We start from the raw sequence: 70,475 nt of genomic DNA, 5'->3' as shown, positions 1-70,475 counted from the left end.
TCTATCCTTCCCTTACCCTTAATGGTGGGTAGAGGAAGGGTTGACGGATAGTAAGGGAAGGAGTTCCAAGTAAGGGTACACGAAGGATTTTTCTACCCTTCCCTTACCCTTAATGGTGGGTAGAGGAAGGGTTGACGGATGGTAAGGGAAGGAGTTCCAAGGAAGCATACACGAAGGATTTTTCTACCCTTCCCTTACCCTTAAAGGTGGGTAGGGCGTGGGTTGTGCAAGGGTAACTACCCACCATGAAGGCTACTACCCTTCCTTTACCCACCATGGTGGAGTTTATTTTTATCAGGGTAGTATTGATGGTTGCATCAGAAAATGAAATTGATGTAATAATTATATATATGTAACATTGAACCTTGCAAAATGTGATATTTTCATTGTACATTTTTCATTCGTTCATGTGCAGTTTAAATCTCTCCTTGCTAACATAGTTCTTTTTAACAACTATGTAAAGTTGGGTGAAACCGTAGTTTACTGAAGGCTGGTCTCCAAAGACACCTGTATCTCCGGAGGGAAATAAATTTTCCTGGAGATACAAGTCATCTAAAGTCCGGCATGTATTGATAAAAGGCTTTTAAATATTCATTAATCATTTTTAAACATTGTAAAACTGGTGAAAAATAATATGTACTTTCAGAATCACCATAAAAATAAAAATCTTTTCAATTTTTCCATAAATTACTAGTGGAGGCTATCCCCACTGCTTCTCCCTGATTACTGGCCTGACTTTTTTAAATTTCCCTTTGTTGGTGGAAAAGCAGTCATACTTTTTATTTAATCTGAATAGGGATATAGTGAAAAAATTAGCAAGGCTTCCTAGCGGATTCCTAAAAGAAACGCTCTCACAAAGTTTGTTATTTCGAAGCTCCAGTTTTTCGGTCCCGTGACCTTCGTAATAACAAGAGTGTAATGTATATCCAGAGTAAGTTAAATCCTTTGGGGAAAGATGCACTGACAGTGATGCATCTAGGTTGTGAAGGGTCCCCCATTCACATGCTTTAAGTAGTCAATTGGTGGCTATATTCTTGCAGGTATGTACATTAAAACAGCTAAAATTTTTGTTAAACTGACTATAACTCAGCAGAATATAAAAGAAATTATGGGCCATAAAATGATGCATTTATAGATTTACATGCCCCTAGCACGTAAAAGGCTATGGAGTCAGCAGTTGACCAAGAAGTCTCAAATTTTTTGACCTTACTTCGAGTTAAGTCTACAAATTTCTTTCAATGGGCCAGGTTTCCCTGAAAAAATAATTTAACCGATTCTATCCACGACAGAGCTCTTGGCTACTAACCAAAACATTCTGGACTCAAATCTCAGTTGAAACCAACAACTATGTACCCACAGAAGCAATCCTTGTAGCACTAGATGGTCCAGGTGAAGGAACTAGCTCCTAAACCTTACGAGTGTTACTCCCAAGTCTATGGCTTGGTGTGAGGTGAGGTCTTCCCTCACTTATTCAACCCAATGTTCTGCTTAACATATATGCGAGTGCCCTGGATATGCATAAAACAATCGAGATTTGATGGAGATAACAACTACACCAGGATTTTTGAAAGATAACAAACTATTTGAGAAATTCAGCCACATGTTAATTTGATGACCAGCTCATAACGAGAGACATAATATAATCCAAGAGCACATGTTCGCAAGTGATATATGTACTAACTCATGTTTCTGACAGGGTCAAGATAAGACATACTATGAATTTCGATAACCACAGAATTGTGCAATTTATTTATACATATGCACATACCAAACAACTTGGGAATGAATGATGACTGCATCCACCAAGGGCCGTCTTGTGCTTTCAGCATTTTCTTATATTCTCTGCTAATTATGAGTTTGCACAATGTCTCAGGCTTTGTAGGGTCACTGAAGTTCATACATTCAAGCTGAATGCTGGCCAAAATCTGGAAATAAACATCACGTTGGGTACCTTAGAAAGCTTCAACGTTAATAAGAGAAAACAAATGTGATAGCAAGTCTCGGAACTCTTGTCTGTGAACTCTGTCCTTCAAACTATGCCCCTCCACGCTGCCCTCCAATGCACCCCCCCAATGCCAGCCCTCCGACCCAGCCCACCTGGAGATCAAGACTTATATAGTTAGTTCGGCGGAGGAATACTGTAAAATCCACTCGCCTACCCGACAGAGGGATATAAAGTTTTGACCGATTGATTCAGTGTTCCATTTTTTATTGTTAATAGCAAGATTAAATCAACAAATTTATATCCTTGACATTACATAGCAACTAAAATAAACAAGTTCACTTTCATAATTTCAAGTTGATTCTTCATCCTCCCACTAATTCCTAACCTTATTTACAATTAGTTGGGAATTATATCCACAAAAGAATAGCTTAATGAATTAAATATTTGTATAAGAAGTTCATGTGATAATTCCTCCAAACCAGGAAGAGTAGTGACTCAGCTTTTTCACTTTTCTTCCACCACGTGTAATGATGAACTCCTCTTTGTTCTCAGCCTTCTTGACAGGCTTTTCCATTGAAGTCGACGAGGTTTCTTCTAATATAGGTGTTGTTGTCGACATTGCTGCACCTTCTTGTTGAGAAATCTCCAGCGGGTACAGATGTTGTAAGGGACAATTGATGTAGATAATCCCCTTACCGCTATAAATCTTGATTTTTGCAGACCTCACAATTCCATCTTTTCCACTGTAGAGCTCCTCAATTTTCCCAAGGGGCCCCTCAAACCTCTTCTTGTTGTCACATCCAACGAGTTCCACATCTCCCACAGCAGTGGGTCGAATGTTAACTTTCTCCTTCTTCTGGATGAGAAGGGACAGGTACTCTTTTTGAAAATGATCCTTCAGCTGAGTTTGAAGATTCTGCATTTTTCGGTAGCTCTGTTCCATGTTCCAGTCCTTGGGCAAAATTTCCTTCAGGGAAACCTCCAGGCATTGTACGTCTTAAAAACATGGATGGAGAGAGAGACATAAGATCATTTTCATCTTCGGTAATGGTTGTAAGTGGACGGTCATTGATGGTGGCAGCCACGCTTGCGATACAGGTGCGTAACTCATCAAATGACAACTTGCTCTTGCCGATCATCCTCTTCATGAGGCCCTTGACACTCCTTACGAGTCGTTCCCAGAATCCACCCCACCATGGTGCTGCTTCACAGTTTAGTATCCACTGCAATTTCTTGACTTGACTTATTTTGGCGATCTCCTCCCAATCCAGTTTGTCGATTATGTTCTTTGCACCAATGAAGTTAGTGTCATTGTTGCTGTAGACAGTATTCGGTCTTCCATAGTTGGCCACGAAACGTTCCAGAGAGTTGAGAAATGTCTCAGTTGATAATCCCGTAATGGCATCCAGTGATACTCATCTATAGACCACACAAGTGTAGATCACTATCGAAACCTTCTGTCCATCTGGAATGATAAGTGGACCAGCCAGATCTACTCCCGTGGTCTGAAATACTTCACTGTCTTGCACACGAGCAATTGGGAGTGTTGCCGTCTCAACCTCAAACGCTTTTGCTTCGTGCCTCCTACAAACCAGACATTGGTGAATGATTCTAGTGACAGTCTTCTTAGCACTGGGTACCCAATATTTCTCCCTCAGTTTCCCCACAGTAGTCTGAATCTCTGCATGACAGTTGAAGAGGTGAATATCCCGAATAAGTCCTTCAACTAACAGATGATGCTGTGGTAAGAGAATGGGAGAGATGAAATCAGTTGTATCTTCCCAGTGTACTAATTTTGACTTAATTCGCAACAATCCATCGGTCCCCATCACCGTGACTAAGTTTTTAGGAACTCCTCCGTGACCATAGGCTTGACATCGAATCTCCTTCAATACTGTCTTCTCTGCCAGTCGAAGTTCCTTCGTTGATATGATGGCTGAAGTAATCCTTGTCTTGTTACGACAATTGTAAGTGAAGCGATTGACCCATGCCCAGACTGTTACATTCTTCTGATAAGAGGAAAATCTTGGAGCCGGAAATGGAGTAGAGATCATTGATACTGTCGTCTTCTTCCGTTCCTTGTTGATTTCATCCTCGTCAATTTCAGCTGATGTCTGACATGGCCAATGTTCCTTACTCGATCTTAACCATTTAGGTCCTTCCCACCACTTTGATTCCACAAATTTTGCCGGAGTACACCCTCGTGAAGGCAGATCTGCTGGGTTGTCTTCTCCAGGCACATGATTCCATTGGCTGGTAGTGGTGGTGTCGAGAATTTCCTTGACGCGGTTCGACACAAACTTCTCCCACTCTTTTGATCCAAGCCAGAACTGTAGTTGAATCACTCCAATACTGAAAAGGGATGTCCTTTCCCAGCACTTCCGTCACCGGTCTTGCCATCCTGGCTCCCAACAATGCTGCTAACAACTCTAATCTGTTGATTGTTGGCTTCTTGACTGGAGCAAGACACGATTAGGCACTGAGAAGTTTGACGTCGACTTCTCCTTCGTATTCAGATCGGAGGTAGATAACAGTGGCGTATGCCTGTCCACTTGCGTCACAGAAAACGTGAATCTCTTTCTTGGAATCGGGGTGAAATTGACAGTAGCATGTAATTCTTATCGACTTGAGTAGGTAGAGAGTAGCATACCATGACCGGAAAGTTTTCTCTATCTCTTCAGCAACCGCATCATCCCAGCCAACCTTTTCCTCCCACGACTTCTGGACTAGTAGCTTGGGCAGAAGTAGAGCTGGTGCAGTGAATCCAACTGGATAAAAACATTTGTGCAACAATGGAGAGCATGTGACGTTTTGACATGAATCTGAACTCCTCCTGTGACTTGATATCTAATGTCAAGTACTCTTCTTCTCGATTCCACAACAGCCCCAATACTGGTAGTATCTTAGTATTCTTAGATCAGCTGAAGTTTCATCTCTTCCTGTAAAGGCCCATTGACGCAATTCCATCCCTGCATCAGCCATGATGCATACAGCTTCTTCCTTGAACATCTTTGCTTGTTGTAGTGAGGGGAGGGAAACAAGGCAGTTGTCCACGTAGAAAGAGTATCGCAGTATTTCAGCTGTCTTCGCACATTTCTCAGGTTGTGTCTCCAAGCGATGTAATAAAGTAGCCATGAGAAGAAACGGGCTGCTACTTACGCCAAAAACCACTCGGAGGTGCTGGAAGACCTTGATTCTTTAACAGGTTGAGTCTTCCCACCTGAGAAACTTCTGATAGTTTTGGTCCTGCTCTTTCAACCCCATCATCAGGAATGCTTTCCGAATGTCAGCGTAAATTCCAACCTAGTGAAGCCGAAACCGGAGAAGTAATGTTGGGATGAGCTCGTTGAGATTAGGACTTTGTATAAGCAGTCTTTGAGAGAGGGAAGCAGTCCATTTCTACACGAAGCGTCGAACACCGGTTGAACTGGAGTAGTGAGGCTTTCCTTGAACACTGGTCAATGGGGAAGAAAGTGTCCGTTGTCGCCATCATCCACAGTTTTGATGAAGTTTTCTTTATCCCAATCTTTGAAAATGCAGTCGTAGTTTTCCCACTTTCCTGTTCTCTTCAACTTCGCCATAGCTGACCTCAATCGTTTCTCTGCTACTTGACGATTTGTAGGAAGTGTTGACTTGGGCTGCTTCCAAGGAAGGGCCACATTGTATCTCCCATTCATCTCTTCCTTCCGTACGGTCGACTTGTAATAAGAAATCGCTTCGGCATCTTCCTCTGCTGCTGACTTGACCGCCACGGGATCTGATATCCCAATTGTTTCGAGATTCCATTAATCCGTGATGCTCGGATTGGTAGCCATCATGCTGCTGACTATGGCACAGGAAAAGTTACAAGTAACGATCCTTGATACATCAGGAACGGGTCCTCCCAACACCCAACCAAAGATTGTTTCTCTTGCAGTTAATCCACAGCCCAGTTTGAACCAATTTCCGGTTAGAATGGAATCCCAATAGTCATTGCCGATGAGTATTTGGATTTCTTCGTATCCCTCACCAACATCATTTATATGAATCCCCACATTAGCTAGATCGATGATCCACTGTCCATGGGGCACCTTGGGAAGATCTCCGCAGATCTTCTCCCGTTGTAGTAGCTTGAATGTTTTCTGTCTATAGTTTTGAAGAGACTCCAGTTGTATTTGAACTATCGGGTGCTTGACTGGGGCCGTAACTTGATCTCCAAACAACACGTTCCTGAGCAATTCACTTCCAATTGTTTTTGCCTGAATTCGAGTTGCAGTAGAAGCCTTTACATAGCAGCGTTGATTACTGGCGTCTCCCATGAGCCTGACTATAGACGAGCCTTTTTCTCCCACGACTCGAACTTGTATAGTGTTCAGAAGTACATCCTTGGCACAATGATTCAGATTGTTAGCTGTGAGGGGAACATCCTGTGGTAGTTTCTCCTTTTTTCCAGCCTTTGACTCTTGTAATGAGTTGATTGAAGGGCAGAGAAGAGGATAGTGTTTTCCTTGGCACACAATACACTTCACATGACTGTGACAGTCCCTGCTCTTATGCTTTCCCCGAAATCACGCGTAACGTAGATTCTTCTCTCCCAATTTCTGTTCTCTTTCATCCAAAGTCATTGACTGAGCCTTGACGCATGCCATAGTTTCATGTCCTCCATTACAGAATCCACAAGAATGTCGTTGAGGAGCGGGACTGGCTACTAGACCTGCTGCTGTAGGAATATCGTCTTCCTTCTTGGGCCTCCAGTATCCCTTTTTTGTCCTTCCTCCTTTCGTAGATTGAGAGGTAACAGGTTCACTGGAGTGGAATCCTGCTTTAGCCAGGTCGGTTTGCGGGACACTTTGTACCTCCACTCTCATAAATTCCATTAGCGCCTTGAGTTGGTTGCCTTCAGTTTTGCTAAATGAGCTTCTATGCCAAGCACGAAGAATTTCTTCACTAAGGCATGACTCCACAAGTGGGAAGATAAACGTCTCCGGATCCACTTTCCCTAACTCCAAAGCTTCCAGTGATCGCAGATGAGAACTGAGTTATAAGTAGTATAACAAAAGGGTCACTTCTTTCTTTCCATTTGTATACGTGATGACCAAATTCAAGAGCTCTCGAATGTAAACTTGTAGCAACAAATCTTTCCTTCCGAAACGTTCTTTTAAGGCACTTATGACATTGGGGTAGTTTTTGGCATCGGCTGGATAACTTTCCACCAACTCCTTAGCTTCTGTCCCCTCCTCCATAGCCTGCGATAGATACTCCACCTTATCTGAATCCGTGAGTAAATCGTCGTCATGAATCTTTCGGAAATGAGACCACCATCCAAGCCATGACTTCAACTTCCCGTCAAACTTCTGGAGCTCAATCTTGGGGAGTTTGAAGCTTCTTTTGCTAACTGATCCTGTGTTACTAATGTTGTCCATTTCCGTTAAGGTCGTTGCTGAAGGCTGAATAGGATTGATTATTCTCTCACACTTCCGTTGAACTAAGGTGAATTGTCTTCGCATATTCATTACTGCTTGCATTTCATTTGCCAAGGCCTCTTCGGATGCTTCTGATTCCTCTAATTCCTTACGGATGGTGTGGCATATCTCCTCCCATTCCCTCACAACGTAGTTCATCAGGGTGAGCTCAGCTTCCAAGGAAAGATGATCAGGTTCTTCATCCTTGAGGGCAAGGAGCTTCTCGATGTTGGTCATCATCCTAGTAAGCAGTATCTTCAACGCATTCCTTCCTCTAATAAGCTTCTCCATTTTCTCGGCGGCAACTGCACACTCTTGCGACCGGAATACTTAATTATAACACAAAAAATAATTATACACAATAATAATCCGTTGATATCTGGAACCACACTGGAATGACACTGCTGTTCACTCCACTTCAGATGGGGAATTTAACCATGGTGAAAGACGCTCAAACTGGTGCGTGACCCTTACATTTAGCATCTTCTCCATATGTAGATTCTCTCACACTCTGACTGCACACTTGAACATTGACGACTGGCCACTTAAGGTACTTATCACAAAACAACGCTCTTCAAACTTATCTCGGTGGGACCTCCAAAAAAATGTAAAATCCACTCGCCTACCCGACAGAGCTCCCTAGGGATTTAAAGTTTTACCCGATTGATTCAGTGTTCCATTTTTTATTGTTAATAGTGTAAGAGGCGGCTGCCGTCTTCCTTACCTCAGTTCCTTTCCCATACCAGCTCAGCTATAACTCCTTTCCTTTCGCTCCCACGATTCCCCTACCACTCAACGCAGACAGGAAGCGCTTGCATGGCCACGTAAAGGTAAGGGATTTTTCTTAAGAAGTTCACTTTCATGATTTCAAGTTGATTCTTCAAATACCTACTCCTTGGCAATCAAGGGGAAGTGGGTGCTGAGGCATAAGAATGCAGTTTGGAGTGAGAAGTACTCCACTAGTCCTATCACAATTCTCTCTCCCTTCAACACCTCATCCTGCTTGTCTCTCCCCTCCTTGAATTCCAATGACTTCCCTCTACCAGCTATCCTACCACTTGGCTTTGTCTCCAACCCAGGAGATAGAGGTAGAGAAAACCCGGCGGTACGTGGTTCTCCCCCAACCCCGGCTTGGATGACGGACGTTTTGCAGTGGTGCCAGTTAACAGGGGCGCCTCCCGGTAGATTTACACCGATGCAGCTGATTTGAACATCGCCCTATTACCCCTCCACTCCTTTGCAAATTCCCTCCCCTCCACCCTGACACGGTTCAGAGTTAGTTCGGAGGTCGGCTAGGCCTTGTTTTTTCTTCGGCGCTCGCGGTGGACAGATTGATCGGCTGAGATGGGTGATTTCTGAAAAATCATGCATCTTGTACTTCGTCTTTGGTAATGTTTCCTATTAGATTGTTAGTTATCATCGTTGTTTTCTGTAATAATTCTGATTTTGAATATTTCTACTTCTAATAGATATTGATTTAAAAATGACTCGTAGTTTTGTGACAAATGTTTCTTTGAGTGCTGATTATTCTTGTTTGTGGAGTCTTTCCCTCAACCAGCTTGTGACAGACTATCGGAGTTCCCTGTGTCTGGGGCTTACGTTCAGAATCTGGAAGATTTAAAGACATAACACCACAAAGGTAGAAAGTAAAAAGTACAATAATTATCCGAAAAATATTAAGAAATAAAAATAAAAAATTTTGAGAAAAAATCTTAAGAATTTAGTTTTCAGGTAAATACTGCCAAAAACTATTTGAACTTGGATTACTATTAAAATACACATTAAATGGACAATGGATCACTTCCAAGTGAGCAGATTTATTACATAATCAATAATAGGGTAGTTTCCTTCATCAAAGAAAACGAAAGGCATTGATTGCAATTCGTACCCACCACTAGTGTATTCATATTATGCAAATTATGTATTTGGTTTTAGAAACCTCAGTTTAGATGAATGTTAAATGGTCAATTTTATCCTCATTTGAAAAAGGCCAGATTGGTGCCCATGCGATGCCCCTCCACATGACTTCACAGGGACCTAGTTTCTATACGAGTAGATAGGAGTTTTACATTGTCTGAGATTACCAATGCATGCAAGAGGCACAGAGCTCAGGGAAACATCTCTTAATAATCACCTATTAAAACTGCCTAAGATCGGAAAGTTTTCTTCGTTTGAGAAGGCATTAATAATCCTTATTTAAGCCAAGCACTACCTGCTAACAGGGTACTCTGCTACTAGCTCTAGCAGCCTGCATCGTATCAGCGCTCAAAGCCTCGCCCCAAGGTCACCTCATCTGGTGACAGCGGGAACCAGAATGACCTCACACGGGGTTTTCCCAGCATTTCTACTTGGCCGTCACGTTTTCGTGCGCTCGAAAATTTTCACTTTTCATTTAATCACGAAAAATAGATATCGTCATTAAAAAATCTAAAAGCATGAAACATGTACTCCAAGAGTAATTATCTTTTGATTTAGGCAATAAAAAAAAAAGAGGAAACCACCCTATTGAAAAGAAGGAAGGAAGACCATTAATTTATCACAAGGAAAACCTATAACAAGGTATGTACTAATTTATATTTTTCTGCACACTGCAAGTTGATTTCCTGAAAATTTTATAACCAAATGGAATGTTTATCACCTCATTTCATGAGAAATTTCAGTAAAAATAATGGAATGTAATAGTCATCATTAATTTTAATGCAGTGCATATTAACGAGCATAAATGTGGAGACCCAGAGAGAGCAGTGTTCCTCTGGCCAAAGGGTCTCAGGTTCAAACTGGATTGAGGCCTTTGAACACCTACGACAAAACCCTAGAGGTGGCCCAACAAAAAGCACTGGCCTCTCAGAGCAACTGATCAAGAAACTATTTTTTAAAAGGGTCTGATGCCTTTGCGCTAGCTTTCGCTTTGTTCAGTTTTGTGGCTGGTGGTCCTTATTGTTGCATTCTTTGTTCTCCTCCTTTTCATAATACTATAAATTTCCTTTATTTTTACATCAATCCTCTCCCTACAAATGACGAAAATATGCAGCAGGGTGTTTCTTGACCCAGGAGACGAAAGCCACAAATTTTTGCAGGAGTTTTTTCTACACAAGCGATTGAATGACAAAAATATATGTTTCCTTGCTCTCCCTCTCTTATGGCGGTCGGTAACGGGTTCGCAAAGTCTTTGTTTTGGGACCCAACGCAGCGGGACTTGGGCCGTACCCTCAATATCCGGGAGAATTGGTACCTAGGCCCCTCGTTTTATATTACCCCTCTTTGTGGTGCCGGACCACGGTCATTCAGTCAGTTTTCAAAATAAATATTTGTTCCTTTCTGAAAAAATATAAACTAAGAATTGAGTTCTTTGTCTTTTTAGCAGCATTTACAATTTTCGAATGAAATTTTAACATAAATATTAACTTATATATATTGTGACGGTACGACTAGCACCGTCGTTTTTTTTCAATGATTTCATCGCGGCCAATTCCAGGTGTGAGCCATCGCTCATTTAAATTTAGCGGGCACAGCACTGTTAGAGCGGCGTCCCCATCAAGTACAAGGGTTTTTCGAGTGTCATTTTTTTGTTATGTCACGTGAACGCCGCTATATAACGGGTGTTCACGAGGAGACGGGAGGACATTTGTGTTTGGAAGTGCGCGGAAGCAGAGAGACCTTCCGAGCCGAGATAAGGCCAGCGCACAAGAGAACGAGAGTCAACGGGAGATAAGGAGTCAGTCGGAGTTCACGACTCAACGTGGGAACCACCCGCTGTGCTTCGAAGCCGCAGGCGGAGAGTAGCCTGTTGGGCTCAACCAGCCGAGACGGTGATTCGACAGAGAACCACACCATTGACGCGGTAAAATACTCAGACCCATCTCCCCGGATAGTGCATTATCCACTCTCCCTGCTCGATCCAACATAATTCCTCAAGAAGAGACCCCGAGTGCTGTTCACTCGAAATTAGTGATTTGTGGAACGATATCACGCAACCCTTTGCCAAGCTTTTTCAACATTCAAAGAGAAAAGTTGTATCACTAATCTCCCGTCCACGAGGTTTGCATATTCAAAGCGATAGTGCTGGACATTTCGCAGAACTGGACGAGGAGCCTGTACATTCTTTGGCATTTGTAAATTCATCATTCATCCATTCATCCTATTATTTTTTGTATTAGAATTAAGTAATTTTGGTGGGGTAGTGTTCTTCGTCTTTTGATTCATTTATTTTTCATTTATGTTTCATCACAAAAGCAAATCATTCATCCCTCATTAGAACTAGGAAAGGGTATTTCTCTGATTTTTGTTTTTTTGTACGGTCAATTTTTGCAAATAAATGTGTAAACCCGATCATTTTGTAAGAGGTCGTTTCTATCTTGTGCTGTGCTCTGCACTGAGGTCAATCCATCCCCAGTATTTAGATACCTTTATCGCGAACGCGCGCCGCAGAACTTCCACGATATTATTGTATAGACCCGTGATCTATCACAATTGGCGCACCAACGTGCGGGGCCGCTCGAATAGTTCGTACTGGCATGGAAAATTCCTTTCAGTTGAAAGTGACCTTCAGTCAGCACCACTTTTTTGAGATTGAATTTAATGACCAATGGTCGCAATTGACGTCCATGAACGCGCGGTCATATTTCGTATGAATACGCGATTCATTTTGTCAAAAGGGTTACGTCGAATCAAAATTTTCAGATTCCGTATCATTGGGTTTTGCAAGTTTAATTTAAATAATGGCAGACAAGGAGGATCAGATGGCAGCGTTTAGACAGTATCGGGAGAAAAAGGATGACGAGGTCGATACGGACGACCAGAGCGTTCATTCAGATACCGATGGGTTGGCGCTCGGACTAGCGGGTATGGTGTTAGAGACCCCCGAAAGGAAGGAGGTTGGATCTTTATCCGTGCAACCCGGCGAACCCGGTAGTCTCAATGTCAGTCAAACGGAGTCCCGCGAAGACCCGCTTAATACCCTCCTTTCCTTAATGCATTCAATGCGACAGGAGATAAAAGAGATAAAAGGTAGTAATGATTCAATGCGTCAGGAGATGAAAAAAGGCATTGATAAATGTAATGAGAGTAATGAAATCATGCGACAGGAAATACGTGAGAGTAAGGAAAGTAATCAAGCCATGTTTCTTGAAATCAAAGCTGAGATGAATAGGTGGAACGAAGGTTTTTCGCAGGAGATTTCCCAAGTAAAAAGGAAAATTAATGAGGTAGAAACACGGTGTGCAGACGGTGTAAAAACGATAGGAAGGGCCGTTCGCGAAGAATGTAGAGAAATGGTAAGTGCGGAGATTGGCGATGTAAAGGTTCGTACCAGTGCGTTGGAACAGGCTTACGATGCAGTGATCGCGACGCAGAAGGAAGTGAAAGTACACTGCGACGTTAGAATCAACTCCCTTGAGTCTGAAGTGACCGCTTTAAAAGATAGGGGCACGACCACGCAATCAGCGGCCGTATCAACCCACTCTCTCACAAAACCCACCTTTTCTGCCCTTAGCAACGAGCACCCTATTGCCTTCCTAAAGGAAGTTAATAATTATTTTTCCATAGTCTCTGTGCCAGAGGCGTTGCAACCACAAGTGTTTTTTCAAATGTTGAGCGGTGATGCCAAGATATGGAGTAACTCGCTATGGCCAGTTCCGTCAACACTTGCGGAATTTAAGGAAAAATTTTTGGCTAACTTTTGGGATACTGACACCCAGTATAATTTCCGCATGCAAATCATTACAGACAGGTATGTGAGGGGAAAGTCGAACACGATGAAACAGTTTGCGATTGAAAAAGTAGCGCAAGCGCGATTGTGTTCCCCACCGATGAGTGAAGAAGAAATTATTCAGGTCCTAATTAGACAGTTTTCCATTCAGATTCAGAATATGTTAAAGTCAATTGATCATTTAACGGTTGAACGACTGATTGTATTACTAGGATTGTATGACCAGTCTTATCAGACAGGCACGCTGGCTACTCAAAATTCGTTCCATCCAGGTGCATTGCAAGGTTCCGAAAATACGAGGCCGCGAGCAGCTGATAAGGGTTATCGTATAAATTCCGTCACGTTTGAGCGAGGACGCAAGGTTGGGAAGGAGCGACACAAGGAGAAATCCCCCAGTCCGCCTCCTCCCAGCGCGCCTCGAGTAGAAGGTCAAGACTTCGCGTTAAACTCGCGTCGGCTGTGTGACTCACCTCCAGTCCCCAGCCGAGACAGATGGGAAGAAGGTTGGTCCTAATGCTTACTTGTTGTCAAGGGAGGATGGATCCGAATTAGGCATTTATAATGCATTTTCCTTGGTTCCTTATAGGGGATAAGGAATCACTAAAGTAAGTTGTTTCTTGATTTTTTTTTTTTTCGTGCAGAAGCTCGAACTCATTTTTCATTTTTCTTGCATTCATCTTTCACCCAGCAAGAAAAAGGAAAAATTCGTTCGTGCTGGGGGGCGATGTGACGGTACGACTAGCACCGTCGTTTTTTTTCAATGATTTCATCGCGGCCAATTCCAGGTGTGAGCCATCGCTCATTTAAATTTAGCGGGCACAGCACTGTTAGAGCGGCGTCCCCATCAAGTACAAGGGTTTTTCGAGTGTCATTTTTTTGTTATGTCACGTGAACGCCGCTATATAACGGGTGTTCACGAGGAGACGGGAGGACATTTGTGTTTGGAAGTGCGCGGAAGCAGAGAGACCTTCCGAGCCGAGATAAGGCCAGCGCACAAGAGAACGAGAGTCAACGGGAGATAAGGAGTCAGTCGGAGTTCACGACTCAACGTGGGAACCACCCGCTGTGCTTCGAAGCCGCAGGCGGAGAGTAGCCTGTTGGGCTCAACCAGCCGAGACGGTGATTCGACAGAGAACCACACCATTGACGCGGTAAAATACTCAGACCCATCTCCCCGGATAGTGCATTATCCACTCTCCCTGCTCGATCCAACATAATTCCTCAAGAAGAGACCCCGAGTGCTGTTCACTCGAAATTAGTGATTTGTGGAACGATATCACGCAACCCTTTGCCAAGCTTTTTCAACATTCAAAGAGAAAAGTTGTATCACTAATCTCCCGTCCACGAGGTTTGCATATTCAAAGCGATAGTGCTGGACATTTCGCAGAACTGGACGAGGAGCCTGTACATTCTTTGGCATTTGTAAATTCATCATTCATCCATTCATCCTATTATTTTTTGTATTAGAATTAAGTAATTTTGGTGGGGTAGTGTTCTTCGTCTTTTGATTCATTTATTTTTCATTTATGTTTCATCACAAAAGCAAATCATTCATCCCTCATTAGAACTAGGAAAGGGTATTTCTCTGATTTTTGTTTTTTTGTACGGTCAATTTTTGCAAATAAATGTGTAAACCCGATCATTTTGTAAGAGGTCGTTTCTATCTTGTGCTGTGCTCTGCACTGAGGTCAATCCATCCCCAGTATTTAGATACCTTTATCGCGAACGCGCGCCGCAGAACTTCCACGATATTATTGTATAGACCCGTGATCTATCACAATATGTATGTCTCGATTTCAGTATAAACATCAGCATGTAATTTGTTACTGCATTAAACGTGTTAATATTGGCGGTAGAGCTTTGTTCAAAATTTGACGATTCTCTGATCCAAACGAGGAATTCAATTCAAATTCTGTAATTTATATGCAAGCAACAATTTTCCATGAAGCTAATTCACAGAAACAAAGCATGATTGAGTGTGAACCAATGCTGCTGGTAGGGTTAGAAACTCTGAAAGGAAGGAGGGAGACCAACTATGTACCATTGGAGTCTGAGATAATGTGGAGTCCTCACTATAGGAAGGGTCGAAAAAGGTTGGTACTGAAGAAGAGTGTGCGATTATCTGCGACACCCTTCTTAACGAATGTGCTGCAAAAATGCTCCATACGGAGGGGATGGAATAGTGTCTCTTTGGGATCAGTACAGCAGTCATGCTAAGGCGAGAACTCCACCGTCTCCAAAGGGTTATCCTCATCCTGGGTCATAGAACTGTAACGTACAACATTTAATAACACATCAATTTCTTGTTCTTTCCCAGTGTATTACACTGATGAAGTCTTACTGGGTTTTCCACCAGATGAGATGAGTGTATGTTTCGATGGCAGCCTCTACCATTGTCTTCAGGCAGGAAAGCAATTGCTGAGCAGTGAGCTGTAACGTGGAGGGTGAAGTAAAACGAAAGGAAGGAGCGAGGGAGAGGTGGCAGACGGTTTGGACGTTGGGACCGAGAGCAAAGGGGAACATAGTAAGTGCTAACCATATTTACATCAACACATTGCATATTTAGAGGCTTGTGGCTGAAGAAAGGCATGAAAATAAAAAATTCTATATAATAATCACATGACCTTTCACAGACTTATTTTAAAATCCATACTATATAGTCAAATCTTAACATTACTTGATTGAGTAACATTACATTTTTATTTCAAATGTAACAATTAACACATTCAGCGCAGAGTACGTCAATTGACGTGGTGCCATCCAAGCCGAGATATGGAGCACGGCCTTTGACGTTTCTCCGCCTCTGCACGCGACTAACATCCACTTTCGATCATACGTGCATGGCCTTCCCTCTTTCGACACGCGTGTACGGCATTCGTTGAAATCCGTATTTGAATGGAAGTTATGGCCCAAAAACTTCTCTTCAGTTTTCTTTCTTATTTTATCGGCCGATTCGGACGACGTTCATGAAAATCGGGCCTGCATTGAACGTGTTCATAGCCTCTAAAAATTTATTTATAGAATAATAGAATATATCGATTAACAAATTTTTCTATTCCCATCGTGATTATTTTATTTTTGTGAAGTTACCATCCAAGTTTTTTAACTTTAAGGCTATAGTTTCATTTATTTTTGTAGACATACAAAATGGAGAGTTTTTGAGGCTTTTTAACCTGTGCATGGGAGTGGGTGCAATAAATGATTTTTCTTGTGCCATGATGGTGATTCATTTTATTATTTTGGAACATATACTGGTCAGTATAATGACATACATCAGCAATTCAATAATATATAATCATACTAGTGTAATATTTTCAATCTTCTGAATTAAGGAGTGAACATGGTTCTCTGTAGGTACTCACTAAGTGAAATTATGGCCTCTAACTTTGTGGGCCTTGAAATGAACTTGATTTAAAACTTCAGCGCCAATTAAATTCCTGTGTAAAATTTTTGTTCGACCTTTGAAGAGATGTACGTATATCGTCATACCTCAATGAAATTGGATTTCCACCAAATAACGAGAGTAATATTTCCTCGTTGCTTTCCTTTACAAATTGATTCTTTATAAAAAGCATGAATATTTACATAGCCTATTCAAAACTAAGCCTATAATCACTACTACGACTACAAGAGTAGATGTAAAATTCATCTACTATCCTGCTCATCGTATAACTTCTTCCCAGAAATTATTCCAGGTTGTAGGATCCAATCTCCGGAATAATCTACCAGATGAAAAATATTAGGTTTTTTGTAATCGTTTAAGGCAAGAGTTTATAGTTTATTACTTAGTGCTTAGTTATAACTTATTGGTGAAATGAAGAAAAATGTATTTTATATTTCTTTGGTTGTTTGTTCTTTTCATGATGAAACTTAAAGCTGTTCCTAAAACTTCTTCCTCATTGGTTCTACTTTCTGCTTTTTATCGCTGGGTAATCGATGGGCTGTAATGTTAAGTACAGTTACTATGATGGAACTAATTATAATCTTTTGGAATGTTTACATATGTTTTTCTTTTTTTTTTTGAACTTTTTATAATGGAACTCTTTTGTTGTATAGTCTTGTTGGTTTATCGCTCACAACAATGATGTCATATTTCTTTCTGTTTTAATGTATTCTATGTTTATATTCACTCTAAGATTTTTGTACAGTAATTTGATCCATTCTTAGATGACATAAGTCCTAGGGCAATAAATATCTTTCTTTGTTTATTTATTTCAGTCCAAAAACAGCATGATGCCAATTACAGCGAGGACAGTGAATAACGGGAGACTAATTAACTAATATTAAATCTAAATAACAGAAAACCTGGACTAGTCTCCCCATATTCTTGATATTCTTAAAAAAATATCTGCTAGAGTACCTTAAGATACAAGAACTAGCTCCTATTGTGTGTAGTACATATTATTTTCTAGGGAAATTCAAGGACAGCCAACAAAGCCTTCTCAGCCCAAAAACAAGCTGGTAAAGCCTTTGTTCCAAGTTCCACTATGTATTCACCAAAACCCATGCATGTGCTTACTGTATCCTTTACTTTATCTTATCCCATTTTTGTTTTGTAATAGAACATCCGGATAAATTCCCTTATATTTCTAATTTCCATGAATACTCCACCCACTCTAAAAATTACATAACTACACCATACATCCCTTCCATGAGTACGATGTACTTCCTAAGCCAGTTTCTCATTTTAAGGCAGAGCTGATGTCCTCCCCACCTCTGTATATAAAGCCTTTTACGTAAGTGCTTACTACCCACTACCCATCCATCCATCTATCATGCAGTCCCATCACATCCAATCTTCCTTCCTTCATTTCTCTTTCAATATTCTCTATAACACAACCTCATCATTATTCCACTCATTACCACACTCTTCCTCTCCATTACCTTGGTCCTTTTTCTTCTCTCTTGAATGCTGATAATGTACTCGCAAGGAATTCTAATGATAGGGACGCGAGGTCCTTCAATAAGAACTGCCCTTTGGGGACACCAGCCATTTTGGGCTCATTGGAAGTTTATTAGACTCGTGCGATCCTAATCATGTTTTTAGGGAAGAAACAGTTGGTATTGTTTCCTACACCTTTGTATTCTGTATTGCTGTGGACTATCTAAACAAATGGACTACCTTTCATGTGGCTCCTACCCTATGACCCTGACACGAATAATTGTGAATAACACAACTGTGTGAGCGGGGGCCATTGGAACGCACACTATCTGTTCCACCAAAAATACATAGTATGTGGCTCAAGGGAAAGATAGCCAACCTGAAAATCACCATAAATTTCTGCCAATCAGTTAATTGCCTCACAATAATTTGATGTATAATAATAATAATCTTTAATGTCTGACTCAAAAATCAACTTCAACAACAAGTACTCCACACTTTTCACGCTTCAGTGAGGTCATACAAAAATAAAATACATTTCAGAACTTGCATGACTACAAATAATACCAATTGCAATTGAGTACTCTCTCCACAAACATCAAGAGAGAGATCCCATTGCCCTGAAAGGTGGGCCACACACAAACCTTGCTCCTTTGTGTTGAGGTAGCTGTTTCAGCAGAGGTGGGAGAGAAACACTGTGGACAAGATAAACAAGCTGTGTACCCGACATTCTGGCAGAAATGATAACGAAGTATCACCCAGTCTTTGAAAAAAAAAATTGCTTCATCTATTAATGCCAAGAAACTCAAATCTTTTGTAAAAATACAAGAATATAAAAAAGTTTGAATAAATGTAAAAGTTAAACAAATAGAATTTTTCAGAAAAGTAAAAAATAAATTTTAAAATTAATTGCAAATGATTTATTGAGTGTCTTAAATATTTTTAACAGCAAACGTTCTGATAAAAAATGTACATAAAATGACATTTTCTTTTTTCTCAAACACCATTCAAGTATAGGCGACCAAGACTTCAACTGACTGGGCAAGGATTGGATCATGCAGTATGACACGGAACTCCAGGCCACACCTGGTTCAGAGATTGATAATATGCCACAATTATTACAGAGCAAGATGCAGAGAGATTAGTTAGGGTCCACACTCATATGAATTTCAGCAGAATCCCACCAATTACCCACAAATTAAATCACTCACAGATGCCTCTCTATGTATAGGGGTTGCATAATCATTTCTCTGACACAATGACAACAGCAAAACCACAGGATTTATCGAGACTGGGAAGTTTAATTTTGGAGGCGTGTGACATGATGGGCACTCTGAATAAGTACATATCACATGAGGTGCAGTCACAATTCTTTGTTGCCAAACTCTTGAGCCGATTTTCTATTTTCTTGCTGCTGTGACCAGTACAACTGTAATCTCTCAAGCCACAAATTCCAGTACTTGTTGCATTCAGAGAGTGGTAGGTGGAACACATCAGCAGGAGACGCGTCGCTGTAAGCAACCACAACCAGGCCAGCAGTAACCTAGAATTACAGAATGTACATGCTCAAATTCCACTCAAGCTCCTGAAATTCGCAATTTTATGATTAGACAAATTGGAAAAATATGCTACATCAAATTAGGTAGCTTCCTCTTTCTCCTCCTAAAGCATTAAGCAAACCAAAAAACACACCACGCCTCTTCAAGAGTGTCCACAGATTGGTTGCCTCTGAAAGATTGTTTAGAACAATATCACATACATAACTACAATGTATGACACTGTGTGAATGTGAGCACACATGAAGGACGTGGTGACATGATTGCCCTTTTTCTGTGATTTCTCTCGATGCACCTTATTTATTGTGATTATTAGCTCAGTTCTTGCCAATCAATTAATTACACTTGAAGCAGAGCTTACGAAAGGAACAGGAACGTCGTCCTTTGTTACTGACTTTTATGTAACACAAAAAGGCATGGTTATACTTACAAGGAGACATCACCAAATGGATGTTCGGGATCTGGAGGCAGATGTTATTTTCTGAAACTATATAGGTAAGGTAGAAAAAGTGTCACAGCTCTCTTCCACATTGGCCCGGGTTCGAGAGATATTCGCATGTAAAGATATCACGTAGCATGACATCCCTAGAGTTATCGCTCCCCATTAACTACGGGCGTGGCGGCGCGGTCTTGGGTCTCCAACCTGTAGTGGGTGTCCCGGGTTCGAGTCCCGGTGTCAGCATTATTTTTTTTCTCTTCTAATTTTTTAAATCACTGTTACCATTTATCCCCATTCGTTTTATTTTGTTACTTTGCGATTTTTTTATTTTCATATCAATTTTTAGATTTTAAATGAAACTTGGAATTGTGCCTTACCACGCGAATGCTGCACGAAATCTTTTAAACATCTGCATCCAGATCCTGAACATCACTTTGGCGATGTCTCCTTGTTAGCAACTGCGCTTGCCAAACAACAAAAACAATGATAATCCAAACAGACTACATACTTACGATATCAATATGGATCATATAAATGCACAAACAATAAATATCACACATTCCAACACTTACCCTTGATTTTTATTGAATTAAACACATCACCAAAACTAACTTTCATGGTTCCCACTTAAATACTACAAGTACAATGATGATTAAACATGACAACTCTTAAAATACTTAGTAAAATCACTTTACTTAGGGAACAGTTAACCCAATCCTGACGGATAGTTCTTGAGTCTTTCTACCAGTCAGGGACTTGGTAATTTGGTCAGCAAGGTTTTCTCCAGACATTATAACCTGCACCTTAATCAGGCCCCTCTTGACGCAGCCCTTGATGAAGTGGTCCTTGATGTCTATTGCCTGGGACCTCTCGTCAACCTCATCCTTTTCAGCCAGGGAAAGGCACCAATATTGTCAGCAAATATGCAGGGCTGTTCACACTGCTCACCAGCCCCAACATTGTGCAGAACATTCTTCTTGCTTGGTAGATGTGGCGACAACTGTCTGCTTTTTGCACCTTTACTCAATAGGACCACCGGCTAACAGCACCACCAAGCCACTGAAGGATTTTCTATCAGCTTTGTTGTTGGCAAAATCAGTATTAGAGTACAAAACAATTTGACTCCCTGATTTTCTGTATACAATGCAGTAATCTTTGGTATGCCTGAGGTATCTCACCAGGATCTTGACCATGGCCTCGCGTCTTTTCTTAAGCGCTGACAGGAACTGGCTCAGGTAGCTCACAGCAAAGCTCAGGTCTGGTCTGGTGTCATTCACCACGCACAGCAGCATACCAGTAGCCCATCAGCATCTCAATTTTCTTCTACTTTGTCTTTGAATAGGCTTTACTTAATGGACAGGCGGTTCCTATTGAGTCTGTCAGTCCAAACTCATCCAGGATCTTTTCAATGTAAGCACATTTGTCAACTCTTACGCAATGGTCACCAAATCTCAGTATACAGAGTGATTGGAAGTCTGAGATCTCTCCAAGCTCTCTTATTTCTACCTTGTTGTTGAGATTTTCTTTAGACTTGTTGAGATCATCCTCTTTCACCGCCTAAACTGCAAGGTCATCCACATATAAACCCAAATAAATCTTTAATACTTGGTCAATGAATAAACATGGATCTGCATACGATGATTTGAATCCCACAGCAACCCTATTGTAAATATTCAATTCCGCTCAATTGAAAAGTGGCAAATTTCAATTGCATACGAGGAAATTCAATTGAATTTCCATATATTCAATTGAAATTTGTCAATAGGGAAATAGAATTCTTCTCGTTTTCGTGTACCATTCCATCCCAGATTGTTTGAGACAGTATACACATTTAGTTAGTTGGCACACCAAGGAGCGTGGCTTGTCTACATCAAACTCTTGTGGTTGTTCAATGCAGATCTCTTCCATGATGTCACTGTTGATGTAAGCTGATATGATGTCAACATGTTCACACCTCCAACCCTCCTTCGTGCCCAAAACTAACATTAACCTTATCGTTCTTTCTCATCACCATGGGTGAGTATATGGTAGTCGATACCATACCTCTGCGTGAACCTTTGAGCCACTAGCCTAGCATTGGATTTTTGGATGGTTTCCACTTGAGTTAGTCTTGATTTTGAATGTTCAAGTAGATCCAACGATTGTCTTCCCCTGAGGTCAAGATACGACATCCAAGGTGTTTATCTTCTTGAGTCTTGCTAGTTCTTTATCCAGCTTCTTTCCACTTTCAAGAAGACATCGGGAAAGTGATGTTTGAGATGTGGACGTTATTTTCTGAAACTATACAGGTAAGGTAGAAAAAGTGTCACACTTTCTTCCACATATGCCCAAGTTCAAGAGATATTTGCATGCAAAGATTTCGTGCAGCATGACTTCCCTTGAGTAATCGCTCCCTCTCAATTACGGCAGTGGTGGTGTGGTCTAGGGTGCTGTTTCAGTGACACCCATTGTGTGTGTCCCAGGTTTGAGTCCTAGTATCGGCAATATTTTTTTCCCTCTCATAATTATTGAAATCACTGTTACAACTCATCCCCATTTGTTTTATTGGGCTACTTCGCGATTTTATTTATTTTCATATTAACTTATGGATTTTAAGTGGAACTCCTAATTGTGCTTTACCACATGAATTAGAGGACGCATATTTACACGTGAATTTCCGGATAATTTGCTCATCCTCGCCCCATATGGTTGTCGGGAGAATGCAAAAACTCACCCACTCCTACACCGCACAGTATGCAGTACCTGTATCCGGGAAAATACCGCCAAGAGTGTTTTTGCGTATGAGAGAGACAGCAAGCAAATTTGGTCCTCGTGTGAAGGACACCGTGAGAACACTGGAGCACGAGTATCAAAATGTGACTGTGGTGTGCTCCACATCTGGAAAACTCACAACTCAATTGTATGGAGTTTTCTTGCAAATGGTTCTACATCTTTATATGGACAAGAATTTCTTTTTACCTCTAACAGATTTCTGGGGAGGGAAGACAAACGGTGCAATGTGAGACAAATTGTTCAAAGATGATGCAGGTGATACAAATTGCAAAATAAAAATTATAATGCCCCAGCAAAGATGAGCAAATTACCCGGAAATTCACCTGTAAGTAATTATATACTTCCTCTACTTAATGTGGTAAGGAACAATTCAGAACTGCATTTAAAATCCGTAAGTTAATATGAAATAAATGAAATCATTAGTAGTAGCGAAGTAACCAAATAAAACAAATGGAGATGAGTTGTAACAGTGATTTAAAAAATACAGAGAGAGAAAAAAATAATTCCAACACTGGAACTCAAACCCAGGATGCACATGATTGGAGTCACTGAACCAGCGCCCTAGACTGCGTAGCCACCAGTGGAGTGGGGCGTGAGCGATTACTCAAGGGAAGTCATGATGCGCCATATCTTTACATGCAAATATCTCTCGAACCGGCACCTATGTGAAATTCACACTTTTTCTACCTGACCTATTTGGTTTCAGAAAATAACATCCACATCCAGATACTGAACATCACTTTTCCAATGTCTCCTCGTTAGACCTGCTAGGGCTTCCTTCAAACTTTAAGATTCTTCCTCAATGCATTGGAATGCCGATGCTGTTGCATATGCTGAACAGGTTAAGCATGTTGTATTGCTGCAGTCATCATCTACGCATATACAGCTCTTCATTTTTGGCCTTCTTTGCGGTCGTCTTAGGACATGGGGTACCACTTCCTCCACTCCTACTTCATGGTGGTTGTCACGTAGTTCATGGATGTCATGATTCACAGGATACTCGTTTCTCAGGTCATACGGTGATATACTCTCCTCTTCACTTTCGTCAGAGACAGAGACTAGGAATTCAGGGCAATTATTGGTTCTCTTAGCAGTCTTTTCTTGGCTCGCCTTCCACTAGAATTCCTAGAAATCATGAAAAACAGCATCCCTCCTTACAATGACCTTGTTTGTTTCAGGGTTGAGCAAGCGATAGCCCTTGGTGTTTTCTTCATATCCAATCATAACACGTTCTATAACCTTGTTGCCATCTGTGAATACAATGATGTAATGTGCTCCTGAACACGATGGTGGATCAAACTTTCCCATCAAGTCTGTGTGGACCAGCTCGAGAGGCCTACTTGCTCTTGAGTTGCTGGCAGGGAACTGCTTCCTTGTCAACTTCCCCTGGATGCATATTTCGCATCTCTCGCTGTCTTCTTTCTTCATGCTACTCAGCACATGGATCTTGCTTAATGTGTCGTTACTTGCACGACAAAGCCTCTTGTGCCAAGGTTCCTTGGAACTTGCTTGTAGTGCAACAGAAGGGAGTGCACTTTCTTGCCTGCTTGGAATGTTTACTTCCATAACATACATTTTCTTATCCTTCAATGCCCGAAATATGGCCTTCCCCACCATCACTGCTATAGCAGTTCCTCTTTCAAAAATGATTTTTCAACCTTCCTCCGTCAGTCGGTACACAGGCATGTAGATTGCAGTAGAGCACAGGCACATACATTACTTCCTTCAAGATGATTTTCCTCTCTGATATCACCTCAACAGTGCCGATGCCTTCGACAATTAACTTGAATCAATCACCAATTTTTATAGGTACCTTTCATGATGTGTCTATCCCCTGAAATGGATTCATGTCGCTCCACGTGTGGTCAGAAGCTCCAGAGTCAACAAACCGTTTTCCCTCTGATTCTCCGCTCACATATGCATGGGCATCACCCTCTGCACAAAGGAGTACGGCTTCCACTTCCTTGTCCCACTTGTTACAGCTGGCCACTGATGCTTTGCCATTGGCATCTTTCTTTGCCTGTTCTTGAAAGCGAGCCACACTGGACAATGCCTTGCCACATGACCAAGTCCCTTGCTTGAATAGCACTTCATCAGACTTGGCTGTGTTCTCCTGTCCATTTACTTTGAGAACAGTTGCCACCTTGACTGTACTTGCCACTGCCTGACCTGCTATTTTTCTGATTGGATGAGGTCTATTGTTTCCTCCCATTGTGTTTGACGTTGACGTAGCTACCAGTTTTCACCTCCTCTCTTAAATTAGCAACCTACCTTAACATTTCTGGACGTAAGTTCCCCAAGGTTTCCTTCAAATGATCTTACGAACGAGTCATACTTGGACAACGGTAGCGCCATGATGAGAAATGCTCCGAAACACCAGTTGTCAATAGGAATTCCTCCCATTCTCACCTTTTGGATGAGCTCTGTACTTGGACGTTGACATACCAACCGTCTTATCTAACCTCACCATTTGCCTGAAGATCAGCATTGTATGAATAATGCCATACTCCCCATGCATCTGCCTTAGCGTGTCCCATGCTTTCTTCGAGAGTTTGAATTCGTCGACATAAATTGTGCAGCTATGCATAAACAGTAAAAATCACACACTCCAATATGTACACCTTTGGGTGACCCAAGGGGGTAGTGTGAAGCACTGTTTCACTCGGTGAGAACGAGACAACAGAGTTCATCCACAAACCATTGCTGATGGAAGGAAGCCTAATTGAAGAAATGCAAGAAAGGGAGTGCCCAATACTAAGATGGCATGAAAAAAGGATTCTGCTAGGGAAAACATGGTTTGGGAATCTACAGTCAAGAGCTGCACTCCTAAAAGAGCAAGTGCTCACAATAAAATGTAACTCTTTCTCCTTCGTAACACACTTATGACAACACCAGTTATAATCGTCCAATTACATATATGTATGTATGTACCTATTTTAAATTGAATTCTTTCAACCCACAGAACTTGACCAAATGCGAAACAGACTGGTTCACGTTGGGTTTTGGAGTGCGCCTCCCACTGGGAGGCCCTCCCAGTCTGTGGCTGTGAATCATATATGTGCATAGATATGACCATTAACCACTTTGTCCTTGAAGTTTGGTTGCACCACAGATCATTATAGTTTTCTGATTATTGCACTGTAGACTTGGAAAGTTTTTCTTATCTCTGGCCAGCTGCATTGTAATGAGCAGTGGAATATGAGCTGGTCCTTTGATTTCCTTCATTGGTAGATTCAGCAAAGAGTAAAATGCACAAAAACAAAGCCATGCAAACTTGCTCATTTTTTCTAATGGCCTATTTTGGATAAAGTTGTATTGTATAAGGAACTAATGAATGCCAAACATTGACTGCTTATTCAAATAAAAATAAGGTCAATAAATATGGACAAATATTGATTACTCTGGTTAATTTCAATGTAAAGGAAGTCAATTTCTAAAAATGAAGGCCTCTAAAGAAAATTGCTCAACATACTTCCAAGGTAACAGTTTCTTAGGCTGAATGGGATCACGACCTCACTATTTGCCAATATTGTGGGAAAAGTCGTTGTCTTCAGGACTATTACAACCCAATTGCAATTCTGTATTCTAAATGGATGTAATTCTACTGGAAGTTGTAATTCCCAAGATTTCCAGTTGCATGGTCACAATTTGCTGTTTGGACACAACTATTCTGGATGGCCTTCAGGCAAAAATTGCTTAGACGCATATGTGTAGATGGTCACCATAACGTACAGCTTAATAAAAACAATATCAAAATCAACCAATAAATATTATCCATTTACTTTGAAAAAAGATCGGATGCTTTCCCGGCGTATGCTGGTAGTGAAGGCTATTCGAGTTCTCCACCGGGTATTCTCCTCCATGGCTGCCCGATGTTTCCGGGTACAAGTCGTACTCTATCTTCAGGGCTGAGTGTCATTTCTCGGAAGGTGTTCGCCTTATACAGCATGCCGGGATGTCAGGTTCCCTCTGATTGGCCCTTGGTATTAGCCAATGGGATTTTATTCAATACGGGTTTCCATACGTTACTAAGGGAGTAACCGCCATCTCTGTTGAAGTTTTTGTGATGACACTCAGCCCTGAAGATGGAGTACGACTCGTAGCCCGAAACGTCGGGCAGCCATGGAGGAGATTACCTGATGGAGAACTCGAATAGCCTTCACTAACATCCATTTACTTTGCTTTAGCAAGGAATTGTAAAATAAATAATTAATTCTTTATGGGATTAATTTCAAGCCTGCCATATGAACACCAAACAACATGAACCTCAATTATTGTGCAGGGATTACAGGAACTAGGACAATGCACAGAATGCCCAAAAAAGCCACAGATCTGAAGTTTGATTTCCCGTCCAGGAGAGAGTGGCTGGGGGTAGGAGTGTCAATGCTTCACTTCTATCCACAACAAACAACACTACGTACTCATCATGGTCTGATCTGCAGAAAGTTTTCTGTTGTAGATTCATTACGTGAAATCCCACCGAAGAGTTAAATCATTTTCCTGTGATAAAGTCAGCCAATCAGCAAAGAACTTCAATGCTGAATGGATAAAATGGGGTGAGGTACTTACCAGAGAGAACCTTAGGAAACGCCTTATGTGGTGGATTTCTTTTACATCGCGTGATTGGGTCAACGTCAATAAGTTTTCATTGATTTATTGACAATATGAGGAGATTTCGTCAATATTTTGTTGTAAAATAATAAACTTGCAGAGGAAATTAATGCACAAATGCGACGATGTGATTATTTCCCTGGTGTAAGGGGCATATAGTACATAGGTCATTTTTAAAATTCTCGATTGTATGAGAGCATGACGAGGAAAAAATTTAGGAAGATGGACATCTTCAAGTAGATCCTGAACTGGCTGCTTTCAGATGCCAATGAGCTTTGCACTAATTTGTTCCGCCTGTGTACATTTCTGCAACAGCTAAAACCAACTAACCATGAGAAGCTTCCACCAGTTTTGATCAGGTGCGGAAGGCCCTATGAGTAGCATTTTGCATTTAGGGTTTTTTGCTCACTTTCACTTCGATACACGACCAGAATCATAATACCTATGAATCATTGGCAGTTGTGCTTTTGATCCTTTCAGGTTTTCCCACTAGTTATGCGGAGTGGAATGGCTACCAACTAATGCTGTGTACCTACCTGTAATGGATAGTGCTGGTCATAATTCATTGCTCCGACATACGCACTCAGCTGAACGGGAGCATCGTAAGTTTTCTCCAAAGTAGGCTTGGGCTTGTCCGACTTTTTCCACTCAATCAGCACCTCTTCTCCCCTGCAAAGAGACGATTGAGTGCTGGACATGAAAGGGAGACACCAAACGAATACACACAACACAGGAGGACATAACTGCCCACACAGTTTCACAAAAATGGAGCCGCAAGCAGAAGGCTCTTTTTCTTAGAGAATTGTGCCTGAAATGCCTTTTCTACGCATTTCTCTGTTCCATTGACTTTATTTATATATTTTGTGTCCTTACCTTTCACCCCCAGACCTAAAGCAGTGCCCTTGTATATAAGGGATCCAGAAACTTTTTAAAAATCTTACCTTATCTGCACATTCATTTCAGGATAACAATTAAAATGTATTTTTTGCAAATTTCAAAATTTGATGAATTATTATTTTACATTGCCAGATCATGGCTTGAATTTAAGTGGAATTATTTGATGTTTTTACAAGGTTGGGCTAGTAAAATAGCAGCCTGTAGAACAATAAACATATAATTTTTCTAGAAAATAATGAGAAAAAAATTTTCATCAATCTACATGCCGGGAAAACCAAAAATTTTACGTATAATCTATCTGTTATATTCTATTTTAGAGTGCCATTAGGTACATATTATGCATATAGAAAATAAATTTGAATGTAACCATTCAGGTAAGTAATTTCACATTGCTGGAAAATCTTATTCAACAAAAAATTTATAGTACATTTAATGCATGTAAAAAAATTAGCCTAATGCATATTTTTACCTTAAACCTAACCGAACATGTATGTTAGGTGAGAATGGATGTTATTATGTATTATTATTGTTGTTATAGTGTACTTTTATGTACCTGGATTTTCTTACTGTTACTAACGTTTACCCGGGTACCCAGTAATATTTCAGGGTTTCCACTCTACCTAAATAATGAAATTCACAGTTTTTTCCAGGTTTTCACTTTTTTTTCAGGTTTTCACGGTCTCAATGCTGTAAAATTCATGGTCTGCTTAAAAGTCAACAATAGGACAATCACCGGCCGTATATTAACTAAAAATTAACGTACGCAACATACGCCGTGAATGTAAACACAGCAATGAAAAGTGATATCTGTTATGACGTCAACGTTTGCAAAATTCAGGTCCAACTGAAGGCCCAACCCAACAGCGCTCTTGCCCGGACGCCAAATACCATAGCCTCCTTTAATATGCGAATACCCTAAGGACCTTCTTCCGTCTGAACACCAAAAGTCATTTTTTAATTCCTCGCCGAGAGATTGTTTTTTGTGCATGTTGTTATTACCACACAGTAACTAAATTTCCCTTACCCAATCTTTCTGAGATCGCAGAAAATATTTATTAAAATTGTTTATAGAATGTAATAAATCAGAAAATTAATTTCATATAATTACATATAATGCACTTGGTTATAAATATATAAAGACAAAATAAACACCTGCTGAAACACGTTATTTTCACTTTTACTTTATTATTCACATAAATTCAAACGAGGTGAGCATAGTCTATTGAGAGCTATTGCCATAACTTGAAAGCCTATTTGCCGTAGAAATGTTTCCTTAAGTAAAATTCCAATGGCAAACTCATATTTCGAAGCATATGGCATGTGCCCTAATTTTGTGTGGGAACCGAACTTCAAGTTACAAATCAGATAATTTTCGTAAATGGTTCATTCTGGGTCCATTAGAAATGCAAGTTATTTCATTCGTCTTTTTCGAATACAAGTCCATCCCAAGCTATCACTGAAATTGAAACGCTTAAACAAAGTAAGACTTCCGCAATTAAAATGGAAAATATCAGTCAATGTGTCGTCATATAGTACGGACCAATTACTACACTTCGAATATTCGTGTGTAGAGAAATGCGTAGACTAAGCATCTGCGCGTGCCTGACCATGAAACATGATTAACATATCGAATTTGATCAGTCAATCGTAGTATTATTATCAAGATTGAGATATTTTTAAGGTTTCATGGCGAAATTCACGGCTTTTTCCAGGTTTTTTCACGGTAGACGAAATTCACGGCTTATTCACGGTTGAGTGGGAACCATGTATTTATATTTTTATTGGATTTTGAATGAGTGGTTAGATATCTTGATTTCATAAAAAAAAACTGTTATAGGCAGAAATACGTGGCGGAAGGTTTAAGGCAACTGAATGACCTGGCTGCCTATTCTCCCCTCCCCAATGATCCCAATCCGCAATTTCAAAAAGAAACCTTCTCCTTTCTTAAAAATTTTGGCCCCGCAGAAGGACTCAGCCCCTCCGACATTAATCTTCTATCACCTGCCGATTTCAACACTCCACAATTCTGTCTTCTCCCCAAAATACACAAACCCAACAACCCAGGCCGTCCCATCGTGTCTAGCCGCAATTCCCCAACCGAAAGAATAGCAGCCCTTCTAGATCACTACTTGCAACCTCTTGTCACCACCCTTCCATCTTTCATGAAAGACTCCTATCATTTCCTAAGCATACTTAACTCAACCCCTATCCCTACCGGTACCAATCTCCTAATGGGGACAATTGACGTCGTTTCACTATATACTTCTATTCCCCACCACGAAAGCCTCAATGCCCTCAACTACTTTCTTGCCCAACACCCTCAGCCTCACTCTCCCTCCACCAACTTCATCATCCAATTAGCTGAACTAATTCTCAACAAAAACGCATTCAACTTCAACGACACCATCTACCTACAAAAGCGAGGAGTCCCGATGGGAACCAGAATGGCCCCAGCCTACGCAAACCTCTAAATGGGTCACCTGGAAAGCTCTTTTTTAAATTCCCAAACCCTTAAGCCTCTCCTGTGGGTCCGATTCATCGACGACATTTTTTTACTATGGGCCCATGGGCGTGATTCGCTAGACACATTCATTGCATCCCTCAACTCCACCTCATCCGTTTCTTTCACTTCATCAATTTCTGCTTCCTCCCTTACCTTCCTTGACATAAACATCCGCCTTGAAAACAATACCTTCAGCACCTCCATCCACAAAAAACCCACCAACCATGAACAATACCTACACTACACCAGTTGCCATCCACCTCACACCAAACACGCAATCCCCTACTCCCTCTCAGTCCGTGCCCATCGCATCTGCAACAATTCACCATCTCTTCAAAGAGCCATACAGAACCTCCACCATGCTCTCCTCAAACGAGAGTATCCAGAACCCCTGCTTAAAAAGAAAATACTCTCTCCCTCCGAACAGTACACCCCACGCACCAAAAAACTGGCAAACTTAATCTCACCACCACATTCTTCCCGGGCACTCAAAAAATTAAAAAATTTTTAAAAGATCTGTACCCTATCATCAGTAAAAACAAAACCACAGCCGCTATTCTTCCATCCTGCCCCTCCATTGCCTACAGAAGAGCACCTAACTTAGGTAATATTTTAAAATCCACCCGCCCCCTCCTCCGGCACACACTCCCCCCACCTTCCTCCATGACTCCATGCAACTGCCCCCATTGCAAGTGCTGCCCTCTGTTACGCCCCACCACTTCACCTGTCATCAATAGATCCTCCTCCACACCTTCCTGTACTTCCTTCAACGTTGTCTACAGGCTGTTTTGTAATTTTTGCCCCTCGTATTACATAGGAGAATGTACCACACCATTATTCCATCAGAATCAATAGCCACAGGCACTCTTGCAAAACTCCCCCCTTTCATGAACCCATCCCCATTCACACTGCCTCACACAACAGTTCTTTCGAGAAATGTTTTTCCCTTACCTTCATTGAAGTTCTGCCAGAGAGGGCAACTACCATCGAGGTGAGAACTAGGGAGATGGCCCACATCTGGGTTGAAAAGGCATTTGAAACGCCCGGGCTAAATATTGCCCATTAACAGCCAAAGCAAACCCTATCCCCCCAATCCCTTCCCCCCTTCCCCTTCTTCCACCCCCACTACTTCACCAAGGAGGACTACTGGAGAAATTTCCCCTGCCTGCAGCAGTTCACCTTCGGCACCGAAGATAGCGGGTCAACCACTGAAGTGTCTAGGAGTTTTTGTGAGTGTCCTTTTTTTATGTGTTTCTGTGTTTTTGAAGTGTCAACTTTTGTCCGTTCTCTTTGATTGGCCATATACATATATATTAGTGATGGGTCGGTTCGATTCCTCGATTCTTCGATTCCTCGATTCTCGACCAAGAACCGGAATCGAAAACGAGTACTTGCCAAGGTGAAAAATCGATTCCGATTCCAGTAGCACTTAAAACCACAAATTTATATACGACCGCGTTTCCAACAGTCATTAGAATTTTCGCGTGAAATTTGACATAAAGTAGACGTTATCTTTCGTTTATGAAAAATATAACTCGGAAAATTTGAATCGCTATATAAAGTAGAGATTTTTAAAGAGTAATAATTAGAAATCTTGGAAAAAAAAGTTGGCTACGAAGGAAATAAGAGCGATTTTTCAATCGCACGTCAAGGCTGAGCTACACGCCGCGGAACTATGAGGCTCGGTAACTGAGTCCGATTTTTCAAGTTTTTAAAAACATTAGTCTTAAAAATCGTCATTTAAAGCATAGATAATTATCGTATTCATTGACTTAAAACACTAAACTGAGGATGTTTAAAAGGATTATGTATAGATCAACTAGACCATTTAGCGCATTACTCGAGTGAAAATACTAAGGATTGGATATTTTTCGGAACCATCCCACGCATAAGAAATATGGCTTGGGTATTGAAGTAAAGTGTATATATTAAGTCAGCATGCTTAAGAGAGGGAAAAATGAACTGTTTTCGTGAAAGGCAACAACCGATACCCTTTTTCCCTATCCACCTTCGCCGAGGTGAGTCGCGCGGAAGGAGGAGTTTTCACACCACAAGGCTCTTTTGGCCTTTTTTATTACTCCGTCTGTCCGATGTGATATTCATTTGTAGCGTTCAGTTTCTTTCTTGATCTTAAAAAAAGCAAGAGATTTTAAGGTTGATTGAATGACGTGAGAAGTATAGAATTTTTTTGGCTCTACAAAACTAAAGTTTTGTTCTATAGTTTGTTCGCTTCGTCCACTTGAATTCTATGAATATTCAAGATCCAAAAAAATCGTAGATATAATTTTTAATAAAAATTCCAAAGTCTCCAAAATCTTGCAATTTTGGTAGGAAAGTACTTGCCCAGTCACACAAGTGTGTAGCAAAAGGCAATTTTCTGTAGGCAGCAATACTGTAACATGGAGACGTCAAAACCTGCTGGCTGAGCATGTAGAATAATTGGTTTTTCTGCTTGAGAATTTGAAAGGGCCAAATATTACATGATTCATATACGTAGTATGTAATCTTTATTATTGCTGTGAAAATTACTATACTCAGGGCTCTCCCTTTTAGTTTGGATACATATATATGGTCGACATATTACTTTGGGTTAATTAATTTCAATTGTCCCTATGGAACTGTTGAAGACACATTAATTTTCATTCATCTCCTACGTCTGACAATAACCATCAACGATCCTCATTATATTATCCTTCTTACATTGGGCTAGACATTCATCTTAGAAAATTGGAGTAGAATATATTGTAGCATGCATTGCTGTATTGTCTGGTTCAGAAATTATCATACTCGACTCGACTCGATACTCGGGAGTAATTTTCAACTCGACTCGAGATCAAAAAGTGCTACTTGGAAATCCCTATTATATTCCGAAAGAGCAAATGCAAACTAGGGAGCCTGTGACAGGTATAATATATTTATATATTATATATATATATATATATATATGGTCTTGAAGAAAATGCTTTCTTGCGATAAGACTTGAGTTGAATAAATAAATACACACTGCACATAGAAACATAATAAAAGAGGACACACAAAATCAAAATGTTTTGCAGACATTTTGGTGGGGTGACCCACCATTCTCAATGAGTAGAGAAGGACTGTGAAAATCTTCCGTGGATATGAAAGGAGGGGGTTTGGAGGGGTAAGCGGAATTTAGGGGGAAAGGAGAGGGATTGGCTAGTGCACTATATTGAGCCCGGGTGATTTGAAAGCTTTTTACACCCAGATGTGCACCGATTCTCGAGTTCTCACCTCAATGCTAGTGGCATTTTGTGTAAGAATTTCGATGAAGGAGATGGAAAAGCACTGGTCGAAGGAACTATTGTGGGAGGCGGTGTGTTTGGGAAAAGGCTCAATGAATGGAGGAGACTTGGTGGAGTGGTGGTGGTTGTTCATTCTGATAGAGACTGGCATGGTGCATTCGCCAATGTAGTAGGCAGGGCAAAAATTTCAGGATAGTTGGTTTATGGCATTGAAGGACGTGCAGCAGGGAGAAGAGGAAGATTTATTGATGGGGAGGTGGAGCGGAATAAGAAGCAGCACTTGCACCTTGCATGGTGAGGATGAAGAAGAGGGGGAGGCAGTGCGGGGGAGAGAGGGGCGGGTGGATTGGAATATGTTGCGCAGGTTGGATGACTTTCTGTACAAGTTAGACGGGCAGGAAGAGAGGAGGCTGGTGGTACTGTGGTTTGTGCTGATGATAGGGTAGAGCTCTCTCAGGATGTTTTTTTATTTTGTGGGAGCAAGGAAAGGATGTGGTGGTGAGGTTCAGTCGGTTGGATTGATTTGATTTGGTGCGCAGAGTGTATCTGTGAGACGGTGGCAGAATTTTCTTTTTCAGAAGAGGCTCCGCATAGCCCTGCTTCACGAGGGCTTGGTGAAGGTGTTGTGTGGCTTCATGTAGGGAGGGTGTATTATTGTATATGCGGTGAGTGCAAATGGAGAGAGAGTAAGGAATAGCGTGTTTGAAGTGTGGCGGATGACAGCTTGTGAAATTTAGATATTGCTCGTGATTTGTGGATAGAAGTGGTGAATTTATTGCTCTCTAAAAGTATGTCTATGTCGAGGAAGGTGATAGAGGAGTCTGAAATTGATGATTGATTGAAGGAGACTGAGAAAGAAGAGTTAAGATGAAGGAATTAAGGGTGTTGTGCCCATGGGTCCAAAGATGGTTGCAGAGTGAGGGCTGTGCTTTAACCTGGATCCGCCCAATGTAACATAAATGTCACACCCTGTATCGCTCCACTGTAATGGCTCTTGCATCGTTCGGGCACGGTGTATTGTTGTGTTTTATACCTTATAAGAAAGAGGAAGCTAAGTGCTTCAATTCAAGGTAAGGAATGTCAAGTGAGAGTGAAGACCTATCCTTTGAGTACCCCTGGTACTTATGCGCCTTCCCTAGACACTAAAAATGGACGTTCGCTTTGTGTAAATATTTAGTTTTTTCATTAACTATATGCGCTACAGCGACAATTTTTGGTATGTATCAACATGATGATACAAAATTATTAATAATACATTAATATGTTTGGTATTGCTTTCCATTTCTGTAATATACTCTGATAAATGTTACTGTGACATAAATGTCACATTGGGCGGATCCCTATGCAAATCTTCAAAGTTTCGAATTTTATGCTCTAGTTAGAATTTATTCCATTTTCAACGTTTTTTCCTTAGTATTCCCGCCAAAAGACTTATTATTTATCAATTAGTCGATAAATTTGCATTTATTAACTTTTATTCCGGTAATTACTTTTGAATTAAATTTTTTAATATTAGGGATATCGATAGCTCAGAGATATTACACTGTGTGAAGCCAAATAGCTTCCGGAAAACGAAGACTTTGACGAAGTACAATATACCTTGAGCTACCAGAAGCAGCAATTGTCACTGATGAGGACATTGCAGATGACCAGGCTGGTGGACTTGTGGAAAATTTAACGGGAAGACAACTTCGGGCAAGAGTGGAGCTTGTTTTGCAGCTTGATAATGATAATACTAATGAATTTCAAGAGAAGTCCTGAAGTATTTCGGTACCAGTTAGATGTAAGGAAAAGGATTCGAAGTCAACGAAGCTTACATCACTTCTCCAATAGCAAAAAGTAAAAAGAGAAGCTGCCAATTTGCGACAAGAAGGTCATTTTGTATGAAATAGGTTATTCCCCGAAACAGATCTTCCTGAATAGAGGGAAAAATTAGGTGTAGAAATTTTTTAAATGGTTTTTTCGGATGACATTCTTTTTTCTCATGGCAGAATTAGATAATTATACTACTTCTATTGTTTTTTTATTTTCTAGCATCAGTAAAGAGGAGATGAAAATTTTCATTGGGATTTTACTGTTATGAGGTTGTAACTGGTTTCCATCCTGCGATGCTCCTGGGAAGATTCTGGGGGTGCTCACAACTCAATGGTTACCGTAGCCTAGCGAAGGAATAGGTTCTTTGAGATGAGTAGATACCTTCACTGTGCAGACAATACGATGCCCGACATAATAGACAAATTGTGGTAGCTTCGCTGTAGATCACTAAATTGAAAGAACGTTTCAGAGGGATTTTTCCCACTGAAAAAACTCTCTTTTGGCAGGAGTATGATTGTGGAGTATTTTGGTATCCATCCTTGCATGTAATTCATTCGGCGGAGGACAATCAGTTTTGGTGGTAATGGTGGAATATTTTCCTTGACTTTTGGATGTAGCTGTTCACAATCTGAAGCTGTTCACAATCTGTTCACGAGCGAAATCTGGTCATTGCATGTCACAATTAGAGATCAGGCGTGTAATAATGCAAACATTACTGACCATACATCGATGCAAAGGCAAGTATAGCCGCCGTACTACTTCATTTTCAACAGAGGCAGACAGTGAAATATGTTACGATGCTAATGATCAATTAGTCTCAAAAGATTGCGTCGCCGTGCTGGAGAACATTGCGCTTCCGTCAAATGCACTGCATGCGATGCATGAAATATGGACAAATATTGCTTTACTACTTACCACTCAAAATGGTACGATACTTACTACCTCTCCCCACCTCTCGTTGTTGACACCCGCAGTATTTTCCCCGACCTTTCCCCCCTCCAAAATCCGAATCTGTGGGGTATTTCTTATACTCTTACTTTGAAAAAGTAGGAGTGTAAGAAATACCCCGCGCAACCTTATTCACATGTTAAACTACAAAGTAATGTCGACGCGATGTTTGTCAGTAAGCCTGTAAATAGAGGCATTGTGTCAGCCTTGATATGTTTACTGAACTCCTACTTCCCCTTTGATACTCGATTCCTACCGTAAGCTTGTAGGCGAACCCTGACCCTCCGAAGTTGCTCTGTCATTCACAATTTCACTCTTTTAATGGACCACAGTTGGAAGCGCTGATTGTTTAGATATTTATGCCAGCATAACTAGTTTTGTTGACAAATTTTTCGCCGTTGTTTGTAGAAACGAATTCCATTTCCTCCTGGGGACCGAGCTCGATTTTCGTAATAAAAAAATCGTATTTTCTAAACTTCATATTATCGAATTGCCCCATGTTTTTACGATAGGCTTTTCGTCGGGACCACAATTCCAATACGTAAAATGAAAATTTGGCAATATCCTGCTTTGCATAATCGAGAGTTTACTGTGTTTCGTTTTTTATTATCAGGAATATGTATTTCGTGAGTATACTTTTATAATTTCATTTTTAAATGCTGGCTTTTCCTTCAATAAAACAAAAATAAATAACCCAAAAATACCTAGTTGGTAGGGCTTTTTTAAAAAACTCAAGTTTTTTTAACAACCCTGGCGTGCATATGCTGTAGCATGGCATATGGGAAACAAGTTCGTGACCGCTGTCGGACTTTGTAGACTACCTCTATTCTCTCTCATGTTTGTCCTCGTGCTTTCAGTGTCTCTACATTTGCCAACACCTCAAGCCACAGTGGATTGGCTTAACCGAGACCATGTTCATAATGTTTGTCTTTGCCTAAGGGTACAGGGCTCTGCATCCTGTAAATGTTGAAATATCTGTCAGTAGTGACTCCTGGTGGTTGTCCTAACCCCTCCTCTTTCGTCTAGCATTTACCCTTACACAAATTTGTGGGAGAAACTATGTCTTTGGGATAGAATGTGGGCATAATTCACAGTGTCCGGTGATATTTGGTGGAAATGTTTTATATCCATGAGAATAAAATAAAATGGTAATTTCCACACAATTTTATTTACAAAATACCAACCCGGTTTTGATAATGACACTACGTGACGAAATGACACCACGTGTCGGTAATGACACTACGTGTCGAAACCAGGTCGGTATATTGTAAATAAAATTGTGTGGAAATTACCATTTTATTTTATTCTCATGGATAGAATGTGGGATTTAAAGTATCAGTAAAAGTTCTTGCAGAAAGGTAAATAGGCAGAATGGTGACAATTTTCTGCCATTAGTAACTTTCACCCCACGAACAAAAATCCTTCAAGTGTGAGGTGTTATATCAGGAAAAGGAACTGCCCCCTCCACCCTGAATGCCTGAAATTCTCTTGCTTGTGACGTGAATAGCACATATGGACTAGCTTGTGGACCTTGGCGTGCGATTCACGCCAAGGGCCTACTGATGAGCCAGCCTCTGCTACCACAGAGGAACCTCAGGAAGAGAGTGTAGTCAACCTTTCTTCCACCCCCCTTTCTCCTGACCAGCTCTCTCTCCTCCACAAAGGGCTTTCTTTCTGCCCCACGCCAAAAGGAAACCCCATTTACATTCTCAAAAATACACTCCAGTTCTGCCATAAACTTAAGTGGAAATTCTTCTGGGAGACCCATCCTAACCCCACCCAACATTCTTCTACCGTCCATAGTGCATTGACGAGATTTAAGCCTCCTTCTTTGCAAGAACCCAAACCTCTCCCCTCCAACCATCCTATCGAAATCTTAAAGATTACTCCTCCTCTTGAAATTTTTTGACAGATCTTTCATAAAATCAATAAAACCTAGGGACAACCTTTTGCAAACAGAAAAGTTGGCATTGAGGTTCCTCATCCGTAACCCAGACATCATCACTCCGTCAGACAAAGGGTCTACGGTAGTGGTAATGAATGCAGCTTATAATAATAACGAGGTGCTTAGGCAGTTGTCAGACGCTTCGGCGTACCGACCCATTCCTGCTGATCCCAATCCCCAATGCCGAGAGAAGATTCTTTCTTTCCTCAAGGAAAACGGACCACAGGAAGGATTAACAGCATCAAGTCTGCCAGCATCGCACAACAGGCCGAGTGGTACAAGAAGCTAACAATTAAATTCCGTGTGATCATGATCAACATATATTTCAACAGCAGATGCATAGCTTGGAATATCTTCCCAAAATACGTGAGTGTCCGTTCGAGCAGCACTTCACCAGACGCAGTCCATGCTTTGAATGCAGCCAAGAAGGCGTGGATAAAGAAGGAACTCCAACTTTGGTATGCGAAGCGCAACAATGTAGCGCTCTACAGACATCTCCTCTACACCGAGTAGACGGCATCTCTGCACTGGACGGAATGGAATGTGTTCGACGATCGGGTGAGGAGCCTGGCAAGTGAGATAGCGCACAAGAAGTTCCAGACGGTAAAGAAGAAGCTGCTCCAACTGAGGGAAAAGCAACTACCACCACCCCCGAAAGAAACTGTGAGTCCGACAAAAATTCCCCAATCTTTCCATGATAGTGTCATTAACTTATCCAATCACCAATTTAAACCGGAGGAACAAGAAATGCTAGAGAAAGGTCTTAAAATTTGTCCCAACCTAAAAAGTAGAAACAGTGATTTAGTAGATCTGGTCGTGGATTGTGAAGTAGCCTTAAGAAGAGAAGATCAAGTGATCAAAAGTGTCGTTGCTAATAATCTAAACTCGATTCTGAAAAAAGGAGTGGACCCCGGTAATGGAAAGCTAACTCCCTATAGCCCAGATGAATCAGTCATTAATTCCATCAAAAAATCCTTCAAAACGGCAAATTTGCTGGCCATCAAAGCAGATAAAGGTAATTCAACTGTAATCATGGACCACCACACTTACATTAACAAATGTTTAGCCTTTATATCAGAAAACAACGTTCAATTGTTAAAAAAAGACCCTACAGTGAAATTTCAAGCTCAGTGCAAAACAGTGTTGTCCAACATAAAAACGACACTCACCCCCAGGGAAAAATGGGAAGCCATGGAGATGAATCCTACCGCCCCCAGGTTTTACGGAATGCCCAAAGTGCACAAACAATCCATACCTATCCGCCCGGTGGTGTCAGGCATCGGTTCACCAACACATTCCTTAGCTAGGGTTGTGAAGTGCAAATTCATAGAACACTCCGATTTCCGTGCGACTTACAGCATAAAAAATTCCATTGAACTCGCTAAATGCTTAACAGAAGTAACCACACCCAAGAATTCTTGTTTAGTTTCTCTCGATGTAGTGAATTTATTTACCAGTATTCCAGGAGAAGAAGCTGTTCTCGCAGCAAAGGAAGTGCTGCAAAAAGTGAAGACACCCACACACATTTGTGACGAACTCATATCATTATTAACAGTGTGTATTAATCAAAATTATTTCTTGTTTAACGGGAATGTGTATGAGCAATCGGAAGGTTTAGCGATGGGCTCCCCCTTATCACCCCTACTAGCCGAAATTTTTTTAAACAAACTAGAAGATAAACTTTTTCAAAGTGAAAACCCCCTCATGAATAATGTACACTATTGGTTTCATTATGTCGATGACATTCTATGTTTATGGACAGGAATGAAAAGACAACTGGGAAATTTCTTGAAGATGATCAATTCTTTGCACCCCAACATCAAATTCACGATGGAATTACCAGAGGGACATTCTTTAAATTTTCTGGACCTTAATATTTCAATCACAAACGGGAAACACAAGTTCACTATTTATCGTAAACCCACGTGCACCAATCAGGTCATCCACTCATCCTCTAAACATTCCAGTAATCAAAAATTAGCAGCCTTTCACTGCATGCTGCACAGAGCATTAGCCGTACCATTAGAGCCAACAGCTTCCATGTCAGATATAATCACAATTAAAAAAATTGCAGTCGCCAATGGTTACGCTGAAAAATTAATCGACGATTCACTGGCAGGCAAAAGGAAAAAAATTTTAATCAAGGATTTTTACTCCTCAACCACAAATGACAAAGGATCGTGGCGATGCCTGAAGTATGTAGGACAACCCTCTATTAAAATAGGAAAGTTTCTCAAAGAAATGGACATTCATCCGGCTTACTACAATAACAGGAATCTAAAAAGCTTGCTTCCACCCATCAAAGACTCCATAAACCCAGCCCTCCATAGTGGGGTTTACTAACTAAAATGCAGTGATTGTGGCGCCAAATATGTGGGACAAACGGGGAGGAACCTAGCCATTAGAGGCGAAGAACACAGACGAGACTACATCAAGAAAACGGGGATGTCCCAGTTTGCCTCCCACCTCCTTGAAGTAGGACATCAGGCGGATTTCACCCCGGAGTTGCTGCACCGTGCGAATAAAGGGTCACAAATGGACATCAGGGAGCAACTGGAAATTTTAATAATAGTCAAAAAGAAAGAGCCCATCACTAATGACCACCTTTTCCCATTCCACTCCCCCCTCCTGGACATCCCAATTTTGCACCCGAAAAATAATCCCCATGACGCTAACCCACGCCGCGTTCCCTAAGTACGTTCCCTTTCCTCTCCCCCCCCCCCTCCTACGCAAAGTGCAACAATGTAGCGCTCTACAGACATCTCCTCTCCACCCCTTTCCCCTCCCCACCCTTTCCACTCTTTGCCCCCCCTTTTTGGTATATAACCCACAGCAACGCTACTTGTACTGCTAGTCCTATGAATATGATACAGTGTATCGAAACTAGTCAGGAAAATAAAGTTCCAAATTGTAGAAACAGCAAAGTTTTTAATTCACAAATCAGTATTTCTTTCTAATTTACACTATGCTCTCTGGAGAAGGGGTTACCCGGAATCCCTCCTCCGAAACTAGATCCGAAAAAAATCATATGTCCCAAAAAAACTAGGCGGGGACAATTCGTCACAGTTTCTTTCCTTTTGCACAACCTTTTTTCCTGGCGTGGACGTACTGCGTAGGACCCTAAAAGACCTTTTCCCCATCCCCTCAGACAACACAACCACATCCAGATATTTCCCGTGACGCCCTTCACTCGTCTTTAAAAGAACACCAAATCTAGCCAGCATTTTAAAAACAACAAAACTGCTGCCCAAGCAAAATATCTGTATTAACCTGGATCCGCCCAAAATATTTTTTTTGAGATTAATAATTCATATTCTAGGGGAATGGTAAGGGTCTCATTTTTACTACATTCTGAAAATATTTCATTGATCGGTTGTGTAGTTTCCGAGATACAGGCTGTGACATAAATGTCACATTGGGCGGATCTGTTGTCTTTTGGTGCAAGGTAATATTTCCCCAGAAAAAGCAAATATTTTTCGCATTTGAGCTGCACTGTTCATTTAAATGATAAAAAACACTAGAAAAACATATTATTAATTACGTACACTATTTTCAAGCTTTTGTTTAAATTTAAATTAAATTGTTTAAAAATTTAGCAATAATTTTCAGAGTTCCATTGCCCGCGATTCATAAATTTTTCGATGTAAATTGTGATTTTTTAAGATGTAAAGTGTTTTGGATTTTTTCAATGCTATTTCACAAGTTTGGGGTATATTTAAATTTATAATGTTTATATTATAAACTTGTCAAATACACATCAAGAAAAATTATTTTAAATATATGTATAAATTTAAGTTTTCGGCAGTAGTGTTATAAAATTACAGAACCTTGAATTTGTTGAAGGCACATTTAAATAATATTTTTACATGGCTAATAAGTAAAATAGTTGAAAATGCATTTCCCAATTTTGGAAAATACATAGAATAAATATACATGTTTGAAAAATATTCTCACAACATATAAGGGTGTAATACCTTATAAAATTGAATTAAATTTGAATCAATTTGTTTCATATAAACTAAAGATTGCTTTAGAGTTCAATGCCGGTGTATACGTACCATTTTGAGTGGTAAGTAGTAAAGCAATATTTGTCCATATTTCATGCATCGCATGCAGTGCATTTGACGGAAGCGCAATGTTCTCCAGCACGGCGACGCAATCTTTTGAGACTAATTGATCATTAGCATCGTAACATATTTCACTGTCTGCCTCTGTTGAAAATGAAGTAGTACGGCGGCTATACTTGCCTTTGCATCGATGTATGGTCAGTAATGTTTGCATTATTACACGCCTGATCTCTAATTGTGACATGCAATGACCAGATTTCGCTCGTGAACAGATTGTGAACAGCTTCAGATTGTGAACAGCTACATCCAAAAGTCAAGGAAAATATTCCACCATTACCACCAAAACTGATTGTCCTCCGCCGAATGAATTACATGCAAGGATGGATACCAAAATACTCCACAATCATACTCCTGCCAAAAGAGAGTTTTTTCAGTGGGAAAAATCCCTCTGAAACGTTCTTTCAATTTAGTGATCTACAGCGAAGCTACCACAATTTGTCTATTATGTCGGGCATCGTATTGTCTGCACAGTGAAGGTATCTACTCATCTCAAAGAACCTATTCCTTCGCTAGGCTACGGTAACCATTGAGTTGTGAGCACCCCCAGAATCTTCCCAGGAGCATCGCAGGATGGAAACCAGTTACAACCTCATAACACCTCATCTCACCGATGACATAATACTTTGTACACGAGCCCGTGTTGAGGGCGAAATGGCTCCTCTATTGCCAATTTCAATGGAAATTTTTTGATTCCTTGCATTAGCATTAAGTTTTCGCAGTTTGCCATCCACCCACGAGGCGGCAATGCACAGTGGTCACGAAAAAGTGGGACATAATTCAGATTTTTGTTGGATTTCTTTGAAAATTGCACCTTACGTGTTTCTTGTCTGCCTAATTTCATTTCTGCAGTTATTTTTACGAAAAAACTATTATTTTAGAAAGTATTGTGGAATTATAACTTATCACCTGGCTAATAATAATGCTGACTGCATAGTCAAACGGTAATTATGATCGAATATGAAAATGAACGATAATTAGCTACATAGTATGACCTTTGAAATTAGTAATGCAAACAAAAAAACGGCTAAAAGTAGGGTTGTTGGGTGCGTTGATTTACGTTGAAGAGGGGCGATTTCTGTAGACTTCCTGAGGTTCTCCTGTATGTAAAAATTAATAATTAAATAAGCATCAAAATAGTATGTAAGTGACTCTTTTATTCTCATACAAACATGTTTAATGCCTTATAACTGTACAATTTTGTATTATAATTATTCAGCCTCAGATTCTTCTGAATCCCACCCATTCTCCTCTTCGCATTCGCTCGCAGAATCTTGCGACTCTTGCAAGATTAAGAGATCACGAACCTCCTGCGGAAGATATTTAAGGCCCTGGCATTTGTTCAATTCAGTCCCCAATGCACTAATATAAGGATCAGATGTTAGGATCAGTCTCCGCAAAATATCCTCATTCGTATGAATTAGAGATATTTTTCTCGCGTGATGCTCACGATATTTTCTAATATCTTTATTCCGCGATTCCTGGACATCCTCCGACAGTTCTCCAATTGGGAGAAGAGCCAATTCAATTACGTCTGCACAATGTATTAACACTATATGCACTGTGGGTGGCATATAAAACCATCCATAATTTTTGACAAAAATTTCAGCTGTATCCATACAGTACTTTTTAAATTTGATTGGATCAATCAAATATCCACAGGAAAAAGTCAAAATTGTTGATAATTTACAGATTAGACTTTTAGATGAATGAACAATGAACTTTCTTGTAGAACTCCTACCCGTTTCCCCATTCCGAGAGATCTTTCTTTCCAAATCCTTAGTTTACTCTCTTCTATGGCCTTTTGCTGATCTTCCTGGCACCCAACTTACAAATCCCAAACCTCCCCCCTAGCATTTCTCCCCCCCCCCCCTATGATGACGTAGCTTGAATGCGTCGTAAAAAAAACACGGCCCCCAAACGTAGTCTCAGTCAAGACTGAAGGCCCACCCTTCTTCCGCACACCCTCAGCACCATTCTTTATCCTGCCCCCACTTCCTTGACCAGGCAATCGACCCATCCCATGATTGGCAGCTTTCAGGTTCTCTTCCGCGTGTCTGTTCATCTATGGCGACGACATTTTTCGCATACGTTGCAGTTTGCTTCTTCAGGTCCGAAGTGTAAGATGCAGTTGGTGATTTCCTTATATACCTTTCCTTCAGCCAGGGGCTGGTTCCTTTTGGCGTGCTTTCTTGTTTTCGCTGAAAACCCATTCCCAACAGCTGGGCAGTGTGTGGCCAACTTCTCTATTGAAGTTATTTGGGCTTTTCTTTATATCGATGGCTTCTCTTATGAGCCTCGGATAATAGTGTCTTTCCTTTGTTATCAATGCTGCTTCTTCCACATTTATATTGTGTTTCGCTCCGCTCCATGTGTGTTCGGCGATGGTTGAGGTACGAAACTGCTTCTTTTTAATGGCTCTCCGGTGCTCTTGAAGGCGGCATCTAAGAGCTCTGGAAGTTTGGCCGATGTATGCCTTGCTGCAATCACACATCACCTCGTACACTCCTTCGTGGATGCTTTCGGACAGTTTGTGTTTGCTATGGAAGAAGCAAGATTGAACACAAAAGAAATATGCTATTATCCGAGACTCGTCTAATTAAAGATTGTTCATTCGCCTGACAATACAAAGGGAACTACAAATATTAACTTACGTAGGTTATTTCGAAAATGGACTAAGGCCCTTTTTTATTTTTTCTGGTCGCTGAGCGATAGAGGGCGACATAAATGGCGGTTAGATCAACTGCCATTAAAATTTCACAGGTGTTGGAAAGAAATATCTATAATCGGCGTGGATAATAGTTGCTATTCGCCACTGACCAAGCATTTCTAAGTAAGATTAAATTCGTATACAAAAATTTTCAATTCGTTACTTGATTAGGTTTTTTAAAATGGATGGGAATTTCTTAAGCGCTAATATCATTGGTTTTTAATAATAGAAAGTTTAAGGTCGTATGATTTTTTTTAACAATCTTTCACGGCAAAAGTCACAAAATGTATTTTTTCAAGTTCTAGCATAAATAACTACCGAAAACGTTTACAACAGGCCACTTAAGACAAAAAAGAGCGGTGAAAACAAAAGCAAAGAGTTTCTCGCTAATTAAATTATTAAAAAGAGACTAATTAAAAAGGTTTGAAATTACGAAACTCGATATTACGAAGAGAAAATTTTCCATTCCCGCTGACTTCGTATAATCATGGTATATATTGTAATATTTATCATTACATTCATTTTGTTTAGTGCAGTGTCCGAATCTAGCCCGCGGAGGGCTTTCATCCGGCCCGTGCACTCCTTTCAAGTATCAAATATCATGTACTTCAGTCATCGGCAAATTTGCCATCCGGCCCACGGGGCAATTTGGAACTTGGAATGTGGCCCTCGTGGCCTAGTAAATTGGAGACCCCTGGTTTAGTGCATCATGGAGCCTAGATCATTTAATTTCATACCACATAATTGCCGTATAAGCGTGCGTAAGAGGCGCACCTTTTTTCCCAGAAATTGCAGCCGAAAATGGGGGTGCGCCTCTTACACAAACTTCTTATCTTCCCCCCTCCCCTTCACCGGTCGCAAGTCGAAGGGGAATTGAGTGGCCTTGGTTTTCAGTGTGAGTCAGTCATCTGTAATCCTAGGTCAAAAACAAGCGGCAGGCAGGGGAGTTTCTCCCGTAGTGACGTATTATTAAAATGCTCCTGTTTGCTTTTCTTGTAAGCATCGCGCCGTCACGTCTGTACCCCAGAGGTGAACATGGAAAAGATCGCACGGGGGTTTTTCGCTCCGGAGGGCGCGCTAAATTTACTACCACGAGTGGGCATCCCGCGGCATTTATACTGCATATAGTAATCGCTTATCAAACGTAGAGAAACGCTTAGTTTTAAAGGACATACATGGTTAATAGTCAATATCTGCCTTGCCGAGTAATTTCCATAACGCTGAGGACCTGATTTTTCGAAAATCATCTTCAGACGCTAATATGAGGATTATTGTAACTGAAAATTATATTGGTGCCAAATTCTGCGCTTTAAAAAATTCGAACGAGTGTGTTCATTGTTAGACTAAATTGTGGATGGAAGAAATCAGAAATGCTTATAAGTGAAGAGCGCGGAAGGAGAGGTCCAGGGGAAGGAGCGCGATCCCTCCGTCTTCGAAGCAAGCAACGAAATACGGAGGGGAAGGAGTGCACTCCCTCCCCTCCGTATTTCAAGCTACGAGGCTATGAGCGAAGGAGCACGGGAATAACACGTCCGAACTTGCATGTGATGTCGTTGCCTTCAAAGCGAAGGGGCGAAGGCGCAGCAATGTCATATACGCAGTTTGCGTTGCCTAAAGTTTCCAGTCCGTCTCGTCTTCTTTGAATGCGCTTATGCTATGCTTGTTTCTTCCAAAATTGTCCTGTTTGGACTATTTTGAATATAAGTAGCCTTGTTGTAACTATAAATCTTTGTGTCAAACAATTAGAGCTTAAAAAACTTATATTCTGTCAGATATACGTCGCGTTAGATCTCTTTCTTTTTTTGAACCTCGTGCGTGTCATACAATTATTGAAAGCTATCGGGATATCTTCGGGCTCAGTAGATGACTCACCAAGCATTTGGCCTCCATAAACTGGGAGATCGATCTAGGTCAGTTGGTGAGACGGGGTAGGGATGAAACACGTTTCGATTGTTCCTCTGTAACTTGATGTTTTCCTATTTTCCTGTGGGGTCTCGGAAAGGAATAAAAACGGCAGAGGCATTGGCTGATGGAGGGCCGAGTGTGGCTCCGTTAAATCTACGACGTGGTTATTATCCTACGGTGCTGAGATTGCCCTGATTGTTCTCCCAGCTCTTGGGAAGGATCACGCTATGTGCCTGTCGTGTTTTGCCTTAAAATTTTCCACGGCTGCAATTCTATTGCAATACTCCTGCGAGAGCATTTAAACAAAATTCTTCGTGAATAGGACAAGCATCGTAGAGCAACGGCGTATGCGAAGAGAGGATCAGAACTCTTTCTACTCCCTTTTATGCCGCTATTACCGCCGCAGTTATCAAAATTTCCTCTTTCAATTAATATTGAAAGAGGAAAGTTCGATGACTGTCGAAATTCCAGGCGTACATCTGCAACACAGCGCGATATATTAAAAAAAATGCCGCAAAATGTTTTTCTTCATAGCTCCGATGCTCAAAATTGGGGTGCGCCTCTTACACACGCTTATACGGTACTTTCACATTAAAATAATGAGAATATTTCTTTCTGTAATTGTTTTATCTTGTTTTTAATCTCAAGTATGAGAAGATGGTTTGCCTGTCAGACCCAAATGCCCCCCACAGAAAAAATCCTCGATCCGCTCATGATCTTTAAAATGCTAAAAAAAAGATAATATCAGATAACACACAGCAAGCAAATGCCTTCAAGACGGACTGGAAATCATGGGCTAAATCATGCTAGGAAACGGGTGAAGAAACATGGATGATAATCAAAATAAGAGCAGGAATTCCAAAATCATTGAGTAGACAGAAATTTTCTTACTGTTTTCTGCAAGAGTACAAAATAAACTGCTCAACCTAGCTGACCACATCAACGCATAATTCTCCACTTTATCACCGAGCCCGGGGACACAATAAAACATGATAATCCTGATTTTGCTGGATTTGCTCCAAGCAAAAAAGCATATCCAAGAGTGTAGAATGAGTACCTACATATACTAAATTGAAATAGGTTGTGATAAAATTTGCATTGATAGAGCAACTAATATGTTCCATATTGTATGTTCAAATGTTTTAAAAAGAGAATTCAGAGCTAAAAGAACGAAAGTATGCTTCAAAGACTGGCTGATTTATGAGGGCAGGTAAAATTTTTCCTGCAATGGGATTTCATCTCAAGCATGAGCTGAACAATTATTATAATTTATACTTTGAACATATTCATTAAAAAATTATGTGAAATGATGCAATGACTATAATGTGGCATTTTTTAATGTACCTCCTCCCCTCTGAAATTTCTGGAACCCCCAACTCCTTGGCATCAAATGTGGGCAACTGCATTCTGTGCATGCCTCCACAAAAGAATGATTGACAGCCAAAATAGAAATTGTGAATTATTCTTCATAAAAAAATAATAAGATGGGTAATGGCAGGCATCAAAATCCATCATATGCGATTACACAATTGAGTATAAACATGCACTTTCCTCACCAACCGTCGTTTCTCACCCTACTATAAATTTTAAGTGAATGTCGGGTGTCAATAATGATGGGTTTTCAAAAGTATGCAAATATACTTAGAATAAATAATTTTGTGCCTAATAATTACCTATTCACGCAATAATTTCAAAAAAGATGGTTACAGTAAAGAGTTCAAAGGATGTAACATAGTCATGCTCTATAGAGCCTCAAGAGCGACAAGGGATAATGTGTACATATGTGTGATAATATTTATTCTTTAATGGTGTGCAGGGACAGAAAGGTTATTTTGTACAATGGACTGGAAATTAGAATAATTGTGTCATTTCCAGGAGTGTAGAAAAGGAATTAATTAGGTTTAGCTATAAAAGGTTATATAGCCAAGTTTCAGTAATTTTTATTGTGTTTGCAGTTTAGAATATTTCAAATTTATAATTTATACGCTTATGCGGTATTCTCCTTCATGAGACTACGACGGGATAGTGCTTTGCTGCCACTACTGCATTCATTCTAGTCACCTGTAGATGTTCAGCATTGCCAGTTTTCACTTTGAAAAGGAAAACTTTTGTGAAGTGAGAGTGATGTGTGAGTAACTTCATTTTTAAGTAATAGAATTTCAAGCTCCTTGACTTACTCCGTACATGACTTGAATTTTCAAACTATGGGTCCATTTGAATGAAAGTTTCCAAAAAGAAAGATTATTACAAGTAATGATTTTACAGTTGTTAACTGATGGTACTCCAAACGCTGTTTGCAATTGAAGTAATCGCCTTCAATTCTAAAGAAGAAATTCAAGGAGGAGAAGTACTGACTGGTATGAAGCGACGCAGTCCGCAACGCCGTGGTACAAGAGATGAGTGTGTCGGACTGGTCCCTCCAACACACGGACACTCTGAATCTCTGAAATAACCGAAGACAAGCTTTCCCAAGATCCAGAAACTCCCTGTCCGTCAAGGTTAAGGCTGTCCTTTGATGCACCCCGAAGGTAAGATTGGATTGCAGCGTGGAACTGAACGCCCGCGCTCAGCTGTGCTGCGAGAAATAAAACATTTGCGACATTGTTTTAATTTCACTCTGGGAAATTGTCCCCAAGGTGACTATGGATCATACACTCAGGTTAGGAATCAACAGCAGAAGAACAACTGATGAACGCATACGTTCATCTCAGATAATTAGACAGATTATCAGAAGTAATAAGGAGCTATGGATGATACATTTAAAGAGACGAACAAAAAAATCATGTATATTGACGGGTTTTATTTACCTCTGTTGAACTTGAGGAAACCTTCTTCACCCAATAATGATATCATTTTTTCTCTCCATTTTTTTAAAAGAACTTTGGAAACATCCGGCAGAGTGGCATTCAATATTTTACCAACCGATGGATATCTTTTCGAATATTCTTTGCTAAGGAATTGTAAACTTTCAAATTGCTGAAAGTCATTTGAGGCGCAAGAACTTTTAGAATGATTGATCAAAGGAAAACCTTTAATACATTTCAAAACCGTGGACGGCACAACATTTGCATCACATTGCGGTGGCTTCGCATCAACTTCGCCACCAACAGAGGAAAGTGAGTTCGTTTTCAGGGGCGTACTAGTGCTTCCATCACTGACCTTGATCAACTTTGTCTGAATCTGTGGGTAAAGATTCGAATCGTGGTAGTTTACATCACTCTCTTCTTTGGGTGACACAAGACCTACTGCTTTGGCTTCATCTGTCCTCAGTGTTCTCGCCAGGCATTTCCTTCTTTTCCCCCTACTTTCAATTAAGTTTCCATACAAATATTTGTTTTCTCTATTCACTCTCCTCACTGCTTCTCCGACAGAGAATTTATTCTTTGCATTTCCATTGATAGATCTGATAAGCACTCGACGTAAATGACAGGGTACTCGAAGTCCACAGAAAGGGTGCATCATCACTAAATATGACCTCATACAATCATCAATTAGATAAGTATGTTATTTTTGCATTCAAAAAGACAAAATAGGCATAACTATCCCATTTCAAATCCAACTTATTTAATAAGGTAACATATAAACAAGGAATTCACCCGCTCCGGCCAGAATGAAGAGATGAGAGAAGGATCGCGCGAGAGAAAATAATCGATTATTGAGTTGCGATGGTCTCGATTGTGTAATCGATATTTAATCTTTCGATCGATTGTTATAGATCGATCTTCACTTGAAAAAATCGGCGGTAGTGATGAGCGGAACTGTGATTTTCCAATCACTTCGTTACCTGTGACTGCTACTCATCAGTAACGGAGATTCTTAACTGTGATTGCGATCACCGAGGAGAATCACTCTTAAACGTAAGCATTGATTTGTGGCGCTGCTATTCCTGCTGCTTTGCCCAATTCCAATGAATGAGCTCTCCGCAAAAGGAACGAATAAACTATTGAAAATTGGAAAATTGGGCAAAATATTTTTTTGAGAGAATAGTTCTGATTCTGAGTTTATATTACGATAATTAAGTAAATTTGATATGGTAAAGGAATAGGGAACTTGCATATAATTCAGATATAATCAATAGCCCCAAAATTATATAAAAATATATGTTTGCATACCTCGGTGAAAGTTTTTTATTATTTTATGAGGTGGTTTGCGATATTTAATGCATCAAAGTTCACGAGAATTTTCAAATTCAAGTGAGAAGCGAAAACGCCCGATGATTGGCTGGTAGAAAAGTGACGTCATAGTTCAGTACGAGGAGGCACGGCGGCACGGCCATAGTAGATGTTGCATACTTGAATACATGCGACGGCGTGGTTATGATTAATTTATTGAAGTGCAGACGTATCGGAGTTGTCCAATGTGACTTCAGGGCTATTATTTGATCTATTTCTCCTTCATTGAAAGCGATAAATTGCGTAAAGATGAAGGAATATGGTTATTCTTAGGCTGATCCTATCAATTAAGCTTCCTGTTATTGATTCCATCATGATAACAGGGTATTTTAATTGACTTCGTCGGCGCCGAAAGTCGATGCCGAGAAATGGAAAGGTAGCTGATGTGCATCTGAAATGTTTTATAGTTCATAACAAAGTGAGACTTGCGTATAATATTGGCGAAAGCGTATACTCATGTGAAATGTGTATTCTTTTGGCAGTCCGGTAGAGAGTTTTCAGCTCGAAGCAGTCAATGATGCTTTCAACTCAAAAATACCTTGCCTGGAGGGCGACAGGAAGCTCTGAGGAAGCCAGACTATTAATGTTTCAATTTAGTAGCGATAATATAGACGAACTTCCAACACAATCTACCATCTTGTGACTCAAAAACCACGAAGCCACTTCCTATTCTGCAGAAAGAATCGGTCAATCGCACTTCGATCAATGTAATAAACACAACGTCTTCAGGTGTTAAGAAGTTACTTTTGTAATGAAATCCTTCCTAAAGTAGCATTAAAATGTGAATGTTTTCCAAACAGAGTCTTTAATACATTTTGGGAGCTTTTCTCACGATATATCTGAAACCTACTATAAAGGCGAGCTCATCGTCATTGCGATCGGTTGTCACTTAAAAATTCCGTATCAGAAATCCTAGAGGGATGACCTTCGACGATAACCATGATCACCTGCACACTCACTATCACTGGAACCCGTGGTGAAAATCTCATCCCAATCCAATTTCTATTTGGTTTAAACTGGGGAAATAAGATCAACATAGAACTGCACATTCTTTGGGAAACTTTGGGTTTGACTTTCCCTCAAACACCCCATTTCCCCTGTGGTGCACATCAGTCCTATCTTTTTACGATGGCCTGACAACCTTTAATTGGATCCTTGGTTTATCCTGACAACCAACTAAATGGAAATTGCTGATCCACACGTCTTCCTCTATCTCCAGAGTTTCCAAATCAAGGCCGCGGAGCATTCCTCTTGTGAGTCAACTTTTTCTGAAAAGCAAGCAACGGCGTAGAATAAAATCAAAGAATGCTGCGATTCATTTTTTGTGACCACCTCTGGATTCCATTCTTTTTCCATCTACAACTTCCTTTATCTTTCGGGGTAAACTATGGGACAAGATAATGTTTAAATATTTTCATTAATTTATAACAAAATATAAGTTCTAAAAATACCCAAAAGCCATTTTATTAATCCGCACTGATGAGTGTAAATTAATGTGGAAGATGAATGCTGTAGACGTAGTAGTTTTCCTTAGGTTGAGTTGCAAAGTTCATGAAGTTGACAAAACGGCTAATTTTTCGGTGCGCGGAGTCATTTATTGCACTGACCGTGTCTACATTTTTCAATTTTTTGTAATAAAATAAATCAGAATTTAGGATAAAATTTCCTTTAAAATGACGCATAGTTCATTTTTATAGCATGCAGTGAAGCCAGGATATAAATTTGCAAAGTACAGCGGCACATCATTTTGACGCCGACAGTATAAGAAAACGCTGTCTTCTTGGCTGGCACTCGAATGCTTGAGGATCAATAACGTTGCTCTATATTTTCATATTCCCTCCCTTGATTTTAAACATCATGGAATTTTCTATGTCCTTCCGTAACTGAAATTGAACAACAGCCATAAATAATTTGAGTCCATCGTAACCATCGAGAAACACCTATTTCGATTTTTGTTGAGAAGTTGAGTTTTTATTCTACGGCGGCCGAATTATCGAAAAATCTCAGTTTCAAATCGTTCAGTCAATGAAATATGGAAATATTATTTATATTAAAGTTATCTTCGCTCACATAGCACATGGGTTTATCATTACGTTTATTATACTCTTATTTTTCCGTAACGCTCATCCCGACAGACGGCATGCATCGAGGCCTTTTTTCTGATTTCCTCCGTGGGAATGGAGGCGAAAATTTTTTCTGGGGTGTTATTGCACAGAGGAACAATGCACCTTTTGTAATTTTTCCTTATTTCAGCCATGTTCTCCTTTAAACGCAACGCGGCTCTTCCAAACCTGCAGTACTGGGCTTGGATCTTGGACTCCTACTGAACTATGACGTCACGGCATAAGATTAGTGGGGGCGGTATTTTTTAGCCCGCGAAACTCGGGTGACTTTTGGGAGTCATTTTCTAGTGTATAAACTGAAATTTTAGCGGAAAAAAGTATCTTGCGGTACTAAGTGTTTACTGTAGTATTTCAGCATACTGTTTATAAAAAGTATGCAATTTCCCTATTGGTAAGGGGCAATCATTAAAATCCCGGCGGCATTTTTTAAAACATATTTTATATAAAAACCATCATGATTCAAACCGTTACCCTGTTAAAAATTCCCCATTGAAAATACCCATTAAAATTCCTTATAGGGAATTGGCAATGGGGACTACCATTCCCTATAGGGACAGTTATTCCCTATAGGGACTGTAATTCCCCATTGAAAATACCCATTAAAATTCCTTATAGGGAATAGGGAAATTGCATACTTTTTATAAACAGTATGCTGATATACTACAGTAAACACTTAGTACCGCAATATACTTTTTTCCGCTTAAAATTCAGTTTTTACCCTAGAAAATGACTCCCAAAAGTCTCCCGAGTTTCGCGGGCTAAAAAATACCGCCCCCACTAATCTTTGGCCGTGACATCATAGTTCAGTACGAGTCCAAGATCCAAGCCCAGTAACTGCAGGTTTGGAAGAGCCACGTTGCGTTTAAAGGAGAACATGGGTGAAATAAGGAAAAATTACAAGTGGTGCATTGTTCCTCTGTGCAATAACACCCCAGAAAAAAATTTCGTCTGCATTTCCACGGAGGAAATTAGAAGAAAAGCCTCGATGCATGCCGTCTGTCGGGATGAGCGTTACGGAAAAATAAGAGTACAATGAACGGAATGATAAACCCGTGTGCTATGTGAGCGAAGATAACTTTAATATTAATAATATATCCATATTTCATTGACTGAATAACTTGAAACTGAGATTTTTCGATAATTCGGCCGCCGTAGAATAAAAACTCAACTTCACAACAAAAATCGAGATAGGTGTTTCTCGATGGTTATGATGGTTCAAATTATTTATGGCACTTGTTCAATTTCAGTTACGGAAGGACATAGAAAATTCCATGATGTTTAAAATCAAGAGAGGAAATATGAAAATACAGAGCAACGTTGATCCTCATGCATTCGAGTGCCAGCCAAGAAGACAGCGTTTTCTTCTACTGTCGGCGTCAAAATGATGTGCCGCAGTACTTTGCAAATTTATACCCTGGCTTCACTGCATGCTATAATAATGAACTATATGTCATTTTAAAGGAAATTTTATCCTAAATTCTGATTTATTTTATTACAAAAAAATTGAAAAATGTATAGACACGGCCAGTGACTATAATATGAATATAAATGACTCCGCGCACCGAAAAATTAGCCGTTTTGTCAACTTCATGAACTTTGCAACTCAACCTAAGGAAAACTACTACGTCTACAGCATTCATCTTCCACATTAATTTACACTCGTCAGTGCGGATTAATAAAATGGCTTTTGGGTATTTTTAGAACTTATATTTTGTTATAAATTAATGAAAATATTTAAACATCGTCTTGTCCCAAAGATAAAGGAAGTTGTAGATGGAAAAAGAATGGAATCCAGAGGTGGTCACAAACAATGAATCGCAGCATTCTTTGATTTTATTCTACGCCGGCTTGCTTTTCAGAAAAAGTTGAGTCACAATGAGGAATGTTCCGCGGCCCTTGATTTGGAAACTGTGGAGATAGAGGAAGACGTGTGGATCAGCAATTTCCATTTAGTTGGTTGTCAGGATAAACCAAGGATCCATTTAAAGGTTGTTAGGCTATCGTATAAAGATAGGACTGATGTGCACCACAGGGGAAATGGGATGTTTGAGGGAAAGTCAAACCCAAAGTTGTCCAAAGAATGTGCAGTTCTATGTTGCTCTTTCCCAGTTAAAACCAAATAGAAATTGGATTGGGATGATAATTTCACCACGGGTTCCAGTGATAGTGAGAGTGCAGGTGATCATGGTCATCGTCGAAGGTCATCCCTCTAGGATTTCCGATACGGAATTTTTAAGTGACAACCGATCGCAATGACGATGAGCTCGCCTTTAGAGTAGGTTTCAGATATATCGTGAGAAAAGCTCCCAAAATGTATTAAAGACTCTGTTTGGAAAATATTCAAATTTTAATGTTACTTTAGGAAGGCCTTCTAATTACAAAAGTAACTTATTAACACCTGAAGACGTTGTATTTATTATATTAATCGAAATGCGATTGACCGATTCTTTCTGCAGAATAGGAAGTGGTTTCGGGGTTTTGAGTTACAAGATGGTAGATTGTGTTGGAAGTTCGTCTATATTATCGCTACTAAATTGAAACATTTATAGTCTGGCTTCCTCAGAGCTTCCTGTCGCCCTCCAGGCAAGGTATTTTTAAGTTGAAAGTATCATCGACAGCTTCGAGGTGGAAATAAGTTCACCGTAAGACTCTCTACCGGACTGCCAAAAGAATACACATGTCACATGAGTATACGCTTTCGCCAATGTTATACGCAAGTCTCACTTTGTTATGAACTATAAAACATTTCAGATGCACATCGGTTGGTTCCTTTAATTGCGACGATGTTGCCCGGACGACCACCATATCGAATTCCCATCGTAAAAAATGCCCCGGATATGATACGCCAAATTTTTTTCGCGTATAGAAGCCGATATTCACTTTTAACATTGTTTCTTATGGGATATATGTTTCGATTAACGTCATTTCGTTTATCGTCACATTTTTCAGGAACGTTAAACGAGGACTCACTGTACTGGAACTAAGAAATGCCTCACAACCAAGCCGTCGCTTGTGTCCAAATGCCTATGCTGCTTCCTTCGCTTCCTCGTACTGAACTATGACGTCAATTTGCCGCTAGCCAATCATCGGGCGTTTTCGAGTCCCACTCGTATTTGAAAATTCTCTTGAACTTTAATGAATAAAATATCGCTAACGACATCAAAAAGTAATAAAACCTTTTCACTGTGATACGCAAACATGTATTTCTACATGATTTTGGAGCTCACAACTGTTTCTGAAATGTATGCAAGTTCCCTATTGGCAATGGGGACTACCATTCCCTATAGGGACACCCATTCCCTATAGGGACACCCATTCCCTATAGGGATAGATATTCCCTATAGGGACTGTAATTCCCTAATAAAACAGAATGAATAAAAACAATTGTTCCATTGATATGAATTTAATGCTAAATTAAACATTTTAACATTGTATAACATAAATTTGTTGACAGGCTTGCTACTCTTTAACAATACAAAAGGTTAAAGAGGGCAAGATTTGAGGTAAAACTGTACAAATTATGCAATTCCAGCTATGGTTATACACATAACTTTAAAATGTATGTTGGAAATGATGAAGTAAACAATATTCCTGTTAATACAAAGGTACTATTGGATTTGATGGCCGCGTATAATCTTCTAAACAAAGGATATTAATAGGGTTGTTCAAGCCTATCAAAACGGTCTAAAAAAACGAATGTATATCACTTCTGATGTAATTTTATTTTGATTGGGATGAATGACAGATACGTTGAAAAAGTAATAATGGAATTATTAGCAATCAAAATTCGAACAATTTTAAACGCCGCCAAAAACGGTCGGCCATCTTGAAATAGAGGTGATGACGAAACAAGCCTGTACGGCTGGCCTGTACTCTCGATCGCTCGATGCCAAGCTGAGCACTCTGCATGCCGACTGGACATTTGCCAAGGTTATTCCTTATTTTGAAATGGCCTATGTTGTGCATGAAGCTTCCGGATGGATCAAGGCGACATAAAATCCATTCTTCAAGTTAGGCAGGCAACGTATGTAGTGTAATTGTTGACAGGAATTGAAAGTTTTGTATAGCTGCATTTGCAAGGAAACTACCTACGTGCAGTGAACTTTCATTTTGCCGCTAGTGCAAGTGAACAAAATTTGTGCCCTTAATGTACCCCTGAGTGAATTGATTGCATATAGACGATGAAGTAAAGAGTGAAGCGACAAGTGAAGTGAGTTGTGAATGTAACATCTTCGACGAAATTATTTATTTCTTCCATGCTGGTTCAATCAACCCTATACATTTCGATCTAAGGTATCTAACTATTGCGAAGGATATGTTTCATATTTGAGCTAGTTGTACTTAGAGGATACATCGAAAGTATGTTAATTTTCATTCGTTTGTTCGCTTCTAAGTTCTGTTTGATTTTATCACCTATTGTCAATTCAGTTGGAGCATTCGTCAGTGTTTACATTTCACGAATTTCGTTGCGCTGTTGTTTGTTTTGGTCATATTTGGTTACGGTAATAGTGAAAGTGAAATTCGAAGTTTTTTGATGTTACAATAACTGGTTTAACTAGTTTAATAATTTTTTTCAGCCTATTCATTTCATTGTCTTCGTAATGTCAATGTAAAATAACGTAAACTGATTCTAAGTCGTTAGTGATGAGTGGTAAGTGAGGTGTGGAGAATCCTTTCGAACTTCAAGGAGTGCAAATTCTTTTGTGTGTGCAGAGTGATTGGAAAACCGATTGTCATGTTTTATTAGTGTTACATAATAGTGTTTTATATTTATGGTGAGCCAAGTTTTTTATTGAATCAGTTGATTTGGAATATACTTATTATACGTATCAAAAAGACAGCTCGTGAAATGTGTGCGTTGTAGTGCTATTTGTGATATGATGAGCAATAAATATGTACAAGTAAGGGTAATTTTGCTTATTATTACTCTTATTAAAGGATAAATTTGGATTTTCTTTAAACACTGATCTGGCGGCAGACGCTGGAGATCTTAAAAAAAAGGGGAATAACCCTGCTGAGCCACTTAAACAACACTGCAGCAGGGCATCTACAGGCTTGTGACGTCACACATCAATTCAAGATGGAAGTAGGGCTTTTTGGCGTAACGTAAAATTTGTCACTGTTTAAAGCCTTCTCTAAACATGTACAACGAAGAAAATAGCGTAATATAATTGTCATTGCTCCTTCTGAAGCACGATCTTTCAATTTCTTAAATAAAAAAAATATGGTGAACAACCCTATTGTATGTTGATAATAGAGTATGTGCACTCGGGAGGAATACGATTGAAATGCAATTTATTTGATAAAGTGTATCGTAAATATCATTACTTTCGATTAACAGCATTTGTTTAATAATTACTATTTAATATGCATTGTTTTCGCAACGATATTAGGCAGACGAAAACGCTCATCTATTGGCTCCTCGGTATGTGACGTCATTCTGGTCTATCTCATCAGCGTGCTAGGTGTTTATCGTGTTATGATCGTGTTTATGATTCAATAAACTGCGTGTGCATTGGAAACCCCAGTGAAAATTTTGTATACAATTGTATACAATTTTATACAGGATTTCCTGTATAAACCTGTACACAATTGTATACAAAATGTGTACATTGTATACAAATTTGGCTTCATACAATTGTATACAGTGTATACAATTTACACATTTTCATACACTGTATACAACTGTATGAAATGTATACAATTGTATGAAATGTATACAATTGTATGAAATGTATACAATTGTATGAAATGTATACAATTGCATGAAATGTATACAATTGCACGAGATGTATACAACTGTATACATTTCATACAATTGTATACATTTCATACAATTGTATACAGTGTATGAAAATGTGTAAATTGTATACACTGTATACAATTGTATGAAGCCAAATTTGTATACAATGTACACATTTTGTATACAATTGTGTACAGGTTTATACAGGAAATCCTGTATAAAATTGTATACAATAGGGTGGTTTCCTATTATTTTTTTATTGCCTAAATCGAAAGATTATTACTCCTGGAGTATGTATTTCACGCTTTTAGATTTTTAAATGACGATATCTATTTTTCGCGATTAAATGAAAAGTGAAAATTTTGAAGCGCGCGAAAACGCGACGCTTAAGTATGAATGTCGGGAAGTCTCTCCGCGTGACGTAATTCTGGTTCCCCCTCCCGCCCTGCGAGGTGACCTTGAGGCGAGGCTTAGCTCTGATACGACGCAGGCTGCTAGCGGCTAGCCTAGTACCCTGCTGGCTGGTAGCGCTTGGCTTAAATAAGGATTATTAATAACTTATCAAACGAGGAAAACTTTCCGAACTTAGCCAGTTTTAATAAGTGATTGTTAAGACATGTTTCCCTGAGCTCTGCGCCTCATGCATGCTATGGTAACCTCAGACGACGTATAACTCCTATCTTCTCGTATAGAAACTAGGTCCCTGTGACGTCACGTGGAGTGGCATCGCATGGGCGCCAATCTCGCCCTTTTCAAATGAGGATAAAAATGGACCATTGCCGTTCGTCTAACCCGGTATTTCTAAAACAAAATAATTTGTATATTTTGAATACACTAATGGTGGGTAACGAATCGCAATCAATGCCTTTCGTTTTCTTTGATGAAGGAAACCACCCTATTGTATACAAAATATTCCTCACCAGAAGATTTTTTGAAATGTACACAATTGTATGAAATGTATACAATTGTATAACATGTATACACTTGTATAAAATGGATATAATAAGGTGATTTCCTAATATTTTTATCACCTGAATCAAAACATTACTACTTCTGGAGTACGTAGTTCACGCTTTTTGTTGATAACAATTTTCCGCGATTAAATGAAAAGTGAAAATTTTCAAGCGCTCGAAAGTGCGAGGGGTAAGTGTGAATGCCAGGAAAAACTTCGTGTGACGTCATTCTGCTTCCCGCTGCCGCAAGTTGTGAATTAGAATTATAATACAAGTTATTGTTGTGAACTTTACCTTCCTGTGTGTGAACAATGTTAACTGATGGACTCTTCAGTGAGCTGGCAATTAGATGACTCTTTTGAGTTCTTAATTTGTGTTCCCATTAATAATTGGTGCTAACTTTACCTTCTTGTTGGTGGACAATATTAGTTCATCGACTCATCAGTGAGCTGGCAATTGAAATATTGTTCTGAGTTCTTTATGTGCGTTAACATTGATCCCAGATAGCATGCTAAACTTGCTGCAAGCTTGTCATGACAAAGTTGCTAGTTTGCACCAAGCTTGTCATGACAAGCCTGCAAGCTTGAATCAAACCTCCTAGTTACGCTTTTTCAAACGTGCAGCAAACTTGTCACATCACACCTGCTGAAAATGTGTAGTGTCACACCTGCTACATACTAGGAAAACTAGTTCCACACCTACCATTTCTGTAGTGACACTTGCTGAGGAAAAACTGGCTTAAAATTTCTGCTAAATAAAATGCTCTCCTAAATAATGATCAATTTACAACAACAAAATTTAAAATTTTCCACTCTATCAATTGTTAGTCATTTCACATGCACAGAATTTGGAAGCTAAATTTATTTAATAAAATGGGCAACAAATAAATGCTGAAAAATTTATTTTTCTCATTAATTATGTACATGCTGAGGCAGCGGTGGAGTCATCGATAGTTAATCATTATCAATGAAGTGAGTGAAATACTTACAAACTGAATAGGAAACATCAAAGACAGAAACACTTTTAAAAATTTATGACCCCCTAGGCCACACATGGTAATAACTAAAATACAGAAATCTTCAAAAGGTAAAAACATATTGCTCGAATTTTATCAAAACATTCACAAGTATGCTGATTGGCTTTGAGAATGTAAAATTAAAACTTCATTCTTTTGAATTCTTGTTTAGTTATGGGAATACAAGGTGGTGCATGAAACTTACATGGTTACATACTTATAGATCGTTACTGATGAACTTATTAAGCAAAATTATTGTCCTCATCAGCCTGATCCTCGGTCTGTTTATTCTGCCAATCCCTGAAGAGAAAATAGTAATTACTCCTTGTGAAATGATATATCATGTATCATGGAACATTATAGTGTATACCTATTGTAAGAGGGAATGGAAAATATGAAGAAAATGTCTGGGATGAATTAGTGTGGCAGAGAAATGAGAAGCAACTACTTACTTTCTTATTTTCCCGACCTCAGCCTGGTTGACCCAATTACTCAGACACCCTTTCAGCTCCACATCTGATGCATCACGGTAGACCCTTCTGCATACACCTTTGAAATTATATAAAACATAGTTAATGTCACTTAATGTAATATATTAGAAGTTCATTTCAATGATCAATTATTATAATAATCTTAGAATATCTTATTGGATGCACTCACGAAAAATAACAGGACACACTGGAGTGCTATAAAATGATTTCTTAACCGAATTCTTCTTAAGTTTGCCTGTAAGGGCTTACAGCTCTGGTACATTGTCATCCTAAGATGACACAACATATTTTGAAGAAATTCATTCTCATTCATTTCTTCTACCAACTGCTACCAAACATTGCATCTAGAGATAAAAAAATACCAGATCAATGAAGAGTTAACAGCTAATACAAGAATAACAAAAATCATGTTGACAGCCAGAAGAAAAATTCACCAAAGAAATTAACACAATTGTCATGTTTAGTATGCACATGTAGTATGAGTGCACAAGTGCATATGAAATAACAAAAATCCAATCATACCATAATTTTTTAATATTCCATTGGACATTAATCCATACGCACTTCAAAATTATGTTGTACTTGAGTATTTTTATAGCACTTTGAATTCCAAGCACCTACGAATGTCTGGCGAGCTCAAGATATACTTCTGAAACTTTTTTACAAATGAAACTCTTATGAAACTTTCTTACAAAAACTTAATTGTTCTTTCATTTAAAAAATCATACATTGTTTGAATCAGGATGGCAGCACACAAATTATCATTATTCACTTACCATCTTTGGCTCAAATGAGGGATCTTCACTTATCCTACGGCAGAGTTTGATGAAATCCTCATCTGCTGTCAATGGCAATTGGCTGAAATTCATCTCCTCCACATCATCATCCTTTCGCTTTGGGTCACAAGCCAATAAAGCATCTACTTTCCTCTCCAAGTGAGAAAACCCAGGTGCCATTCCTCCCATCCACATGAGGAGCTGGCTATTCTGTAGTTTTAATTTACTGCACCCTGTAAATATAAAAATGTTATAAATACACTAATACCAATTGATTTGCTTACATTACACTTCCTTAGCAGACTTGATACTTAATCATCATAAATCCTGCCTACATGCTTATCAAACAGGTGAAAACCATAGATTTTAATATACCACTAATTTTTCTATCAACAAACACGAGTAATTGATTACATAACAAAAATTTTAAGGATTGCAATCTTATTGTTCAGAAACAACTTAGAAACGTGTTACTTATGCCCTTGAGTGCAATATGTCTGTTAAAATGTACTAAAGCACAAATCAATGCCTAAATTATTATGATCGGAGAGAGTTCAACTGATGGCTATGTTTAGAACAACTTATTAATTGCTATTATTCTTCGACATATTCCCAATAGTTACTCATTTTCAAGAAAAATCATTCATAAACGAGTTAATTTAGGTTGAGACTAATGTTTTAATGTCATAAAGAACTGTTAACAAAGTGGATTCTACTGCGAGAACCCTGATATTTCAACTTTAACCGTCTCAATGGATTCTTTTCACTATGCCAGCGAAAGTAAAGACCATGCTAAATTGTAATTACCATGAGAAGAAAATAATGAGTAATCTTAAATAATTATTGGATGGTAATTGGCGGTTCATTAATCATACATAAGTATTGAATGGAAAAAATGTTCCATTTACTTACATTAACATGGACAGCACAGCAGAGATGGATTGATGCTGACAATGGCAACTTCTTAAATCTCTTCATGACGCTAAAAGCCACTGTTTCCGGGAATTCAAAAACTTATTCAGGCGTTGATTCAATTGTGCATGAAACAGTATTCTTTCAATCCCTTTTTGTCCGTATTCACTACGAAGACGGATTATTTTCTTCTTCCACAGCATACTTCAACGTAAATTTGCTAGTAAAACAATATTTTTCATCACAGCTAAATTCGCAATCACAAAATAACGGTAACTAGAGATGGGCAAAAAAATCGATTATTTGCTTTCGATTATTGCGATTATTGAATCGATTATGAACATCCGATTATTTTGCATAATCGATTATTTGAATATAATCGGCGGGAATAAGAAGCGTGCTCACTTGCGAGAATTTTTTTTTTACATTTTCACCCCTTCTATAGTTTCAGAACAACAAATGAATGCTATTTTGAAGTTTACTATTGTTTATAGCAATTAACTAAGTTTAAACAAAGTTAGCAACAATGCTAAAAACATTTACCAGCATTAACGATTTCTACATACCTTACGGGTTAAACAACAACAAATTAATGACTTATTAATCTACATTGTTCATAAGAAAATGTAAAGTTTAAATAAAGTTAGCAACTTTTAAAAATTTAACAATTTCCGCATGTTGTACGGTTGAGAAGAGTTGGCTGAGCCTTATACCTTTACTCTTTGTTGATTATAACAATTACTAAAATGTAAACAAATTTAGCAACTTTTACAAAAATTAAGAATTCCCACATTTTATACGGTTGAGAAACGTGGAATGAATGATACTCTTATTCTATTATGTTTATAACGATTACTAATGTTTAAACCAAGTTAGCAACAATTTTAGAAACATTTTCAAAATCTTAACCAACAATAAAGGAATGGTTTATTGGAACTCTATAGTGTTTATAATAATTTATTAAGTTTAAAAATAATTATCAACAATTTTAACACCATTTTTAAAGTAAAAATGCGTTACGGTGTAAAGAATAGAAAAAGACCATAGTTGTGGTGCTTTAACTCCCAAAGCCTGATATATACTCATTGATGTAAGCATACCTTTACATTGTATAAAATGTACAAATTTTATACAGCCTACACAACTGTATAAATTTTCATAAAATGTATAAAATTTATACAATGTAAACATTTTATACAGCTTTATACAAATTCATACAAAATTTGCACATTGTACACATTCTGTATAAAATTGTATACATAGTATACAATTTACACGTTTTATGCATTCTATACAGCTGTGTACAATTGTATACAAAATGTGCACATTGTACACATTCTGTATAAAATTGTATACATTGTGTACAATTTACACATTATATACATTCTATACAGCTGTATACAACTGTATACAAAATGTGTACATTGTATACATCCTGTTTAGAAATTGTATACAAAATTTTCACTGGGGAAAAGTTGGTGGATCTGATCTGTGTAAAGGGAAATACGTTTAAGTGCTTATCATGGAATCAGGTTTCGTGAGGGTTTCTTCAAATAATATCCCGAAGGTGGATACTTCAATGATTGACCGTGCTGATTATGTTGGACTATACCTACCTGCCTCGGCACGAAGTTTTAATGTTGAACTGGAGCTTTTTTGTTGTCTTGTCTCATTCATAATAAAGAGAAATGGACGGGAAACCTCATCGGAAATTAGGTAACATAAGTGAATTAAGTAAGATTGTTTACAGTAGGTAATTGGCCAAAAGTTTGTTAGCACGATTCTAAGGTTTACGGAAGTAAAAGTGCCGGTAGGTTGATATCTATCGATATTTGTATTATTGTCATTTCAAATACCGATCATAATTTAATTTATCTATTTAACTATTTTCTATTCTATTATTATTTAACCTTCTGACTCGCGAAAAATAATTTTTCATATTCAGTTATGGCCCGTGGTGACTGGATGAATATCCATAGTTAATTATTAAATTGCCGTTACTGAGCTGGGTTCTTCTTCTTCTGGGCTATTTAAGGTTTTAAACGTTAGCACAAATAACTGAAGTTACATTTTGGTCCAGTTTAAGCAGTAATCTGATCTTAATTTCTGAAAAAAAAAAACGCACTTTTAGTCGACGTATTTGTTCTTTCGTAGAATTAATGTATTCAAAAGCAGAGTTCTGATCATCTCAATGTTTCTACAAGTTATTTTCAGTTCGCTAACATAGATATGTCAGTCAGATGTACATTCGCTTGGTTGAAGTTTATGAATAGCATTTGTGAGGTATATCTAAAAATTGGTTATTAAAAACTTGGTCCGGATGAATGACGGAAATCTCTCGGGCTGGAAATCAAATGTTTGATAGTTAGATCAGACGATTACTTTTCATTCATTCGGTTTCAATATGCTTCTCGAAGCATTTGTTAGCACAATTTAATAATAGGTTCATTTTATATTTCTTCGCAGCATAAGTTTATTGGTTTTCAAGGTTTTTTTGTACAAGTGTCTTGTTATGACCGGTTATATTAAGCGGGGAATCCCTGCGCGCGGTGCATTTCCAAAAAGTAGTCCCGACTTGTGATACGTAATAATGAGCTTATTTCACATCCGATTTGGAAAATATTAGCATCACTGTGTTTGGAATTAAATTACAAACATTTAGAATACCCAAAATATCACTTTTTATCGAAAATTAATTTTCCGTTTTTTAGTTAGTAGTACGGGTACAGTTACTAAGTTAGTTACTAATTAGTGACTTAGTTTTCACGAATTAAGTCGTACTATTTTCAAGGATCATCACTGCTTAAGTGTCTCTTAATTTTAATGTCACTATAAATCTGCAAACGAACGCAAATGCGAGAACCGAGGAGTAAGAAATACTATTAGGTCGTCAGCGTAACCGAGAAAAAAATGAATTAAAAGATGTAGATGATGGCATGTGCACACTTTAAATCTAGTTCATAAGCCATTCCATGGCTTCTTTCCAAACTCAGTATACGCTGTAGAGGGGCTCACCCTAAAGAACAAGGAATGCCTGAGAACACGTCGAACAAAATGACGTCACAGCCTTGAGAATATGGCCGACTGGTGTTTCAGCGCATCATTAATTTTGCAAATTTTAATAATTAATATCTCGCTTAAAAAGTACCTCTCTATTCTCAGACTCGGAATTTAGCCTAATTAAGGTGTAAATTCTTTTTTAAGATCACTTCCCAAAAATGTGCACATACTCTATTGGTATAATTCACCAGATTTGTTTCACAAGTTACACACCTTAGGAACTAATGTACTGTACTTTGTGATCTAAATGCAAAAATATGCCTAAAGATAGAGACGAATTAAAACTCCTAAAAGGGGAAGCCATATCATATTGCAGTAATAACATTACTGCAAATGGAAGGACAAGAAGGATATGTTACAATAATGAACACCAGGCATTCCTTGGAGTGTACACCCTAGTAGAAAAAAGTGTGTTCATTCAGTGTTCTTTTTATGTTCATTTAATGTTCAAATTGTGTTCCTTCTATGTTCACCGAATGTTCACTTTATGTTCTTTTTATGTGTTTTGTGACAGAAAGAACATAAAAAGAACACAAAATGAACACTCGTCTGTGAACATAAAAAGAACATAATTTGAACACAAAATGAACACTTTTTTGAACATCAAAAGAACACAAAATGAACATAAAAAGAACATTTTGTTGAACAACAAAGAAAAAGCTTTCACGGAAGTGCCATCATTACCATGAACACTTTCACATCTTTGTGAATCAGTTGTCAGTGTTTGGATAAGTTTCAAAACATTTAATTTCCAGCTTTTTTTATTAGAAACGAACTTATTCACATTTGCCAAATGCTCAGGCCTTATCCCTGTTTAGTATGCAATAAAGTACATATTGAGAGTGTTTTCAGGTGTTCCTTGATTGCATTCTCGGATCGTTCAATGTCCATTTTTTGATGATATGCCTTCATTTAGGGATAATTTTCCCGGAAATTCATTATTTTAAATTTCTAGAAATATTATGGAAAACTGCTAAAAAATACAGTTTTGTGGATTTCAAGATGGCGAAATTCAAACTCATTTTTGGTAGACAAAGTCTCCAAAATCATCTGTAATACTTGTTTTATGTAAAGCTACTTGTCATGACACATGAACTGCAGTTATCCACAATCACCTCCAAGGAATGAGAATTTTTATACTGGTTTATTATAAAGAGCAACAAAGAAAAATGTTCATTTTGTGTTCAACATAGTGAACATAAAATGAACATATAAAAAAATGTTCAATTTGTGTTCACCATAGTGAACATAAAATGAACATAAAATGAACGCATAAAAAAATGTTCATATTGTGTTCACCATGGTGAACATAAAATGAACTCAAAGGGAACACAAAATGAACATAAAGAAAAATGTTCATTTTGTGTTCAACATAGTGAACATAAAATGAACATATAAAAAAATGTTCAATTTGTGTTCACCATGGTGAACATAAAATGAACACAAAGTGAACATAAAATGAACGCATAAAAAATGTTCATATTGTGTTCACCATGGTGAACATAAAATGAACTCAAAGGGAACACAAAATGAACATAAAGAAAAATGTTCATTTTGTGTTCACTGAGATGAACATAAAAAGAACATAAATTGAACATCAAAAGAACACACCAAGAAATTGGTGAACATAAAAGAACACCAAAAGAACATCAAAAGAACACTTGAACACTGAATGAACATATAAAGAACACCAAAAGAACACAAATTTTTCTACTAGGGCAGATACCAAAAAAGTAAAGGTAAAAGGATGGCAAAACGTGTAGTGTGCTTGGAGAAAAAGATAAGAAGAGAATCCACATGGTAGTATGATGTGTGCAAAAAGCCACTATGCTTGGAACATTTCAAGCCCTAAAGAATTATCTCCAATTATGTAAAGTATTTAATTTAATTTTGTATGCTTTTATTTTTGCACACAGTAAACCATAGTTGGTAGCATATACTTCAAGCAAATGAAAGAGCAAGTAACTATTAACAAAATATCAAAATTTGGACCGAATTGGTTAACAAATACTACTTCAAATGTCTCATACAAACCAATATTACAATTGTGTTCAAATTCTTTCAAAGTTCGTGGTGTTTGGGGTCGATCAGGGGATTGATGTGAATGGTATGCGAGTATTACAAAGGCTGACAGGAAATGAACAATCAATATCTTAGCTGGTAGCATTTGCATCCATCATCAGTCTGGATAGACATGTGAAGTATTATTTGCTACTTTTCAGTAGCTTCTTCCTTTGGTATTTAACCATGTCACAACTTTTGGTGGCAAATGCCTTTGTGATAACTTGCTTTAGTCTAGTTGGTATATCCCTTTTCAGGTTGTCATCCTGACTCCAGACTCTCTCCATTGTCCCTGCAAATAAATATAGAATATTAGTAATAAAAACAAGGTTATATGATTTGCTATGAACGTATCCTGCAGGAAATCTACCTATTTATAACATTTACACATGGCATCTTGCAAGCATATTTATGCACTCCCACTCTAACGCATTCATATTTATGTGCATGCATCAACGTGGCGAACAAAATGCTAGGCTCAACTTCCTACAAAGTATCTATTCTGTGCTCAACAAACAGGTTATTTTTTATAAATATTTATATATACCCGTTCACTGCGTAAGGAACACCGGGGTAAGTGGAACCCCTAACATAAATAGTTGACATTTCAATAGAATTGAATTGGCATTCAATTTTAGTAACATTCTATAGCAATTGATAACAATATAACTCTTTAAGACTTTCATTGCAATTTAGGCATCTGTGAAAAATGTACTCAAGTACAAATCAATACCTAAATGATAATGATCGGAGAGATTTAAATTGCGATGGCAATGTTTTGAACAGCTTATTAATTACTGTAATTCTTCGACATAATATCTTCCCGATGGTTATTCATTTTTCAAGAAAATACCCTTCGTATACAAGCTAATTGAGATTGATAATTTAATGCCATAACGAACTGGATGCCATAATGGACTGCTAACAAAGTGGATTCTTCTGCGAGAACCCTGATATTTCAACTTAATCGGTCTTAATGGATTGTATTTTTACTATGGCCGAGAAAGGAAAGATCATGCTAAATTGTAATTACACTGTGAACATAGTAATCAATAATCTTAAATACTTATTAAAATGAAATTAGCGGTCCATTAATCGTATCAATACATACAAATGTTCGGTGATTTACTAACGAATAGAAAAAATGTTTCATTTACTTACATTTACATGGTCAGCTCAGCGGAGATGTGTTGATGCCTTTTTGCCAGTCTTCACTGCGAAACACGGATTATTTTCCTCTTCCATTGCGTACTTCAACGTAAATTTGCTTGTAAAAGAGGATCCTACAGCACAACTACCCAGACGGCACAGGAAGTTTTCGTACCTGAATACGAGGGTGGACCATCAAGATACAAAAATCGCGCTTAGGAAGTTATTAAAAAGGTTTTGTTTCTTTATTTCCTTTAATGACGAAAAAAGATGCAAGAGGACTGGCAAATTCATATGCATCGATAAAATTGTATCTCATCGATAAAACTGTATTCGGTCTGGGACTATTTTCTTTCGCGGGTGGTGCCATCGTGCCATATCCTCCTAGAAAGATCACATGCCTTCACAAGCCGTTGGAGATCGCATCGTTTACGTCACGTCTCACCACATTTCAGGGATTTTTGTGGTTAAGTTTGTGAAAAATAGAGTGTCTGGTAATGGTGAATGTTCAGGTTTCTCGGGTTAACAGATTTGAGTAAAACTTAATTGATTAA

At 39.1% G+C, this 70,475-nt stretch overlaps 1 protein-coding gene and 2 long non-coding RNA genes across 3 annotated transcripts; all 3 read right to left on the bottom strand.

Moving 5' to 3' along the window:
- Nucleotides 1-18,971: 18,971 nt before the first annotated feature.
- LOC124154740 (mitochondrial genome maintenance exonuclease 1-like) lies at nt 18,972-51,116 on the bottom strand. Its single transcript, XM_046528642.1, has 4 exons — nt 50,274-51,116; nt 49,822-50,041; nt 27,890-28,022; nt 18,972-19,518 (listed from the first exon to the last, which is right to left on the bottom strand). Exons 1-4 carry the CDS (start codon nt 50,944-50,946, stop codon nt 19,339-19,341), a joined length of 1,206 nt encoding a protein of 401 aa, XP_046384598.1. The 5' UTR covers nt 50,947-51,116; the 3' UTR covers nt 18,972-19,338.
- A 10,328-nt stretch (nt 51,117-61,444) lies between these two features.
- Nucleotides 61,445-62,302, bottom strand: LOC124174180. Its single transcript, XR_006868897.1, has 3 exons — nt 62,133-62,302; nt 61,925-62,021; nt 61,445-61,772 (listed from the first exon to the last, which is right to left on the bottom strand). It is a non-coding gene; the product is annotated as an uncharacterized LOC124174180 (long non-coding RNA).
- A 6,454-nt stretch (nt 62,303-68,756) lies between these two features.
- LOC124174179 lies at nt 68,757-70,045 on the bottom strand. Its single transcript, XR_006868896.1, has 2 exons — nt 69,940-70,045; nt 68,757-69,064 (listed from the first exon to the last, which is right to left on the bottom strand). It is a non-coding gene; the product is annotated as an uncharacterized LOC124174179 (long non-coding RNA).
- Between the last annotated feature and the right edge of the window lie 430 nt (nt 70,046-70,475).

This window comes from Ischnura elegans, chromosome 2 (assembly GCF_921293095.1).
Source record: "Ischnura elegans chromosome 2, ioIscEleg1.1, whole genome shotgun sequence".
NCBI lineage: Eukaryota > Metazoa > Arthropoda > Insecta > Odonata > Coenagrionidae > Ischnura > Ischnura elegans.
The sequence above is the reverse complement of the archived record's forward strand: the minus strand, read 5'-3'. Positions and strand labels throughout refer to the sequence as shown.

Coding starts and splice junctions, on each gene's coding strand:
- LOC124154740 (XM_046528642.1), bottom strand. CDS start 50,946: ATGAGGTCATATTTAGTGATGATGCACCCTTTCTGTGGACTTCGAGTA. Junction 28,023..49,821: donor GACTGCGTCGCTTCATACCA/GTCAGTACTTCT, acceptor GTCTCTTTGCAG/GGGAGAAGAGGTGCTGATTG. Junction 19,519..27,889: donor ACCAGCACTATCCATTACAG/GTAGGTACACAG, acceptor CTGTAATTCTAG/GTTACTGCTGGCCTGGTTGT.